The sequence below is a fragment of the Cricetulus griseus genome, chromosome 6 (assembly GCF_003668045.3).
Source record: "Cricetulus griseus strain 17A/GY chromosome 6, alternate assembly CriGri-PICRH-1.0, whole genome shotgun sequence".
Taxonomy (NCBI): domain Eukaryota; kingdom Metazoa; phylum Chordata; class Mammalia; order Rodentia; family Cricetidae; genus Cricetulus; species Cricetulus griseus.
The window spans coordinates 24,526,576-24,597,426 of NC_048599.1; the positions used below are offsets into that span (position 1 = coordinate 24,526,576).

The following is a 70,851-nucleotide window of genomic DNA, read 5'->3' on the forward strand; positions in this document are numbered from 1 at the left end:
CAAAAAAGAAAAAACAAAAAACACAAAAAAACGTGGAGAGCAAAGATGTATCCAACAAACGACAACTATAACTGGTGTCACAATCAGTGCCTGGTTCTGCCCAAGTCGTTCAGAACAAGTTTAAAGGTCATTGACAAGGAAGGGCCATCCTTTTTTTCCCCACCCTCCATTTTTTCTATGGGACAGGCCATGAAAAGCTATGTGTGCACTTGTCAGGAGAGAGGAGTTTGCCTCCGTCAGAAGCCAAAGATGGGTGCAGAGCGCCCTCGCCTGGCGGAGTAGGGTAAAGGTGACTCCAGCCTGAAGAAGGCTGACCTCCCAGGTGCAAGGGCGCCACCAGCGCGGGGTGTCTCCTTTATAAGGAGCCTGGCCAGGGCAGAGGAGGCTGAAGGGGATGGTTTTAAAGCTTCCCGACTAAGAGCCACCTGCTTTCTTGTTTTTTCTTCCCTCTAAACTCGTTCTAGAGACGGCCTTGCCCATCAAACTGGGCCAAGCCCCTTGTTCCAAATCCCCAGTGCACTCCTTTGCAGGGTTGTCGCCTGAGAAGTGAGGAGGGGGGGCAGCCTACCGATGGTGGGATTGCTGCAGGAGCCATGATGAGCCTCTCAGCCTGTGCCAGAGCCAGGTATCTGTAGAAGAGTACAAGGCCACCTTCAGCTGCCTACTAAGTTGGAGACTAGTCTGAGCTACAGAAGATTCTGCTGCAAAATTTCCCTTTTCCCCCCTCCCTCCGTCCCTCCCTCCGCCCCTCCCTCCCTCCGTCCCTCCGTCCCTCCCTCCCTCCCGTCCCTCCTCCCTCCCTCCCTCCAGAAAAACACTCAGATCCAAGGTATTCCCAACTCGAGGAACACCTGAGATCAGACCGGAAGCGCAAAGGCTGGGGCAATGGTCAGGAAGAGTCATTTCACAAACACCGTGTATCACACGCTGAACTGACCCTTGGAGAATGAACATTTGGCCAAACTAGACACATTTCTGACTTTTCTGCTAATGGGACAAACATGTCATTGGGTAAGTTACGAAAGTGTCCCCCATACATTCCATATACACAGTTCAGACACCGTTACGTCTATACCCATTTTGCAGGTGGACAGACTGAAGCTCAGACTGGGAGGAGAGGAGTGTGGTCTCCCAGCGGTTGAGTCTGTAGCTGGCCCTGTAAAGGCAGTTTCTGGAACTCTGGTCACCCACCTACAGCAATCTGGGAAGAGAAGGGCTGAGGTAGGAGGGAGAATAACTATTTCAAGGACTGGAAGATGGTTACATGGCATCAGACACCTCAAGGCAGACCCCAGAGGGTGTTTACACCCAGGAGGGGACCTGGAGGGAGGGTCATGGGAGAAGGTGATAGAGGTCTCTGGACAGGGATAGACCAGTGGTGGTGGTGGGGTCATCTCAGAAGGTCAGAGTTCAGCCCGTCTCCTGATGTCAGCAGGTGTCCTCAACACTTGGACCTCATTCCCTTGTTTTGTCCCACAGTGAGAGAGAGGCTGGAGCATAGGAAGGCAAGTGAGGATGCTTTGGAGTGGACGGCCTGGAACAGCCCTTAACCAATAGCAGAGATCCTGCTCTCCCCACCCCTGGAACAGGGAGCTCAGTGTCTGAAAAAGCACACAGGGAAAGGGGGTGCAAAGGGCAAGTGGAGGGGGCAGCTTGCCTCTGCCCAGGGGTTGGGAGCCCAGCAGCCTGCCAGAGGCATCCCTGGAGCACAGATTTAGAGGAAGAAGTCTAAGTCATTATGCTTTTCACTGGAGCCCATGTCCCACTTCCCTGGCATTGTTAGCAGTCCCTTGTATCTAGCCTGGTACATGTGTGATTATAGGTAAATCCCAGTTTGTCTGTGTCTCCCCCTCTCCTCCTCACCTTGAGACAGAATCTCAAGTAGCCTAGGCTGGCCTCAGATTTGTTATATACCTAATGATGCCCTTGAACTTCTGATCCTCCTGCCTCTGACTCTCAAGTGTCGGGTGTGCTGCCAGACCCAGTTGTTCCCTTTTCTTTTACATAAATAATAGCATTATAGGTCACTTGTTCTCTACATTGTTGTTTCTGATTCTTTATGTAACACACCTTGAAATTCGATATTAATAAACATCTCCCATTAAACACTGGCAGTCTTTATAGGATGGTTCAATGGGTGATGATACTTGCCACCAAGCCTAATGATCTGAGTTCAATCCCTAGAACGCACATGGTGGAAGGAGAGACTCACTGCTACAAATTGTCCCTTGACTTCCACATGAATGCTGTGTCTCATACCCCCCCTCACACGCACGCACGCACACAGGCATGCACACACGCGTGCGTGCACACACACACACACTCACACATGTGTACGTGCACACAAAAAAAAAACTTAAAAAATAGCCATCTTACTATATTTCTCCCTGGGGATTGTACCATCACTTAACAAATCTACTGAAGGCTGTGTCTGCCTTTTCCAGCCTCTGACTTTTACCATCATCATTCACACATATGTGCATCTTTAGGTTAAATTCCTCAAAGTGGAGCTATTTGGTCAAAGGGTATGTGAGTTTGCTATCTTGTCAGCAGTTACCAGAGTGTGGTTTATGAAAGTTTCTACATTCTATGTCTTGGGGGGGGGCTGTTTCCCTAAAGCCTTACCAACAGTGTACAGTCACATTTAAAAACATGGCTCAGGCAAGTAAGAGCACTGGCTGCTCTTCCAGTGATCCTGAGTTCAATTCCCAGCAACTACAACCATCCTTCAAGACCCAGGGCCCTCTTCTGGCCTGCAGGTATACTTGCAGGCAGAACACTGGATACATAAATAAATCTTATTTAAAAAAAAGAAAGAAAGAAAAGAAACCCAAATATTACCTTTTTTCAAATCACATCAATGTAGTGGTAGACTTTCCGCTCCCATAGGGCACTAGTGAGACACCCTGTCCCTCATATCTTTCCTTTCCATTATGAAAGGGCAAAAGAGCCAACCCCTAAGACATCACAACGGTCCTAAACGTGTATGTGCAAAAAGAACAGTTCTGTAAAATGTATGAAGCAAAGGCTGATGGATTGGAAAGGACAAATTTCAATAGCTCTTTCGTTTGGAAGAATGGCTAAGCATAAAATCAGCAAGAGTATAGAGTTCTGCATCACCATTAGCCAGAAGCATGTCTTTGGCATCTCGCTGATTCACTAAACAACAGCAGAACACACATTTGTTTCAGGTGCTTGCAAAACGTGCACCAAGATTGACCTCATCCTGGGTTGTTGTCCTTTGTTTTTTGCTGTGATAGAAGAAATCCTTACCAAAGAAACATCAAGGGCTCATTTTCGCTCACAGTTCAGGGTAGAGTTCGTCATGTAGAGGAAGTCAAGGCAGCTTTGTATCAGCAGCCACATCACGTCCACGGTGAGGACAGAGGAGCGAATGCGCTAATATCCAGCTCTCAGTGAGGAGAGAGGAGTGCATGCATGCTAATATCCCTTCATCTTACACAGTTCCAGGGCCTCCTGCCTGTGGTGGTATATTATTTATGCTTTATTAAAGCTTGCCTGTGGATTCAGAAAGCAAAGTTAGTCACAAGCCATAGAAGCCAGGCACATACCTTTTAATCCCAGCAGTCAGAAGCTAGGAAGTGGTGGTACACACCTTTATTCCCAGGACTCAGGATTCAAGAGGTAGACAGATTTCTGTGAGTTCAATGCCACCCAGATCTACACAAGATTGATGCAGTCCTAAAGAGAAACAGCTGGGTGTTGGTGGCACATGCCTTTAATCCCAGCACTACAGAGTGAGTTCCAGGACAACCTCCAAAGCAATACAGAGAAACCCTGTCTTGAAAAACAAAAGAGAAACAGCTCACAAAAAGATGACCTCAGCACCTAGGATCAGAGGCTTTTAATCCCAGCATTAGGGAGGTATATAAGACAGGAGCAGGGTCTCAGTCTCAGGATTCATTCTCCAGCCACATTGAAGATAGGAAGACATTGAATTCTCAGGATTCTCCAGCCACACTGAGGAGAGGCAGCTGTCAGAGGTTTGGTGGAGCCAGGATCGCCTTTCAATCTGAGGTAGAGTGAGAGCTAGTGCTGGTTGCTTTGTTTTTCTGATCTTCAGCTTGAAGCTTGAAGCTTGAACCTCAATATCGGTCTCCGAGTCTTTTATTTTTCTTGCTACACCTGCCCAGGGAATGGTGCAACCAAAATGGGTTTTCCCAAACTGATTTCAACCAATGTAATCCAAATAGCCCCTCATATGCATGCCCAAAGGTTCATCTGCCAAGTGGTTTCAAAGTAAAAATTGCCACGGTGGTGGTTGGAAAGACATAGGACTCTGAGTTACTTCTCTAAGTCCATGTCTGCCTGCACTATGTCCCGCCCTGATGAGACTGGACTGAACCACCCACAATTAAATGTTGTCCTTTCTAAGAGTTGCTGTGGTCATGGTGTCTCTTCACAGCAACAGAAACTCAAAGACACTAACCATGATGTGGGTCAAATCTCCACAAATTGAAATGCATTAAAACCATACAGAAGGAGGCAGAGGCAGGCGGATCTCTATGAGTTCAAGGCCAGCCTGGTCTCCAGAGCGAGTGCCAGGATAGGCTCCAAAGCTACACAGAGAAACCCTGTCTCGGAAAAAAAACCAAAAACCAAAACAAAAAAACAAAAACAAAACCATACAGAATATATTCTTTAACCACAATAGAATCAAACTAGAAACCAATGACAAAACAATAATGGGAAAATGTCTGAACCTTTCAAAGCTAAACAACGCATGTCTAAATAGTTCACTGGTCAACAAGAAGCCTCAGAGAATTTGTTTATTATTGTGTGCACTCATATGCTTGTGTATGTGTGCCAGTATACACAAGCCACAGTGCACATATAGAGGCCAGCAGACAACTTTCAGTACTACCTTTATGTCAGGGTGTTTTTTTTGTTTCTGCTTAAGCTTTGTAAATTTCCACAAATTTGTAGGGATTTTCCTGTCTCCACCTCCCATCTTGCCATAGAAGTGCTGGGAATACAGATGCACAGCATCGCACCACATCTAATTTTGTTTTGTGTGTGTGGTACTATATGGTTACTTGAAAACTTTAAGTTACTGAACCACAGGAGAATCTTTTTTTTTTTTTTTTCCAAGACAGGGTTTCTCTATGTAGCCCTGGCAGTCCTGGAACTCACTCTGTAGATTAGACAGGCCTCAAACTCACAGAGATCCGCGTGCCTCTGCTTCCTGAGTGCTGGGATCAAAGATGTGTGCCACCATGTCTGGCTTGAGAATCTTTTTATTATTGATTTATTTTTTGAGATTATACTATAATTATATCATTTCGCCCTTCCCTTTCCTCCCTCTAACCATCCCAAGAAGCCACCTGCCATTCCACCCCCTTCAAATTCATGGCCTTTTTTTCTTTAATTGTTGATGACGTGTGTGTGTGTGTGTGTGTGTGTGTGTGTGTGTGTGTGTGTGTGTGTATGTGTGTGTGTGTATGTGTGTGTATACATACGTGCATATATACATATATATTCCTTTTTTAATACAAAAATACAACCTACTCAATCCATATAATGTCACTTGTATGCATATGTTTTCAGGGCTGACTAATTGATATCAGATAAGCAGCAATGACATGTTTTTTCCTGGGGAAGACTATTTCTCCTCGTCTCTGCCTTCCTTAGCTGCCTGTTCTTTGTCTAGGGCTGAGACTTGGTGAGCTCCCCCCTTCCACGTTAGCATGTCCATTTGTGTCATTCCTCTTCAGGATATGTTTAGACAGCTATGTTGCTGAAATTACATAGCTGCAGCCCCTCTGACATTCCTATGACACACAGTCGCACACCAAACTTCTTGTTTCTCTGGCTCTTAAAATCTTTCTTCCGGTGCTGGAGGGATGGCTCAGAGGTTAAGAGCACTGGATGGTCTTCCAGAAGTCCTGAGTTCAATTCCCAGCAACCACATGGTGGCTCACAACCATCTGTAATGAGATCTGATACCCTCTTCTGGAGTGAAGACAGAGCATTATATATACAATACATAAATAAATCTTAAACAAACAAACAAACAAACAAAAGGTCCTGCTCCCTCCTTCATGACCCTGAGCCTCAGGTGCAGGAGTGAGAGGCTGATGGACTGGGCTCTACAGCTCTTCATTTCCATCGGTTGTAATTTTCTGTAGTGGTCTCTGTCTTTTGTAAGGATTCCTCCATGAGGGATGAGAACTACACCAATCTGTGGGTATAAGGATAAATATTTAGGATGCAGTTATGGATTATGGTGGAACAATCTTTTTGTATACTGTGAAGATGTGTTGCTCTCATTGGTTTAATAAAGAGCTAAAGAGCCAATAGCTAGGCAGGAAGAGGTTAGGTGGGACTTGTGGACAGGGAGAGAGCTCTGGGATGAAGAAGGGCAGGGTCACTAGGAGACTGGGGAGAAACAAGATGAACATGCCACGCTGAGGAAAGGTACCGAGCCAAGTGATAGAATGTGGATAAGAACTATGGGTTAATTTAAGTTGTAGGAGCTAGTTAGTAACAAGCCTAAGCTGCTGGCTGAGCACATATAATTAATAAGTCTCTGTGTGGTTATTTGGGAGCTGGCTGGCAGGACAGAAAATTCCAGCTACAGGCATGTGTACCCATACACACACATCATATACACAAATCAATAATAATAATAGCAAAACTTTAAATGTTAAAAATATGTTTAAATGTTATTAAAAATAAATTAAGAACCAGGCAGTGGTGGTACACATCTTTAATACCAGCTCTTGGGAGGCAGAGGCAGGCAGATTTCCAAGTTCAAGGCCAGCCTGATCTACAAAGTGAGTTCCAGGACAGCCAAAGAAACCCTGTCTCTCTAAAGAAAAAAAAGACTCGAATCATAGGCTAGCAAGATGGCTGCTTAGTGGGCAAAGGTAATCGCCACCAAGCCTGATGCTTTGAGTTTGATCCCTGGGACCCGCAGAAGTAAATGGAGAGAACCAAGTCCCTCAGTTGTCCTCTGACCCCTACATGCAAGCTGTGATGACCTGCACACACAGAAATACATAAATAAATAAATTGTAAAAAATAAAACTGATTGTATATTCAACACTCTCGATAAAGAAATGCCCAAGCCTAAATAGTTTTACTGGGGAATACTTCAAAAGATTAGAGAGTTTCCAAGCAGTGGTGGCACAGGTCTTTAATCCCAGCACTCGGGAGGCAGAGGCAGACTGATCTCTGTGAGTTCCAGGCCAGCCTGGTCTACAGAGGGAGTGCCAGGACAGCTAGGGCTGTTACACAGAGAAACCCTGTCTGGGAAAAAACAAAAACCAAACCAAAACAAAAAGATTAGAGAGTTAGTAGAGACTGGAGAGAAGGCTCAGTTGTTATGAGTGGTTATTGCTTTTGCAGAGGACGTGGGTTGGAGTTCTAGGTTGGTCCACTTCCATTTGAGATTAAGGTGGCTCACAACTCCCTGTACTTCCAATTCCAGGGAATATGATCCCTTTTGGACTCCAAGGGCAGCTGCACACAGGTGGTGCACATAAAACACACACACACACACACACACACACACACACACGCACGCACGCACGCACGCACGCACGCACGCACGCACACACACGCACCCTATAATCACAAATAAAAGTTTTTAAAAGAGTTAATAGGTGTTCTGTATAGTCTCATCTAGAAAACAGAAGAAGGAATACTTCTGTGTTAGTCAGCTTTCCATAGCTATAACAAAATACTCCAGACAATCAATTTACTAGGAGAAAAGGTTAGCCCAGTATGGTGGCCCAAGCCTGTAATCTCAGCACTTGAGAAGCTGAGGCAGGAGGATCTCAAGTTTGAAGTGGGACAGGGCTAGTCTGGACAACATAATGGCTTGGGCAGAGGGGGGATGACAGAAGAGAGAAAAGAAAGAAAGAAGAGGGGAGAGACTGGCCTGGAACCAACTAGCTGTCGACCAGACTGACCTCGAACTTGTGGCAATCCTCCCGGCTCTGTCTCCCTAGTGTTGGGATTACAGGCATGTATCACAGCTCTTTACTTGTATCCAGTGCGGTAGTCAGTCTTCAGCCCATTGATACCTTAAGAAATAAGGCTCAGGAAGTAAATTGCCTAGAGCCTGAAAGTTCTGCATTATTTTGACCTCTGGTTCACTTGCTGGGAGAAGAACTGCCTCTCTCCATGCTCCCTTCCAGCCGGGTGCCAGAGGTCCAAAGGCTACAGAGCATAAAACGTATAATTTCTGTGGTAGGGATCGAAGTCCAGCCCTGCGGCGGCTCAGCGCTTCACCTCGAGCTAGGCTCCGCCCCCAAGTCTCAGCCCTAGCGGGACTCATGAATATTCAAATAAGAAGATATTTAAAGACGCGGGCGCCAGGCGTAGATCCCTGCCTCGCGCCGTCCGGCCCCATTCGCTGAGTTCGTCATTCCTAGCGGAAGCGCCGCCAACATGTCTGATAAACTGCCCTACAAAGTCGGTGAGTCCCAGGGTGCTGGCCTCCGCGGCGACTCGACTCCCTGCCCTGGGTTTGTTGGCCGTACCAATCGGCGTCTGGTCGAGGAAGCGGCCTCGGGGCGCCCGGGACCCCCTAGAATCGCTGGCCTGGCGGTGCAGGTGCCTGGGGGTTGGAGTCCACGCGCCGCAGAGAGCTAGCTGTGGGAAGCAGCCACGGACTACAAGTCCCACCGTGCCCCGCAGCAGGCGCCCCGAGCGGCGGCGCGGGCTATGATCCTTGCTTCGGCAGCGTGCTTCTCGTTGAGAGACTGGCCCTTGGGAAGCTGCCCTCGCGGCTCTTGCGCTGGCGTCTGGTGGTCTGTGTGGCTCCCAACAAGGGTCCACCGCCTTCTGGGCCTTGAGGGTGGCCGGAGAGCGCACTGTGCTCCAGGTGCTAGTGAGGAGAGGCCTGGAAGACAAGCCCTGGTGCACTGGGGACTTGGGGCCAGCTCAGTCTGTGGGGTTGTCTGGTGGAAGGCCAGAAGAAAATTTGGAGTGGTTAGAAATTACCCTTCGTTTTGTTCCAGTGATAGAAGGCTGACTGAGTAAACAACGTTCAGTTGAGCGTTTACAATGGGATAGGCACTGCCATTATTCTAGACTAATCCGTTTTATTACTGTAGCTCCCTGGGGAAAGAACGATTCTCCTTTTACGATAAAAATTCAGAGGTATGGGAGTTATTTTTTCCAGAATCTTGCAACTGGGAAGTGCTTACCTAGAATTTGGACCCAATACGTCATCCCTTTCACTGCTGTCTGTATGCAAGGGAACACACTAATGAAATTCAGTTCAGGCTGGGATTAGTGACACAAGTTTGTAATCCAGCACTCACTTCTGAGGCTGAGGGATCCATCAGAGGTCAGCCTGGGCATACAGTGAATTTCAGGCCAACTTGGACAAAATAAGGAGACACTATCAAAACAAAATCACAAACCAATCACTCCCCCTCCCCCCAAAAAAAAGCAATTCAGTCTGGCTAGCTTTTAAAATCATTTCAAGACCCCATTAGGTTGGAGAGAGTCACCAGCATGATATGGATGCTATCCCATTATAGGGAGGAGGAACTTAAGGGAGTTCATCAGCTATCAGAGTAGATTGTTGTCTCTATTGGGGAGATACTGAAACTGAGGCCCAGAAAGGTTTAAGTTAGTGTTGTCTTGGTGGAACAGCTAGAATGTAGGCTTGTCATACTGTGGAGGGGTTGGGGAGGACCATATGTTGAGTGGCTAGAGATAAGGCTGGATTTGGAACCTGGGTTCTTGGCTGTGTGGGGGTGGAGATCCATTAAGAAGGACATGCTGTATGCCAGACCTTGTCCACTTGGTGTTTTCTATAATCCTTGGGTGTACAGTAAGGTTCAGGCTGATTATTCTTAGTCTAATGAAGCAGGTTCAGGAAGGGTCACACAGGCCTTTTGGCTTGCTCTTTTGACAGGTGTCGGTAGCCCTCTGGTTCTCTTGGCACCAAAAGCTCCAGAGTTTGGTACACTAGCTCCTCCTGTCCCTCTGGAGTGAAAGTCCCACTGAGAGCTCTGGAACTGGCACAGCTGCCACAATGCCATTGAAAGAGTCATTTCTAGCTAGAGGGACAAGCGATAGTAGATGGGGTGGAGTTTAAGCAGGAAGGCACAAAACCCAGGGTCTTTTTCAGGAAGGCCTTGAGAGCAGCCTCGACCACCATCTGCCCTGCCTCTGACTGGAAACCATAAATGCTGGGGTTCTCTTTCTTTCTTTCTTTCACCATCCTTGCCCTGTTTCAACCCTTTGTGAATCTTTGCTCAATCAGTTTTAGCAGATGATATGGTCAGTTAACATTTTCTGATTTCCTTCTCTATGCCAGGCCCTGCTGGTTACTGGAGATATAAAAGTGACCCAGGTACAAGGTTGGGACAGATAGGCCTATGTAGTGTAGCATAGTCTATTTGTGTGAGGAGATCTGTCACTTTTCACTCTTCATGCTACCAGCCCCCATTCTCATCTCTCCTCACAGGTCTCTGGTCCTCATGCTACCATTTTGTTTGCTTGTTTTTTGGGCCTCAAGATCTTCCTTTATCCTCCACAGCACTGTTTTTATAGGTACATGTCATTATGGTTGGCCAGTGGGATCTTTGAAAAGACAAATCTGGTCACGGGATAATAAATACCTCTTTTGAAGCTAGATGACCGACCCCGCTACAAGTGAAGTCCCGATTCATCTTAATGTCCCTGATGTGTGTGTGGGTGTTTTGCCTGCCTGCATGTCTATACACCAGGTGTATGTGCTGCCCACACAGGCCAGAAGCGAGTGCTGGATCCCCTGGGACTGGAGTTATAGCGTCTCTGCCAGTGTCCATGAGCTGTTAGGAATTGAATCCCGTTACTCTGGGAAGAACCGTTAAGCCATCTCTCCAGCCCCTCCATTTCCAGGTGTTTTGAGCGTAGACTGAGCCAGGTACTGCATCTGATGAGTTGACTTGTGTTAAAGCCCTGTGTGGCTGAGCAGCTGGTAAGGGGAACAAGGTGGAGATAGGAGCCGGTGGGGCCTGAAGCCCAGGTCAGGATTAGGTTTTAAAATTTTTAGGTTTCCCACTGGTCTGTAATGAAATGTGGGAACAGAGGGGACCATGGAGTTGCTTTGTCGGCCCACCTGAGAAGTGCTTTAGACAAGGGTGAGATACTCAGTCAAAACATGTTGAGTGGCCCATACCTTCACCCCAGCACCCAGGAGGCATATCAAGTTTCAGGACAGCCAGAGCTACATAATGAACCCTGTCTCAAAAACAAAACAAAACAAAACAAAACAAAAAAACCCCTAAACAGTAACACAACAGCAGCAAAGAAACCAAAACCAACTAAACAAACAAAAAAAACATGATGGCAAGCAAAAATGGAAATAAAATCTTAGAGGCTTTTGGCCAGCAAGTTGATTGAATGGTGGTTTCATTTCCTAAAATGGGAAGACTGGGTGTGTGTGGCTAAGGAGTCTTGAGGGCTCATACTTGATGGGTAAACAGTTGGACACCAGTCTAGAGTTGCTGAGTCAGCAGTTAGATTATGTGACTCTCAAATTCCTGGGAGAAGTTTGTACTGGAGGTCAATACCTGGGAGTTATCACCATGGGGAAGGTGTTCACAGTCATCTGAATAGAACTTATTTGGCAGGAGTTTGGAGAGGAGCGATGATGGGTCCCCAAGGGCTCTTAGAATGTGTCAGATGAAGAGCAGCTAGGAAGGAAGGAGGGAGAAGAGAGAATCAGATGCCAAGGAAAAGCAAACATTTCAGAAATGATGGAGTCGTTAGCGAGGTCTCTGCTCCTGTGAGAAACCTGAGCATAATTACCCCAGGGGTACCCAGAATAGAACGGTAAGGGATGAGAAAATCAGGGACCAGGGACAGCTTATCCTTTTCGACAGACAAGAATGCCTAGTCTAACTACAGATGAGGATGGAGTCCGTGGACAGAAAGTAAATTGTCAAGTAATGTTATCAGTCGATGAGGAAAGATGACTGGGGAGAAGAGAAGGGGATAAACTTATTAGGAAAATGTAGTAGGGTTGCTGGGATGTGCCAGGTGTCCCTTGAGTTTTATGTTGATAGTAGGCAAGACTGTTGTCCCATGCCTGTTGATTCTCCTGCCAGTTCAGGCCTTAGCTACATTGAAGAGCTGGCTCTAACTAGGAGGAAACTTTGGCTTTTGCTGTTGTTTTGTTTTTGAGACTAGGTCTCTGTGAAGCTCAGGATGAACTCAATTCTTCTTACCTCAGCTTCCCTAGTGCTGGGATTACAGGCATGAAGCCACCCACCCAAGCTTTGGGTATGAGCTTTGCTAAGTGAGGTCTCAGAGGCTAAGAGAGCAGGGGATGGACAGAGGTATCCTAAACTGGACGAAAGAATTGGAGATGCTGAAGGGGGCATGGTAAAAGACACTAGAAATTGATAAAAATCAGTGGTGTAGAGTCTGAGCTGTTCCCTCTTGGAGCTGGGAATGTACAGGGGGAAGACATGCCAGATGATAACCTGGAGAGAGGAGAGAGGAGAGAGAGAGAGAGAGAGAGAGAGAGAGAGAGAGAGAGAGAGAGAGAGATGAGGAGCTGTGTATATTGCTGATTGAACCCCTGGTAGGGTAGATCAGGGTCTTGGACACACCCTGTCACTGCTCCTTTGAAATTATTTAATGCAGTGTAGGAAGCAGAATAATAATAAAGTCTTCATAGTAGTAGCAGCAGCAGTAGTGTCTGAGACAGGGCTTCATGTAGCCCAGGTTGGCCTTGAACTTGCTATGTAGTCAAGGATGACTTTCCTGCCTCTATCTCCCAAGTACCAGAATTACAGGTATGGTACACCACTCCTGGCATGTTTAACTATTTGTTAAATTATTAAGATTTCTGTAACAGCCTTCTTTCTCCTTCACCCTTCATTTCCTAGGGTGAGTGAGACCTAAGCTCCCCAAAGGTAAACACACTGGGGAGATGGTTCAATTGGCAAGTTTGCCTGTCTTTATAAACATGAGAACCTGAGTTCATGTAAAGCTGCAAGGACCTATAATCTCAGTACTGATGAGGCAAAGGCAGGAGGGGAGTCTACCTAGCCAGATCAGTGAGCTTCAGGTGCAGTGAGATCCTGTCTCAAAAAATAAGACAGAAATTGAGAAAGACACTGACATTGGCCTCTGACCTCTATATACATGCACATACATAAAAAGAAAGACCACTGTCCTTTCATTTAAAAAATAATAGTTAAAACAAATCTCACCATGAACCCCAGGCCCATCCTACTACACTTGCTGGATTTGAGTTTTCCCAGGGGATCGATGTTTGAGGTTGGTACACCAGTGAAAACGATTGACAGTGGGATTCAGTCTCAGCTGTTTTTCCAAGAGGCATTTGTGCTTCTCTTTGTTGTGAGTCACAGAATGCTGTGGCAGATTGCTCAGCCTAAGGGCTATAGGGCCACACTTGGATCACTCTTTACACCGGGATGGTGCTTCATGGTTGATGGGAGGAGGTGGCTTGTGTAACTCTCTCTCCATCTTGTTCCTGCAGCGGACATTGGACTGGCTGCGTGGGGACGAAAGGCCTTGGACATAGCTGAAAATGAGATGCCAGGTTTGATGCGGATGCGGGAGATGTACTCGGCATCCAAGCCGCTGAAGGGTGCTCGCATTGCTGGCTGCCTGCACATGACTGTGGAGACGGCTGTCCTCATTGAGACTCTCGTGGCCCTGGGTGCGGAGGTGAGGTCCACAGCCGTGTGACTCCTTTGAGTCCCTTGCCCTCTCTGGGTTCAGCCATGGAAGAGGACTGGTTGGGAGACCTAGCTGGTTTTCTCTCCATTTCCCACTGCTAACACCTGTGGCAGAGAAACTTGAGGGCCTCTTTGGCTTTTGAGCTAGCATCCCACTCTGTAGCCTAGGCTGTCCTGGAATTTACTGTATTGTTCAGGCAAGGCTCAAGCTATCTTTCTACCTCAGCCTTCCAAGTACTGGGATTTTACTTCCATTGACCTTTCTTTTAGATTTGTTTTTATTTTGTGTGTATGGATGTTTGCCTGAATGTACATCTGTGCACCACTTGTATGCAGTGCCCAAGCAGGCTAGAAGAGGTTGTCATTTTTCCCTACAACTGGAGTTACAGTTGGTCATGAGCCACCATGTGGGACTGGGAATTGAACTCAGGTCCTGGAAGAGTAGCCAGTGCTCTCAACCACTGTATCTCTAGCTCCCATTCTTTTTATTTTCAACATTCAGTTTGTTGGTGATCTGATTTCATGGCTTTAAATACTGCCTGTGTGGTGATGACTCATGTACAAGCCTCTCACATCTAAGTATTGATGTAAGCCTCTTGGCCATCAAGTACACATCCCATGTCGAACAAGTCCAAACAAACTTTCTACCCTCTGCATCCTGAAGTCCGCTACATCCATCACTAAATGGCAAGTCTAGCCTGGAGATTCTCCCTGCATGAGGACCCTGGAGTATTTGACAGCCACACATCACTTCCACCGTTGCTGCTGTATTTCTTCTCTGCAGCCTGCTTTAGCAGATCCTTCCCTGTCTCCTTGTTCACATAGCACTAGAGTAACGTTTTATTTATTTAATTTTGTGTGTGTGAGGGTTTCGTCTGCGCCTTCATGTTTGTATGTGTACCACATACATGCCTGGTGCCCACAGAGCCCAGGAGAAGGTACTGGTTGTAAGCTACACTGTGGATACTGGGAACCAAAACCAGGGTCCTCTACAAGAGCAGCAAGTGCTCTTAACTGCTGAGCCATCTCTCTAGTTGTTTATTTATTTGTATGTGTTTTGAGTCAGAATCTCACTGCATAACTCGGGCTGGCCGGGAATTCTCCTATAGCCCAAGCTGGCCTTGAACTCTGATCTTCCTGCCTTATATCTTGAGTTTTTGGATTATAGGTATGCCACCATGCCTGGCTCAGTGATTTATTGCCTTTTTTTTTTTTTTTTTAAAGTTCTAGTGGTATCTTTTTACTGCTTTGGCTTCTAGCTATTCACTTGCCCAGAGTACCAGCCTTTTACTCTTGGCCTCAGGGCTTTCTTTTCCCTGTTTCTTCATAGCCACCCGTGACCAACAGCCTTGTTTTCCTGGTCCTTCTAGGTGCGGTGGTCCAGCTGCAACATCTTCTCTACTCAGGACCACGCAGCAGCTGCCATTGCCAAGGCGGGCATTCCAGGTGAGTGGGCTCACTGTGGACTATGTGGGAGTGGATAAAGCACTTTGCTTTTTCGTGTTTCTCTTACTGACTCTTGTAGTATAGGTTTCCATAAGCAGACAGAGCCCCTTATCCCATTGACTTACAATAAAGAGCTTTTTTGCCCTCCTACCTCATCTCAGATCCCATGGAAGATACCTATCTACCCACTGAGTTATGTGGTCTCTAGTGGAAGAATCTTAAGATTGGGAGCTCCATGGTGCAGAGGATAGGGAAGCTCCTTAGAGGGACTCTTGATCATTTACTAAAGAACAAACTGGTGCAGTGTAAGGCAGAGCTGGAATCTCAGGGATGCACTGGCTGAGGTGTTGTGGTAGTTTAGGAGTATGTGAAAGGACCAGAGTTAAAGAGCAAAGACTTTGTCTCAGCTGCTGCAGAGTGGTACATGTCTGTCTGGACTCAGTGGTGGGGTTGGGGGGTGTTAGGTTCAATGGTGATTAAATAGAATATACAAGAATTTTTACCAGGGGGCTAGAGAGATAACTCAGTGGTTAAGAACACTGGTTGCTCTTCAGAGGACCCAGGTTTGATTCCTAGTACCCACATGACAGCTCACAACCATTTGTAACTCCAGACCCAGGAAATCCAATATCCATTTCTGGCCTCCTCAGACACCAGGCAAGCACATCATACATAGACATATTCATAGGCAAAACACTCAACATGTGGTGGGAGAGATCTTTTTGTTTGTTTGTTTGTTTGTTTGTTTTTCGAGACAGGGTTTCTCTGTGTAGCTTTGGAGCCTATCCTGGCCCTCGCTCTGGAGACCAGGCTGACCTCAAACTCACAGAGATCTGCCTGCCTCTGCCTTCTGAGTGCTGAGATTAAAGGCGTGCACCACCAACGCCCGACTGGTGGGGGGAGATCTTAATCAGCCATAGGTAGCGGGGGCATTGGGAGGGGCTCCTGTCGAGCCTCACAGGGCTGAGTGCCTGTCAGCAGCTCCCACCTTAGTGAGGCTCGGCAGCCCTCCTTCAAAAGAGGCTTTGCTTTTGACAGCATTATCTTCTACAGTTGTGGGGAGGGAGGCAGCCGACTGCTTGGCTGGTGTCCTGTGCAAACAGGAGAGTCTTGAAGCCCACACCTGTGGCGTTCCACACGGTGGGAGGACCAAGGCCAGCAGCCAGCACCCCTGTTTCAGGTGCTGCTCTCCAGTGCTGTGCTGAGTGCTGCACTTCCTAGACTCTCTTGAGGTTTTTGTGAGTGGTGATGGCAGTGCCTCCTTATGGGGTTTTTGTGAGGGCACTCAAATGGGCACAGAGCAGTTACAGTACCTGACACAGAATGCTCCGTCTTTAGTAGCTTCTCTGGGGGAACTTTGACCAGGCATCACCTGAAATTACCCACCACCGAGACTGCCAGGCCTTCAAGACCTTTCAGTGAACAAATCCAGGGTCCTACCTGACAGTGCCCAGTGAGAAGGATGCCCTTCTGGGTTAGAGTCCTATTTTTTGTAGTCCAGTACCCTACTCCCTGGAAGAAGGAAATACAAAAGGGAATAATTATTTCTAGACACATAGGTCTAGGGCTGTGTGTGGCTTCTGTGTCAGTGATTTATATTACTGCAAGCCTCATTTATAGAAGAGGAAACTGGTAAAGTGAATTTCTCAAAGTCACTTGGCTGGAAAGTTCAGAGCCAGGGTTTGAGCTTAGATCTGTCTAGCTTCAAGCTGTATACTTCCCATTGCTTTCTATAGACTGGACATACATAGGGATGGGAATTAGGAAGGGGACAGAATTGGCTCTGTTTCTGGAACCTCCCTGCCAGCTTCTCATGTGCCACTCACCCTCCAGTGTATGCCTGGAAGGGCGAGACAGACGAAGAGTACCTGTGGTGCATTGAGCAGACGCTGCACTTCAAAGATGGACCTCTCAACATGATTCTGGATGATGGTGGTGACTTAACTAACCTCATCCATACCAAGTACCCACAGCTTCTGTCAGGTAAGCAGCTGGGCTGGGCACTAGTGGCCTGAAGGGAGCCTGCCCCTTCATAGACCTGAGGCAATGGGCCTGGCAGAACGCCCAGATTCTCCATAGGCCTGGAGGACAGGAGGTTCCTGCAGGCATGGAGTCTGCCTTCTGACTTGTGCTGTGAAGCCAGGGTAACGGGGTAGAGCCAGAGCTTGCTGAGCTCATTAGCCAAGGCTAATGTAGGGCAGTGCTAGGAATGGTTGCAGAGAAGCAGCCTTGTTGACTGTGTGACAGGGAGGAGGAGGATGGAGGGTGGAGAATACAAAAGGCCCTGAGGTAGAAAAAGATTGACTATACAAAAACTAGCATGACTAGTAAATGAAGAAGCCATCTCTTGAAAGTATTATAGGACAACTGGATGAAGAATAGTGTCAGGCACTAACTAGCACAGTGGTGGGAGGAAGGTGTTGGGAAGTTGAGTCATTAGGCCTGGTAGGACTTTATATGGGAGGCATCAGATGATACTGGCCTTGGTGACTTGGTAGACTTTACGGTCAGGTACAGAGATGGGAATAAAGGAGAGGGGGACACTTGGGAGTGAGAAGGGCTTTGGGTAGAGATGTGTTCTCTGATGCTCTCCCTCTCTTGTTCAGGCATCCGAGGCATCTCTGAGGAGACCACGACTGGGGTCCACAACCTCTACAAGATGATGGCCAATGGGATACTGAAGGTGCCTGCCATCAATGTCAACGACTCTGTCACCAAGGTGAGCCCTGGGGTAGTGTCAGCTCCAGTTGTTGCTGCCCAGTGAGCCGAGGAGTGGATCTCTGAAGAGTGTCCAGGAAGGGTATGGCCTGGGACATGAAGCCCTTACCTGAGGGGCTGAGGGTGGAGAGTGCATTGAAGGGAGACCTGCACAGTGGGTCATGGCTGCTTCGGGAACATTGTGGCTTTGATTATCAAGAGCTTTAAAGTTAAGCACATTCTTTGACCCAGTAACCTGTCCTGGGCATTGCTTCCCTGGGCTGCTTCTAGAGCAGCAGAGACCTGCTAGAGAGACAGTCTTGAGGCTGATGGGGAGGGGGTCATGTTGGCATTGTCTAGTGGAGAAGATTCTTAGGGGGTCAGCCAGGCTGACAGGGCTCAAGTCTCAGGCCTGTGGGATGCTTTGAGGCCAAGGCTTTGCCTGCCCCTCATCCCCTTACCCCCTCTCCTTTCAGAGCAAGTTTGACAACCTCTATGGCTGCCGGGAGTCCCTCATAGATGGCATCAAACGAGCCACAGATGTGATGATTGCGGGCAAGGTGGCGGTGGTGGCAGGCTATGGCGATGTGGGCAAGGGCTGTGCCCAGGCCCTGAGGGGTTTTGGGGCCCGAGTCATCATCACCGAGATTGACCCCATCAATGCACTACAAGCTGCCATGGAGGGTATGATAGCTCAAGGTCTGGCTGTTGGGGCTAGAGGAGGACTGAGGCCACCTTTGATAACTCATGCTCGGTGTCTGCGCAGGCTATGAGGTGACCACCATGGACGAGGCCTGTAAGGAGGGCAATATCTTTGTCACCACCACAGGCTGTGTTGATATCATTCTTGGCCGGTAGGTACCACGTGGGAATCCTAGGGAGCAAAGGTGCAAAGGTGCACAGGCTTGGGGCTGTTCTTGGTCTCTGGTCTCTCACGGGGTTGGGCTCCCTCATAGGCACTTTGAACAGATGAAGGACGATGCCATTGTGTGTAACATTGGACACTTTGACGTGGAGATTGATGTGAAGTGGCTCAATGAGAACGCTGTGGAGAAGGTGAACATCAAGCCCCAGGTGAGAAGCCCCAGCCTTTCCCGCAGGGATGGTGGTGAAGGGCGGGGAGGATGCCTCTCATGGAAACTTTTGTAACCTGGAGAGTGCTGTGTGTGTTGGATAAGCCTCATTTCAGAGTTAGGTTTGAGGTATCAGAGTTGGTCAGCAGGTGTGTGGAGCGTGGTGACCTGGCTGCTTCAGGTCACTATGTACTTGGGAGTGAAGATTGCTTTGTATACAGTGGTGGCCAAAGAGACAAGGCTCTGAGGGTGCTCATAGCCAGGCAGGCATGCTGGCAGCTGAGGTGTGTGGGCTGAACTGGCAGCAGGGTCAGGATGGGGGAGGACTGGAAAGGGACACTGCATTTCTGTCTTTGCTCTGGGCAAAGTAGGCCATCATTATTGAGTTAGAGAAAGGGTGGCTTTGCTGCAGGGCATTGAGAGATAGTTCCTTTGGAGTACATGCAACTTTTATCTGGCTTTTCATGACAGGGTTTCTCTGTATTGCTTTGGAGCCTGTCCTGGAACTTGCTCTGTAGACCAGGCTGGCCTCGAACTCACAGAGATCCACCTGTCTCTGCCTCCTGAGTGTTGGGATTAAAGGCGCTGGCTTTTTATTTCTTACCTGGTTATAAAAGCAATGTTCCTGGAAAAGGTTTTGGCTTTGTACATTAAGAGCTCTTTTTTGCCTTGTACAGCTGGAGATTAAATCCAGTGCTTCATGTAAGCTAGGCAAGCACTGTTACCAAGCTAGTCAGGTCCTCAGTCCTGCATCCAACCTTATATATAAGTATCCTCTCTCTCTCTCTCTCTCTCTCTCTCTCTCTCTCTCTCTCTCTCTCTCTCTCTCTCTCTCTCTCTCTCTCTTTCTGTTTCTCACTCACACACACACACATACAATTACATTTTACTTAATCATTTTGCATGCTCGTATGTCTAAGTACATACATACTTGCATGTGGAGGTAAGAGGACAGCCTGTCACAGAGGATTCTCTCCTTCCACCAAATGGTTCCCGGGGATTAAATTTAGGTTTGGCAGCAACAACTTCACCCACTGAGCCATCTCACCATCCTGCATTCAACTTTTTAATGGCAATTGAGAGCATGAGACCTGGCCTCAAATTGTCAAGGCTCAAATTGCAGCCACTTCTTAGATGTAGCTCTGAACAAATGACTCAGCTTTGTAGACTTCAGTTTATTTGTGAAAAGGTGATGCTGAAGCACTTAAATGATAGTCATGAGGGGCTAGAGAGATGGCTCAGTGGTTAAGAGCATTGACTGTTCTTCCAGAGGATCTGGGTTCAATTCCTAGCACCCACATGGCAACTCACAACTGTCTGTAATTCCAGTTCCAGGGGATGCAACACCCATGACAAAACACCAATGCACACAAAATAAATTTTAAAAAATGATACTTATGTGGGTAAAGGATTATGTACACACTATGTGGCAGTAATGACAGTACTAGCTGCTACCTTCTGAGGACCTACTACCGTATTCCAAGTGCTTTATAGATCTGAATTCATTAAGTTCTCACAACAGGCTGGTGAGGTAATTTGCTACTCTTAATTGTGTGTGCTAGCTCTGTAGGGTTGGGGGCATTTCAGGCTATCTTGTGCAGGGTAGGAGGTGGGCAGAGACAGGTGGTGCCTACCAGCCCTTACTGTTGCCACGGGGACTTGCAGGTGGACCGCTACAGGCTGAAGAATGGGCGCCGCATCATCCTGCTGGCTGAAGGCCGGCTGGTCAACCTGGGTTGTGCCATGGGCCATCCCAGCTTCGTGATGAGCAACTCCTTCACAAACCAGGTCATGGCCCAGATTGAGCTGTGGACCCACCCAGATAAATACCCCGTTGGGGTTCACTTCTTGCCTAAGAAGGTAAGCTCTTGACTTTCCCACAAGCCAAGGCTCCTGTGCTATTCCTGGGCTCCCTGTGTGGGCTTGGCAGGGTATGTTGTTTGCCTACTGTCTTAGTTGTCCTCCAGAATCCTCCAGAGCACACCCATAGTGGCATGGGCTTTGAAGTGTGGCTCACCAGGTTTGGAGCTTTGTCTCCATTCCTCAGTTGTCAGGTGAAGGCAAGAATATGTTTCTGAATAATAATGGCGAGGTAGTTGGTAAAGTAGGCTGGTTGGGAAGTGAAAAGTTGAAGAATACATGCTCCAGATAAAGGGGTGGCTGCCACTCAGCTGTCACCAGCCCAGGACACAGCTCCAGTGGACAAAGCTTCTGAGCTCTGAAGAGAAGCCATATGCTAAGGTCTTGGTATGAAATAATTTTAAAATATAAGCAACATATTGTAGTTTAAAAAATGGATGGGCCCATTTACTTTGTTTGTTCATCTGTTTGGTTTTGAGACAGGGTCTCATTATAGCCCGGATTGGCCTGGATCTCAGTATGTAGACCAGGCTGGCCTTGACTCCTAGGTCTGCCTGTTCCTGCCTCCCGAGAACTGGGATTAAAGGCAAGAGTCTCCATGCTTATCTTGAAATTTTTGTTTGTTCATTTTGTGGACATGGAGCCCAGGTCTTCATACATGCTACACAAAATATCCCTTAGCTGCATCCCTGGTACTTGGGTGGGTCAACTAGGCATGTCTGTAAGATGCATACTGTCTAAGCACTATTAGGTACCTTAATTAATGATGATAGTAGCTACTATTGACTAAATAAATCACCCCCTTGAACTAAAAATCTGAATGTCATTGATCTTTGTGATGGCCACATAGGATATATTTATTATGTGTGTCCTACAAGTGAGGAAACCACGGTTTAGAGGCTGGTGTACTCTTGGGAGTCACTGGGAATCCAGCTCGTACTGCCCAGATGGTCACCCATTATGTGGCACACTGGTACAGAGAGCCGTGAGAAGGCAGGCGTCCTGAGCTAGATTGGCCAGGCATAGGAGACCTTCATTCTGCTTCTGATACAGATTCCAGGTTAGGCCCTTCTTGCCTTTACTTGCATCTATGAACCTGATAATCATTTCTTTAGTGTAGGCATTGTCCTCCCCTTCCTACTTCTTAGGAATGTTTGTGAAGTTCTAAGGACAGTGAACATAAAACTGCTTAGGAATGTAAAAGCACTCTGTGCTGAGGGTAGTACCACTTGCCAGTAACCCCCCTCCTCCCCAGAGCAGTTCTGTTGGGTAGATGAGGCTAAGGGTACTAGAGTATGACACTAACTCCAGGTTTCTGTTTCTCTCCAGCTGGATGAGGCAGTGGCTGAAGCCCACCTGGGCAAGCTGAATGTGAAGCTGACCAAGCTGACTGAGAAGCAGGCCCAGTATCTGGGCATGCCCATTGATGGCCCCTTCAAGCCTGATCACTACCGCTACTGAGAGACAGGACTGTCCTTCACCTTCCAGCTGCCATCCTTACTCCAGGCCCTACCTCTCTTTCCCAAGAGCACATGTCACCAACTTTGCAGTTGCTTCGCCAGTGTTCGTCCCGCTGAGGCTGGTTACTCTGGCTGGTCTCTGTTGTGTCCTTCATACTGTTCTAGGTGTGGTGAGGGGAACTGAGAGTCTCCAGTCAAGATAAGAGGTACCTGGGAGCGATCCACAGGGGACACGAGCTTCGGAGTCTTGGAAGTCCTGAGGCTGGATGTGGCTAGTGGTGGTCACAAGCCCATGCATCTTACCATCCAGACCCTCACTTGGGCTTTATTAGATCCATGTGCTTAGTTTCTCAGCCCGGGACAGGGCAGGAGCCACTGGAGTTTGGAGGGGCTTCCTCAGAGCTTATTTACCATTGGGCCGTCTCTTAAACCTCAGAATACTGAGGTTGGCACTTTTGGTCCCTGTTTCACGGGGTTAGAATAGATTAAGAGATAACCAAGAAAGGAAAAGTGACAGCTAGAGATTGAAAGGGACCAGAAAAAACAAATAGGCTAAGGTCTGTCACTGTCTTGTAATTGATGGTTTTGTGACAAGCCTGGGTCACAAAAAGACTAATTTGATTTATAGTGTCTAGAATGTTAACAAAGGAAGGTGGATTAAATAAAATTTCTGGTGCCTAAAGAAATTTTGACCTTTTATTATATAAGATATTGACTACCATGTCGATCACCATGTATGCCAGTTTTTAAGTGTGTGTGGTATGTGTGCATTTGTGTGCAGGTATGTGTTCTGTGGTCATGGAGCCCGGAGGAGGACATTGGGTGTGTGATCACTCTCTTCTGTATTCCTGAGATAGGGTCTCTGACTGAACCTGGAGCCAGGCTGTTCTGTTTCTGCTCTCCCCACCCCCCGTCCACCAGTACTGGGGATACAGTAGGACATGGCTTTGCTTAGCTTTTTTACAAGTGTAAAGTAGTCTTACCCACTCAGCCATCTCTTCAGGGAGTCCCTCAGAAATGTAAAGTCAGAGATCTCATAACTTGAGTCATACAAAAACGTATGAGAAATTGAGCTCCCTGTTATTTGTCCAAGTGGTCATTTAGTGAACCCGTTTAACCCTGAAGTCAACTAAAGGCAACCCAAATGTACAGAATGACATTCTGAGTGCCCTCCCCAGAATGGAGAGCCCGGTGTAAGTGTGAGCGCTGAACACAGATGGCTGGGATGTCTAGGTAAAGATAGGTTCTCTCAGGAACAGCTCTGCCATCCCCTGCCCCTTCCCCTTTTCTTCCCAGCTTTTGGATTCCATGTCTGGCAGCAGGAGAAAGGCATTGGAGAAGAGGTAGTGCTTGAAAAGACTTTGGAGAAAAGTAGGGTTTTTTGTTTGTTTGTTTTTGAGACATGGTCTCAAGTTGCCCAGGCTGGCAAACTATATAGCTAAAGGTGACTCAGTTTCTGATCTTCCTGCCAGTGTAATGTGAATACAGTATGTCAGATGACAACTTTTAGGGGTTGGTTCTCTCCTTCCATCTTCATGTGTTTTCTAAGGATCAAATTCAGGTCTCAGGCTTACACAGCCAATCATTCATCTCCATTCCCAGTTCCTCAAAGTTTTAAAGATTTCAAACAAAACCCTTGGGTCATTCAGCAGTCCAGTGTCACAGGGATAAGGGACTGAGAATGTTCATCCCAGCTTAGGCGTTGGCCCTTAAGTAATTACTTTCTCTCCCTGCAGTACATGTAGTTGAAGGTGTGTAAACTACATGAGTATATGATGACTTTGCTGAAAATAAGTTTTGGTAAATTCAGATGCCAAGGGCCCACTTCTCATATTTTTGGTTGTGAGCCTAGCCTTTAACGGCTGAGCCATCTCTCCAGCCCCCCACTTCTCAACTAATCATGAAATGGTAAAATAGACTGAAAGGGAAGTGCAGTCCCTGCCCTGTGGGAGCCGAGGGAGGAGGATCAGAAGGTGAAGGTCATCCTTGGCTACAGGGGGAGTTGAGAACAGCTTGAGCTATGTCAGAGCTGTCTCCAACAGGTAATGATAGATGGATAGGATCAAAATTAATGAGTAAAAGTACAAAGTATTAAATAAAAAGCAATCCTAATTCTTGAAAAAATAGGAGACACATCTCTTGTACTATTTCTTGCACACTAATTGTGTTCAAGGTTGAACCAAAAAAAGCCTTTGTTTTGAGATGGCCTTGGCCCAGGCTGAACCCCACATTTATAAAAATCTTGCCTCAATTTCTGGAGTGCTGGTATTACAGAGGGGTGCCCCATTGCATCCTGTTGCTCAAAAGGACACTTTTTAGGATCTTACTCATTCTTCACGAGAACTTGCTAGAGTCTTGGACTCAGGCTGAGAGAAGCCATTTGGATGAGCTAGCTGTTGTACTAGGTTGGATTCCTGGAACCAAAATCCAAGACATTTCTATACCATAGGCCCAGGGTTAGGAGGGAGGGAACGAGGTTTCAGACTCCTTAACATTAGGTTAAGTAACTCAAACTGGAACTTAGGTTCCTAAAAGCAAGGCTCCAGCAGTGGGGGTTGCTTCACCCCATCTTCATCCCACCCTGACTTGCAGAGACTGCTGTTCTGAGTGTTGCTCCCTTGATAGCAGTGGCTATGCTGATCCCTCCAAAGAGACCAGCTGAGGGTGGATAGATAGAGCACAAAGATAGAGCAAGTGCCTTTCCAGGTGTTCCATCTGTGAGAGTCCCATGCAGCCCTAAGCTGTCCCCTGGTGAGGGTCCCATGCAGTCCTAACCTGGCTTTTGTTACCCTGGCCGTTACCTTCCTTTTTTTGGAGATGTTCTCTTGCTCTCAGAACCTTTTCATTAAAAACAAAACTTTCACTTCTGGTCTCAGGTGTAGGTTTGTACTCAGGTGTGCTACTCTATCACAGGTGTGACAATGACCAGGTATCCACAATAAAGGATGATGTGTCTCGGGCCTTCTCCACAGCTCTTTGCCAAAGTTTCATGAGGAAGAACTAGCTGAGGCTCCCACAGTATCTGGCCTGGCCCCCACTGTGCTTCCCATCTAGCCTGAAAAAAACAAGATGAGGCCTGGGGGGTTGTGGGGCAGTGATCTGCGGGTTAAGGAGAAGACCTGAGTCCCACTCAGGATAGTGACAAATACCTCAGATTGTTGTCTTAAAGTTCTATGTCAAGTTTTAAGGCCAGGGGTTGGGGAGAGAGTTGTTTGGAGGGTAAGGAGTTTAGAAGACTTTTGAGATCTAAACAATACTTCCCATATTTTAGAAAAGCACATCCTTACTCCATTCTGTAGTAAGGACTCTTCTGCCCACATTGCTTATAGGAGTTAATCTTCCATCTACATGTTGTCCAAACAGCCTCTGGGGGAGGACTTCAAGATTCAATGGCCTTGGTGTATACCAACTCCCATGTTCACAGATACCATAAAGAGGGAAAGAAAATCCTCCCCTGTTACAGAGTGGGGGCGATAATCTTTGGAAGACACTGACCATCTGAGCAGAGGGCAAGGCTCAACTCTGGAGTGACTGACTGCCTGTGTTTCCCTTCCAGTGTAATCTGCTGGCTAAGGATGAGATGGAAGGCAGAGTTTAGGGATGGTAACCCAACATCTTCTTAGATTGTCGGCTCTGAAAAATGCCCCGTTTAAAGTGTGTGGTGTCTGCCTTTGTGTCAAGTTCAGTTATAAAACCACAGGCTGCTGGAACCTTAAATATCTTAGAGCATTACTAAAGTAGAAGTCAGTGTTCAGACATGGAGTGATTGTTCCCCAGAGCTTCAGCTATTTATCTGAAGTCCCCTTGCAGGGCTGGGTACTTCCTGCCGCCAGGTGTCAGGCTGTTGGGGGGAGACTCCCAAGTCTTAGCTGAATAGTAATGAGAGCTTAGAGGGCTGGAGGAAGCATGCGTTAAAACCCAGGAAAAGTCACAGGGCCCACTAATAGCAGTGAAAACTCTGGGGGCAGCAGGCAGTGAGTACTTAGCTCTGCTTTGGTGGTCTGAAGTCCCAGGAAGCCAGATTCTCACCCCAGAGACTCAGCACTGTTCCAGGAGACCTGCTTGAGGCAATCAGGGTGCTCATGTAATCCAGGCTTAGCCAACTAACTTCAATCAATTCATCAATCAACTCTGCAAATTGGTTTAAGAATAAGTACGTGATTCAGGTTGGTCCAGATGCAAACACAAGGCGGTAGGGATTTTGCTAGAAATCTGGTGCAGTGAGCAGCGAGCCATGAACTTGCTTCGGAAGCTGAGTATGGGCTTAAAAAGTAGCTGTAATTTACTGTTGCTCCAGTAGTCTACACAGCCACTGGGCATAGGAATTCTAAGGAGGAGTTTGGAAGGTGTGAAAACCTTTAAGACTCATTGAGAAGGGCTCCCCCGACAAGAAGAAGGCCAAGCATAAGCATTATTACCACCACTGGAGCCACCTCCCAGATACAACTCACAGATCTGGCTGGGGGAGTTGGCAAGTAGTTACTGTTTTTCTCCAGGCTATCAGGAGAAAACTCCCCTCTGGAATACAGCCTTTTACTATTTTGAAATATTTTACTTGATAAAACAATAACAAAGAAATTCCTTTTCAGCTGCCTTCTCTTTCAACACACATGTCTATCCCTTTAGTTCATGGAAGAAGAAAAAGAGTAAAAGTCTACTCTAGATCTGAAAGTTACTACAGATGGTTTGGCTAATTTGGCTCAAATCACTTTCTTATTCTTCACTTATCCTGTTCCCTCCACACATGGGAATTGGCCCCGGGAGCTAGGTTTCTTTATAAAGCTCCTTTTGGAGAAGGGTAATTTCCTGTCAGTGGGTAGTGGTCCACATCTGTGCTCGCTGAAACAGATGGAAGAATTTAGAATCAGGACCTAGTGATTGCCAGTTAGATTGACCTTACGTCCACAGTCTGGGACATCTGGGGCCCTGGGGCTTTCTGCCTCTGAGACTACAGAGTTTTTGAAGTATACTGCTTTTGTGAAATCATAAGCTTTAGTTTCTTTTAAAAATATCAAAGCTTTTTAAAAAGATGTAATAAAAACATACATGTTTAAATCTTCTATGCATTAAAGGTTAACCTGTTGCAAAACCACCTGGACCAAATTCTGACATAAACCCTGCTGTTTCCATTTATTAGGAGGCTGTATGAGGTAAAGGGTGAGCTGTTAAAAACCTTCTTACATCTCCTGGTCATTTAAACTTTCTTCTAAAACCAAACTAACAGACAAACTGGCTGGTGGGGCTAATTAGGGAGGGCACCTGTTATCTACTCGCTGATTTCAATTTTGTGTGCATAAATATAACATATTGACAAAGATGCTTTCATGTGTACTGTATGATGAGATTCTCACTTAGGACTTCAACTTCCAGAGCTGAGGAGGTAGGAGGGTTGGTAGAGTTCATTTAGCAAACACCAAGCCCTGGGGTGGATCCCAGCTTCGCCTACTATATCATAAACCACACATGGTTCTGCATCCATGTCATCTAGCACTTAGAACATAGAGGCAGGAGGATCAGAAGTTCGAAGTTAGTGCAGATTGGGCCAGCCTGAGTTACATGAGACCACCCCCTCCCCCATGACAGAAAAAAAAAACAAACAAACTTGAGACGTGTTCAAGGTCACATTATGAGAACTTCGGGTGCACAAGTTTAAGGCAATGGCTGTGGGAAGAAAGGATGAATAGCGGAGCAAACCTTTACAGGACAAAGTTTACCCAGAGAGAGAGAGAGAGAGAGAGAGAGAGTGTGTGTGTGTGTGTGTGTGTGTGTAATAGTGTGGGGATGGGCTAAGGCACTCATATCCTCATAACAGAACATACAATATAAACGTGAGTTTTAGTTCTGGCCACCAAAGTGGGCTATGATCTTAGGACTCTAAAGCTTACAGAGGAATTCTGAAAAGATAGAACAACTCAGGATCTCAAAGCTGAAGGAAAACCTGGGCAGGTAGTACCTAACTAGGGGGTCTGAGTCAACAGAAGCAAGATTAAGTGTGAGGAAGAGCCCCACAGGCTAACAGTTGTTCTTGCCTCTTATGAGGGCCAGTGGTCAGGCCCACTGAATGATTAAGGTCTGTAGGGACAATACCCATATTGGAGTTTTTCATTAGAGTACTTACAGTACCCAGTATACAGCAGGTGGCCAACACACAAGCTGAATGAGTGAACCCCTGGGCTTGCCTTCCATGGCATTGTCTAAATCCAGTAACTCAATGGCTTTGTGCTAGTGGGCTGCAGGGGTGGTAGCACTTCTTTAGTTTCCAGCAGTGGGAGGCAGAGCCAGGGGGACCTCTATGAGTCCATGGCCAGCCAGAGCTACACATAGTGATGTTTTGTCTCAAAAACAATATCAAAAACAAACCGGCACATAGCAACAACAACAAACTGGCTGAGTGTTCAGTTTTTTATGCTGCTTCACTGCTGGGCGCCAAATAGTACCTGGTGAGTGAACAGTGTCTGGCAAATACAGGAGCAGTTGCTGCAATGTGTTCCCAATATTCTCATTACTGATGACATTTACTCAGCAGCAGCTGTGGTACAAGAACAACATGTTCTTGCCTTGTGGGCTTGCAGCCTAAAGGACAGAGAACAAAGCAAACAATGGGCAGCTTCTCTGTGAGCATGCGTGTGGGTGAGTGTGCATGTGGGCGAGCATGGGTGTGGGTGAAGAGTGCATGTGGGCAAGCATGGGTGTGGGTTAGTGTACATGTGGGTGAGCGTGCCTGTGGTGAGCGTGCAGGTGGGTGAGCATTCGTGTGGATGAGCATGGGTGTGGGTGAGCGTGCATATGGTGAGCATGGGTGTGGGTGAGCATGCATGTGGGTGAGCATGGATGTGGGTGAGAGTGCATGTGGGCGAGCATGGGTGTGGGTGAGCATGCGTGTGGGTGTGTGGTGGTGCTGCATTAAAGGCATTGAGAAATCACAACTTCCTGGATTTTTACCAAGAACAGCTGGAATTATTTCTCATTTTAAAGATAAGTAAGAGAGACAGACATAAGGACTTGTCCAGTGTCAGCACTGTGTGAATAGCTTTGCCTGGAGCACCTGCCTTTTCTTGTGCCCTGTCTAGGTGGTGACTGGGCAGAGGTGTTTGCCTCTTGTATCCATTCGAGGTAAGTATGGCACCAAAAGCACAACCTGGGTCTCCATTTGGAAAAAGGTCTACGGCAAGAAGAGAGGTTTGAGGGAGTGAAATTTACATTTATTACACTTATTGTATGTGATGTGAGTTTGAGGATGCCTGTGTACTGTGACAGACAACTCTGAGGGCTCTGTTTTCTCTTACCTTTACAAGGTCCTGGGGATTGAACTCAGATTGGCAGGCTTGTGAGCCATCTTGCCAGCATTTGAAAGAGAACAATAGCAAATAGACACAAAGGCCCGAAAAGCTGGTCACACCTGTATCAGACCTTACACCTGTCTTCATCTCCCTAGCCCAATAGAGATTCTCTATGGAATCTTTTTTGGCAAAGCCCTTTTTCTTTTGGTACTTGCATGTAATAATTTGGGGTTGGGGGCAGCTCAGGCTAGGCGAGGGAGCCCTGTGAGCCCTCTTCTCAGCCTTTCTCCCTTCGGTGCCCCAGCCAAGACAAGTAGATGGCACTATCTAGAACCCTCCATTTGCGCTCTCCCTGCTGCTCCTTCCTCACAGAATCTGCGCCACAAACTCTTCACTTTCTCTAGGTGCTCTCTCTCCCACGGTTCTTCCAAAGTTACAACGCAGCACCTCAGCTTCTCACAAACTGAGACTCTGTGGAATTTCAGGGAACAGTCTGGGACGTTTTTGGCAATAGGTCCTTGATAACTTAGTGCGATTGCCGCTTCTTTCCAGCTCCCCCCAACCCCTACAGCTTTCTTACCGGCCAACTAGGTGAAGATCAAGGAAGGCTGTGTACATTTTTGCTTCTTTAGGAGCCCAAACTCTAGGGTATTAGAATAATAATTTTAAATGCATGGGGACTAATGCCCGGAAAATTCTTATGGTCCAAACATCTGTATGCCCTTGGGAGGAAGGGAGGAGTGGGTTTCATTAGTGCCTTTGTTTGGGAGACTCTTAAAAGTTCTAGGATCCTCAACCCAGATCCTTCTGGCTTTAGAAACCCACAACAAATGCACCACCCCGCCCCTACCCGGCTGAGACTGCCTGTGGATTTCTAGCTCGCCTGGGATATTTGTACTCCTCCCCGGGAGGAGAGCGTTGAAAATACTGGAAGGCCGTTCCCTAAAGCTCCCTTTCTCCTAGACTGGAGGCAGCCGGTACTGAAAGTCTGGAAGGAACCGGGCAGCATCGTGCCTACTGCTAGAAGCAAAGGTACCAGCCACGCGCGATCCTCGGGGTCTCCGCAAGGATCAGAGCTCGGTAAAGGGGCCGGAAGCTTTCGGCTCTTTTAAAGAAACAGCCACACTTTCCCAGCAGCCGAAAGATACTGTATTCTGATTTTAGCTTCCATTAGGGTTCCTTGAACACCTGTCATCGGAAAGCACCCACCACCCTAGACCACGCCCACCCACGAAGAGACCCCTCCCTCAGCCTTGAAGCCCCGCCCAATCACCCATCTCGGAGGCTGCGCGCGCAGCGCGGAAGTGCGTTCAGCAGTTGGGGTTGAGCGCGCGGCAGGTGCAGGCGCTGCGGAAGAAGCGACACTGGCAGGAGGCGCACGGGTCGCAGCAGGCGGGTGCAGGCGGCTTGCAGCTGTCTCGGGTGGCCACGCAGGGCGTGGGTGGCGGGGGCCGTGCCACCTTCTTCGTCGAGGCCTTTTTCTGTAGGAAAGACGTCGAGGGCTGCTGAGCGGGCCACGCTGGTCCCGCGCGTCCTCTTCTGCTGTGGAGGTCTGCCACCAGGACCTCTGCCGCGGTGCCCACCTCTACTCATAACGCACAGGCCATCCTAGTGGGTCCCTGGCCGCCACCCCACCCTGCACGCCGCCTTCATCTACAAGCTCACCTAGATCCGACCTGGCCTTTTCTTAAGAGACCCCACTGTAATTTTGCTACTTTTATGAATCATAATGGAAATACCATGTTGAGAACCGCTACTCTAGATTTCTATATTTTTCATTTAAATGCACTTAGGCCTTCACCGTGCTTTAATTTCTTCACAATGTGTGTCATCTAAAAATTTAAACTTGTTTATTAATTTACTTGCGGCCTGGTTTTCCCACACAGGTGTAAGCTCCACACATCAGTAACCTCTTGTTCACTGCTGTGTTCCCAGCACCTAGCACATACATGTATTTTGTTCTGTCCTCCCTGTTCTGGTTACGGTTGATCCATTTAGCTGAGGCACAAAAACAGGAATAGTGTGTGAATTTCAACAATGCTTCAATCTGGTATTTATCAAATTGTGGGAACCTGTATCATGGCAGTATGATCTTAGGTGGGAGGTAAGAAAACGTTAAATGATCCTTAACCACTTAGTGAGAAGGCATTCTTTTTTCTGTTTTAGCTTGTGTTTGGTGATGACATGTCCTTAATTGCTTTCCAACACATTCTTTTTGTGGGGGGGCGGGGAGAGCGGTCACTGCTTTTTTGTCCTTATTTTAAATACTTAGTAAATATATTTAATGAATGCATTTGTTAGTAAACAAGCCCAATGTTTAAGAATATATATATACATATATATATATGTAATACAAGAAAGTAGACCATTTTGGGGTCTGTAGAACAGTGTTCTCCAAATTGCTTGTCTCTTCAAGCATTTTCTGTCTGACTTGCTAGACTTATCTAGACTGCTTGTTGAAAGTAACAATTACCAGTTATAATTCTAACTCTAATTTTGGTCTGGTATGGCACATGTACTTTAGGTCTAACTGCCTTTTAAAAAAGCGAGATTTAGAGCCTTTAGCAGGTAATAACATCCAGCTGATGGGAATTGAACTCAGGGCTTTGTTTGTTACAGGCAAGCTTCACTACTTCACTATATCCCCACCCCTTTGAAATGTTTATTTTTGTGACTGTTTCAGTTTGCCCAGGCAGACCTTGAATTTGCTGCATAGCTCCAGTAGCCCTTGAACTGAGGGTCCTCTCTCAGTCTCCTAAGCAGCTGGGATTAAAAGCCTGTGCTGCTAGGCTCTGCTACCAGTGTTTTATTTTCATTGAGGTTTTTACTCTAGCTACAGTGGTTGTGCAGCCCAGGGTCATTCAGAACTTGGCATGTAGTTTGGGGTGGCTGTGAACTCCTGACCTTACTGCTTCCACCTCCCAAATACTGGGAGTATAGCTGTGTGCCACCACCCCCAACTTCTAATTCCTATTCTTGACGTTTTCTGATTGTCAGACAGGTGAGACAGCTGGGCACGGTAGCCTGGACCTGTAATCTCGGCACTTGAGCTCTGGATAAGGAGGGTTGGTAGTTCACAGGCAGCCTGTACTACATAGCAAAAGCTTGCTGCAAATAATCTTGGGCTGAGAGTATGGCTCAGCGGTGGAACACTTGCCTACCTTGCACAGGCCCTACAAAGGGGGGCAGGGAAGAAACTCAGGTATAGCAAGAGTGGTTCTGCAGCAGTTGGGGTTTAGGTAAATATCCAAAAGATTGAGTGCCAGCTTTCAGGAAGGGGTGGGGATGCTTGCATTGGAAACTTTTTTTTTTTTTTTTTAATCAGGTAGCTGTTTTGTTCAGTGAACTTAGGCTCCCTGGCTTCTATGGAAGTCTGCCTCAAGGCTCTAGGCCAGAAACCTTTAGGTAGTTTTCAGTCATTTCATGTAGGCTTGGAGATATCTTACATTTAGTTCTCAGCCATGGCTTGCAGATCTCCCACCCTCACTGTGAGAACCCCCAGGCCTACCTTGGACGATCTCTTCTGCTTCTCGGCTTCTTTTCTGTTGATCTTCTTGGATTTCTTGTTCAGTGCTTCAAAGAAAGACAGAACGAGCAAAGCCAGATGTTTCTGGGGGCCTGAGTTATGAAGTGGGAGGAGCAGGGGCTATGGGAAGTCTCAGAGTGGAGAGAAAAAGGGACTCCAGGATGGAACACATTATGGAAATCAAGCCAGCAGGTTCTTATTAGCCTGGCATCAGACCTAAGAGCAGGGTGCTCCGAGGGAAGGCAAAGAGGAAATCCAAGAGGGACCGGGGACCTGTCTGTGGCCTCTGTCAGAGACCTTCCTGGTCTTTTGACTGTGTGGCCCTTGATCACCATAGGTGCCCCTGTTTTAGCCTTTAACCGTGCAGGTGCAAGAGCACTATGAGTCTCTGGAAATGAACTTGGCCTTTTGTTACTGGACACATCTGTGTTACTTTTTTTTTTCTTTAATTTTCAGCTCAGGGCCAGCTATGCCTGACTTGAATCCATATAACAGCTGTGTGATCTTCTCCTGGACAATCAGTTCCCTCATTTACAAAAGGTTCTATCATGTAAAGTATATTTATAAAACAAAAAGTCTGACATGGGGCTGGAGAGATGGCTCAGCTGTTGAGAGCACTTGGTGCTCTTGCAGAGGACCCAGGTTTGTGCCCCAGCACCCACATGGTAACTCCAGTTTCAGGGGCTCTGGCATCCTCTTCTGGCCTCTGAGGGTACCAGGACTGCACACAGAGAATAGACATACATGAAGGCAGAACACCCCTTTACATAAAAGTAAAATATTTTAAAAAGTCTGAGATATCAATGGTGATTAAGGAATGTTGGTGTCTCCTCCTTTCCCTCCTTTGACTTCTCTGATATGTATAGACCAATAGTTCTCAACCTCTGGGTTGTAACCATTTTGGCAAACCTCTATCTCAAAAAATATTTTCTTTACAATTCATAACAGTAGCAAAATGACAGTTATGAAGTAGCAACACAGATAATTTTATGGTTGGGGTTACCACAACATGAAGAAGTGTATTAATAAGGGTTGCAACATTAGGAAGTTTGAGAACTGCTGCTCTAGACCATCTTTCTGTGTCCATTGAAATGCCAGTCAACACAGAGTTGTGAGCTTACATGTATAATTGGCTGCTGTTTGAATTCTGGTTCAGCCCATTAGGAACTAATGTCAGTAAGCTCCAGTTTTGTCTGTTGTAAGATAAAAATAAAACTCAAGAGCCACCTCACAGAACAAACCTTTGCGCGTTTATTTTTATTTTGGTTCCAGGAACTGGATCCGGGCATTATGCCTGCTAAGCATCCGCTCTGACTTTGTGCTTCATCCCTGGTCCAAAGTGAGAACAAACCACAAGATCCCCAATGCCAGACTTTGATGCATCCTATGGTGAGACTGGTTTATTGTAGACTTAGTTCTATTCCATGGTTTTCCTAAAGTTTGTTTTGTTGAGTTTTGTGATTCATTAAGTTTATAAATGCTAAGTTAAACTAAGCCCACCAAGCATCTTCTCGACTTGAGGCTTCTTCAGATCTATGACACACCAAAACTTGGTGGCATGCCAAGCTTTCCCAAACCCAATGACTCAAGGACTCTGTATTTCCCTAGGAATGAGCAAGAAAGAGCCATAGCTATGCTGGTGGCAGCCTGGGCAACAGGCTTGACATACTGTACCTGCTCTCATGGGTCACAGCCTAGAGGCTAGGTCCCAGGCCAGGCTACTTACCCACGATAGAAACAGAAGAGAAATCCAATGAGTTCATGGAGGAGTTGCTCCTCAGACTCCTGTCATCTCTGAGTGTCTCCTCAGGTACCATGTGGCTGTAGATGGCAAGGAAGCATAAGAAGCCCACTAGGGTGGCCAGGAGTAGGCGAGTGACATCCATCCTGAGAAGCCTAAATTGGACAGAGAAGGCGGTCCGTGGTGAGTTCAGAGAGAAGATGGTGGTAGGAGGAGGATGTGCCTTTGGGCTGGCTGGCTGACTCGGCCACACAAGTGTCTTAGCAGGGCCGGATGTCTAGAAAAACTGAGGGCAGGGGTGTTGATATAGGGAGATGACAGAAAAGGAGAGATGGGGAGAAGAGAGAAGACGAGAAAGGGAGGGAGGTTGAAGCAAAGAGAGCAAGAATGCATTGTGTTGGTTTGTGCTGTCCAGAGGGCGGAGTACTGACTCTTTCCATTTCTTTTCTTGTTCCTGTATAAGCAGTGGTCCCAGGAGACCTTAGGCCTGGGCAGAGCTGTTGAAAGTGCCCCCCCCCAGGAGTGCCTCACAGTGGCAGAAGTCTTACTAAGGTAAAGAGAGTACATGTTACGGCTCAGTGAGAGGGATAAGGGACAAAGCCTCCTGAGGGCAAGTGGCCATCATCTCATACCAGATTCCCTGCTAATCTAGAGGGAACAAACACAGATCAGACTGTGTCAGGGTATGGCAACATAAGCTAAATGGATTTCTTAATTTGCTAGTTGGAGTTTGAAGGGGCTGATGGATTTTTAGCAAGTTTCTTCCCTTGAATGCCTTCTGTCACTATGGGATCCCCACCCCTCCCTACCCAACTGCCCCGTTTCCCTCTCTTGTTTTGGAAAAGCCTAGGTCTGCATTTCCAAGGTTCCCTCCACCCAATACACAAGTGCTGTGAGAGAGAAGAGAATAACAGTTTGCTCATCCTGATCCTACCCACTGCTGGCTCCCTGTGCAGCTGTCTGGCCAGCTCCAGCCTCCTCCTCTCCACTCTCAATTTAGTTGGTGTGCTGGCTAGTTTTATATCAATGTGACACAAGTCAGAGTCATTTGGGAAGAGGGAACTTCAGTTGAGAAACTGCCCACACCAGACTGGCCTGTGGGCAGCCTGTGGTGCGATTTCTTGATTGATGATTGATGTGGGAGGGCCCAGCTCACGAGGGGGCAGCACCACCCCTGGGTTGATCGTCTTGGGTGCTGTAAGAAAGCACGCTGAGTAAGCCATGAAGAGAAAGACAGTAAGAGATATTCCTCCATGCCATCTGATCGAGTTCCTGCCTCCAGGTGCCTGCCTGACTTCCTCTGGTGATGGACTATGACCTGAAAGTTGTAACCTGGAATAAACCCTTTCCTCGCCAAGTTGCTTTTGGTCATGGTGTTCTAATGCAGCATAGAGACACTAACATGGTTGACACCAGGCTTTCTGCATGTGTGTTACATTGCAGGAGAAGACCCAATCAACTGGCCTCCACCCCTTCCGATCTTCGTGAAGTTGTAGGGGATGGTCCTGACCTTTAGAAATCCACCCACCGGTATGCCAGTTCTGATCACCGCAAGTCTTCCTTTTCATCACCGGGAACTGCCTGTCATAAACTCACCACCAAATTGCTTTCACAAAGCCTAGTTAGTTGAGAGCGGGCACTGGCCCAACCACTGTGTTTTTAGGGTTGGCTCAGCATTAAAGGAGATGTACAACTCTGGGCAAAATTGCTCTTTTTGACAGGCTTCAATTTCTCTTCTGGTAAAGTGACAGGAATGGACTATATCAGTGGTTTGCACCCATATGCAGGCTAACTCTTCAAAACAAGTGACAGAATATGTAAAACGGGGCTATGTAGCTCTGTTGGCAGAGCGCTTGCCTAGCACACACAAAGCCCTGGGTTCAATTCCTAGCCACTACATAAACCGGGGGTAGTAGTATGCAACTACATAATCTTAGCAATCAGGAGAATGAGAAATCCAGGGTCATCCTTGGCTACATAGTATGTTCAGGCTCAGTCTGGGTTGTTACTAAAACCACATCCCCTGGCTAAAAAATAAACAAGCAAACAAACAAATTGGTAACACAGAAGCCACTAGATTATGTCTCATCTGAGGACCATTTTATACCTGGACTTCCATATAAACTAATGTTTCCCTTGTTTTAAGCTAGTAGGAGTTGAGTTTTCTTCTCAACCCAAGTCTTGTGTGTGTGTGTAGGGTTGTTATTTGTTTTGGTTTTGGATTTTCTTTTTCTCAAACAAGCTTTCACTGTGTAGTCCCTGCTGACCTGGAACTCACAATGTTGTCCAGGCTGACCTTGAGCTTGTAGTAAGCATACGAACACCCAAGTGCTGGGATTACAGATATGAGCCACCATACCCAGCTTTTACCCCAAGGCACCCTCAAAAGTGCTTCCCTGTCCTCTGCAATAGGGCTTTCTCTTACAAGTGGTTTAGACCTAAAGCCAGACTTCAAGTAAAAACAAAAGTCAGAGTTCAAATTTTCTCCAACATGGCAAATAATGGCTGATATTTTCTTCTCCCTTCCCCATCTCTTCCTGTCTTTCCTCTGATACCCCCCTCAATCTTCAGCAGAATAAGATAGTCTATATTAGGCAGCCTCCAGGGCCCATACTTGAAAAAACATTCCTTTTCTTTGAATGCCATGACCACAGCTTACATAGCAGAAGACTGACAGAAAGAGATAGCATGGGAGACTGGCTGAGCAGACATGTGGCTCTTTCTTTCCCTCCCTGAATACCCTCTCCAGGTAGGACATTGAGCAGAATCATCTACACTAGCAGAAAACCTCTCTCCTGGCTTCAGCTTCCCTCACTCACAGTGCAGAGGTGGCTTTCAATATGGCAAGTGTGTGCAGAACTTGACTCTCTTGTAGGCCTTCCTCCAGGGACCACCTTCCCTAGGAAAGAATCTTGGTATCCCTCTCTCTCTCTTTCTCTCTCTCTCTCTCCCTGATCTTTCTATTTTTCTCACCAAGTTTTACTTTCTGCGCCCTTCAAGCATCCCCCCTTGTCTTTTACCCCAGCCTCACTTTCTTCCCCCCGCCCTCCACCTTCTTTCTTCCTTGAGTCGGGGCTTCTCTGTGCATCCCTGGCTGTCCTCGAACTCAGAGATGCACCTGCCCTTGCCCCTGAGTGCTGGGATTAAAGGCTCCAAAGACTCACCACCAACGGAACAAGCTTCATACTGACTCCATCCACACACACCCCCACCCCCTGCCATGTTTCTCTTGCTTATGTAGCATCTTGCTTATCTCTCATATCATCCTCTCCACTACTCCTGGTTCTGTCTCACCCTTCCTCCAGGGCCTGTTCAAAGGCTGGTTCTAAGCACGTTTTTCTTCCAGCCAGGCAGCCCAAATAATATGCTCTCCCTTTTTGAACCCCCCTTTGCTCTTCAATACCACGGACATTGTTCAGTACTTCATTGTTCTTTAATTGTTCACAGGGGCTATTCTCATCAGTTAGACACAGTTCTTTGTATAAAGTAGGTAGGACAGTGAAGCTGAAAGGATGTTGGATCTGTGGTCAGACATACGTGACTCCATCACTTACCAATTATATGAATGTAGAGGGGAAAGAGGTTCTCTCGACCCCCTCTTAGTTCTTATGTGGGCTCTTTGGCTGGATCTAGGAACCCAATTAGTATAAAAACTGATTAATAAGAGCAAAAGCATAAAGTTTTATTAAATTTACATGTATATGGGGATGTTCACAAGAGAATGAAGTCTGAAGAAATGCCCAAAGCATGGTGCTTTTATATTCTTCAGACAAAGAACAATAAATTTGTAAAGTAATGACAAGACAATTGGCTATCTGGATGAGAGAAGTAAATTATGGAACTGTTAAGAGATATATGGGGTGAGGGAAATCTAAGGCAGAGAGGATGCTGCATTTGAGAAGCTACAGGTTTGCTGAGATGGCAGGTAGACACAAGAGGATGAGACTTGCAAATGATGCTAAGCAGTTTGAGCAATATCTTCAACTGAAAATGACTGAAGAGTGTGGATGAGAAAAAGGACTTTAATCAGATCTGCAATGTAGAAAAATCGCTCTGGAGGCTGTGGGAATGGAAGGAAAAGAGAATAAGAGGAAGGAAAACAATTAGGACATTGCTTCAGGACTTGGGGCCATCTTTCTAGCCTTAGCCTTCCTGTGTTCATTTTTTTTTTTTTGACAAGGTTTCTCTGGATTTGGAGGCTGTTCTGGAACTAACTCTTATAGACCAGGTTGGCCTCGAACTCACAAAGATCCGCCTGCCTCTGCCTCCCAAGTGCTGGGACTAAAAGCGTGCACCACCACCACCCGGCCTCTGTTCATTTTTTACGTGCACCCACCCATACATTCACTGAAACTGAGTGAGTATGCAGAAGTATACATTCCAGTCAAGCTTAGCTGCTTCCTGGCCCCTGTATGAAAGCCATTCTTCCCACTTTTTTCTTTTAAACTTGTTTTTTTACTCCCTTTTTTTGAGACAGGGTCTCATACTTAGTTAAGAGCATCATATTCGTTCTATGGGTATGTATTAAATTATGGCATAATTAATTGATGTTTTGGGTAAAGATATTGATGACCCTTACTAATTAAAAAGCAGATGTGATAACCCGGTGGTGGTGAATGCCTCTAATCTCAGCACTTGGGAGGCAGAGGCAGGTGGATCTCTGTGAGTTCAAGGCCAGCCTGAACTACAGATCAAGTTTCAGGATAGCCAGGGCTGTTACACAGAGAAACCCTGTCCCCCCAAAACAAAAAACAAAACAAACAAACAAGCAGATGCAGTGCTGGGGATGTGGGCCAGTGGATAAAAGCACTTGTCATGAAAGCCTGACAAACTGAGTTTGGGTCTCCAGAAATCATGTGAAAGTGAGACACAGAAACATAAGTGTCTGTGATCCTAGCCTACCACTGTGGAGAGATGGGAGGCAGGAGAATCCCCAGACGCTCCCAGGCCAGCTAGCCTAGCATACTCCGTGGTGAGAAGCCCTGTCTTAAACAGGGTCGAAAGGTACATATGTTGTAACTTGTGTCCCTGTACAAGCCACTGCCATGCAAGCATACACATGTGCTCAACCCCTGCCCAACACACACTAAAAGGCAGATGTGTGTGGGGAGGTGTAACTTAGTTAGGAGAGTGCTTGCCTAACAAACAGCTTGGATTTCCCCACCTCCCACTGCACAAATGTGCACACTTATAATATCAGCACTCAGGATGTGGAGGCAGGAGGATTAGAAGGTCTAGATCTTTCTCTGAAACATTTTGAGTTCAAAGCCAGTCTAGGATACATGACACCCTGTCTCAAAAAATAAATAAAGAGGACCTGGATAAAGGAGCTTATTTTGCAAGTCTAGAGGCCAGAACTTGATCCCCAGAGTTTACATAAAAGTGGGAGGAGAGAACTGACACCAAAGAGAAATTGACCTCCATACTTGTGCTGTGGCACAGACAGCTCACCCAGTAATAATAATAAAATGACATCTAAACATAAATAAGCAAGGAGCTGGGGAGTGGGTAAAGTGCTTGCTCTGCAAGCATGAGGACCTGAGGTTCAGTCCTCATCACCCCCTTAAGACCTGGGGGAGCCTGCCTGTAAGCCTGAGGTGAAGCATTGGGGTCCAGACAGATGGCAAGCACCAGGTGAAGTGAGAACCACTAAGGTAGAATCTGCATGTAGTAGGAAACACCTGCAATTTCAGCACTTGGGAGGCAGAAGGAGGTAGATCTGTGAGTCTGAGGTCAGCCTGTCTACTTAGTGAGTCCCAGGCCAGCCAGCGCTACACATGAGACCCTGTCAAACAAAACAAAACAAAACAAAACTATCTTCACCAACAGTAATGATAACACAGACAGCAGTAGAAAAAGACAACTAATACCAACCTCTGGCACCACACACACAAAAATAAACAAAAATAAATAAGGCAGATGTGATCTTAGAAAGGTGACTTGTGCTATTATGCACCAGTAATATTTCTCATTAATGTATCAGACTTCAGATGAGTGCAGGGTTGGGTTCTAATGAGATGCACATCAGGACCGGTGAGTGTGGATTGTTAGGATAAACTAAATCTGCATCATGAATACTTGGCATAATGCTCCGAAGCTTTCAGTTAGCCCATGCTGCATAGAATTATAAAGATTTAGCCTAACAAAGTTTAGACTACATATAAAATCTAACTATCAGAAAATATTTTTAATTAGTTGCATGCGGTTAAATGTGTATTTTAAATTTTATTCTGTAGCTCCAGTCTCTTCCAAAAACTAGTTTATGTTTAACTTGGGCCTCTAAGTGTGCCAATGAGACACCTCCACCCCCATCCATGGTGCAGCCAAAGTGCATGTTTATGACTTACTCTGAACAGCTTGTAATGCAGAAAGATCTTTGTCATCAGAGTGGTCACAGACACTGCACAATGGGCTAACGGTACTTCCGTTTCTCAGAGGATTTCATCATACATGGTGCCTTCCCTTTGAGGACAAGGGTTTGCCCTCTCTGACAATAAACCCGATTTTTGGACCTAGATAATGATTTGCAGACTACTCTGGTAAAAATAGCAGTGCTTTTGCTTAAAAAGAAAAAAAAAAAAAACAAACGAGGTGTGGCCTAAATCATGGGGTTTTTAATTGTAGAAATAACATAATTTGTAGCTGATGAAACCAAAATTGTGACAGTCAAGTTGAGTGCTTTCCCCCTAAGCTATAAAGCTTGAGAGGCCATAAATTTGCTGTAATGTTGCAAGTTGCTTAAAATATCTTTGGATTTCAGACATATCTTCAGAGGCAACTTAATAGTTATACAAGAAAAAGCATCATATAAACCAGGAGTGATGAGTCAAGCCTGTGATCCCAGCAAGGGCTGTGTTGTGTTGGTTAGAGGATTGATTTGACTTTGAGGTCAGCCTAGGCTATACAGCAGTGTCAGAGCTGAATAAGGAGACTCTGTCTTGTGGTCTGGGGAGATGGCTCAGTGGTAAAGTGCCTGATGTGCAAATGTGAGGCCTTGAGTTTGGAGCCCCACACCCAGCCTGTGCCTGTAATCTCAGTGCTGGGGAGATAAAGATAGCTGGATCCCTTGGGCTTGCTAGCCAGTTAGTCTAGTGGAATCAGAGAGCTCTGGATTCAGTGAGAAAGCCTGTCTTAAAGAAAAAAAAATTAAGGTAGACAATGATAGAGGAAGAAACCAGACATTGACTTCTAGCCTCCACATGTACCGGCACACATGTGCACCCACGTGTACACACACACACACACACACACACACACACACACACACACACACACACACACACGAGAGCCTAAATTGAACCATTATGACACTAATAATTTAAAGCTACAGAGATCATACACTCCTGAAGAACTATGCAGTATTATCACAAGGGAAAGACCTGAGATAATCATTGCAAATACAGATGAATAAGCTTGAAAGAATTAGAAACTATCCAGTGTGGAAGACAAAGATGATTCAGTGTGAAGTTAATTAGCATCTGTGGATTGGAGAACACAACAAATGAAAAGATGATGTAACCAAAGCAAAATGAAGCATGCTTACCCTACCTGTAAGGCAAGGGATTGTGATTTCATGTTGCTTACCCTTAAGTGGGCTCCAGCCTGCCCAGGTAGAGAAGAAATTGTGGAGGGGAGAAAAAAAATCGAGATCAGTCAGCATTGGTTAGAATAAGTTGTCAGATGTGAGGTAATGTTTTATTGTAAGGTTACACTCTACAATCATTGCTGGGCAGTAGGGACAAGCTGGGGGCAGAGCTCTGCAATTCTGCTTTAGTAGCTTCCAGTTTACCAATGAGACTCTCTTTAACTTGTCTAGGATGTCATGGCTATTCTGTCTCTATTTCTCAGTTCTACCTTTCCCCTGGGGAGCCTCCTCAAGTCCTCTAGCCCACCTCTGGGCTAGAGCTGACAGGAAAAAATTAAGATCTTCCCTGAGATCCCAGTGGAATACCAGGCCCAAGTATGTGGTTTGAATCCTGCTACTTTGTGAGTCAAGCTACAGTAGTCCAAGTTCATTCTAGATAAAGTCCTCACCAGACAACACCCTCCCACTGAGCTATGTCCCCAGAGTAAAATGGAATTTCAGGCCATCCATCCCACCTCAAAATAGCCACCTTTATTTACGCAGTTACCACATCATGTCTTAGAGGTCACTAAAGTAATAGAACAAATGACCTCAGACACGGTTAAGCTGGTAGCAATTTGTGTCACTTGATTACTTTCCCCTTTTCCCAAGAGCAGCATTCTGAGGAAATGGTGTCAGGAGGACAAATTCTGCAGAGGTTGGGAGAGGAACATTTAAAGGAAGAAAGGACTGACAAAAAGGAGAAGCCCTGGCTGTAAATTTTGCTCACTTTTCAAGACTAACTCCTTTAGAGTGGGTCTGCAGAGAGGCAGCTCAAAGCACTGAGCCCAGTATGCTGAGGGAGTTTTAAAACCAGCCTAAGCCATGACTGATGGGGAACATTAGAAAGTCAAGGCCCACTAAGCATGAAGAATTTGTCAACCTCTGAGCTTGTGGATTTGCTGTCATTGGTTAGCCCAATCCTAGAAGGTGCTGCTGAGCCACTAACCAAAAACTTACAACTACCCTAGGTTGAGCCACCCTTGCTGTTGCTTGGGCAAATGAATGCCACTTCAACCACCCTCCATTCTGTCTTGTCCTGTCCATTCATATAGTGGGTTTTTTTTTTCCTGAAACAGTTCAAATCATATTACTTTCTGCTTACAAACCTTTAGACTTCTCATTGTTTTTGTGGGTTTTGTTTGTTTTTTATTTTTGTTTGTTTCTTCGTTTTTCAAGACAGGGTTTCCCTGTGTAGCTCTGGCTGTCCTGGAACTCACTCTGTAGACCTCCGTAGACCTCAAACTCACAGAGATCTGCCTGCCTCTGCCTCCTGAGTGCTAGAACTAAAGGCCTATGCCCAGGTGTTTTTGATTTTTTGAGTGTCTCATGTATCTCAGGCTGGCCTCAAAATCATTCCTTAGCAACTAGGGTTGAACTCTTGATCTTCTTGTTTCCCTTCCTGAGTGCTGGGGTTGCAAGCACCACACCCAACTAGTTTGCCACTGTTCCTGAAGGAAAATTCACATCACCTATAAGATCTTGTTATTTTCTTTGAGTTCACTTGGTGCTTTCTTTTGGTGGGATATGCCAAACTCCTCAAAGCTATTCCCTTGACTCTTAATGTTGCACACCTGCATGCAATTCCAGCACCTGGGAGGCAAGGCAAGAGGCTCACAAGTTTGAAGCCATTATGAGCTACAGTCTCAAATAAGACATATGAACAAAGAACAGTCTCCCACAACAAAACAAAGCAAGCTGCCAAAGAACCCTCTGTAATCCCAGGATTCAGCATGTGAAGGCTGTATATAGTTCAAAGCCATCCTTGGCTGCATGACACTGTCTCAAAGACAAGAACAAGAACAACCAAAAACCTCCATGGACTGTAGTTTGCTGTCCTGGCCAAGTCTAACTTGTTATGGAAGAAATTAAAACAAAACAAAACCGGAACAGCTGTTCTGGTCCTAAGGCCTGGATTTAGGATTCCTTCAGCTCCATTCACACAGTAGATGACTGAAGAGAAGCCAGCAAATTAACTCTAGTTCCATTTTTGTTGACTAAGGCTGCCAGTGGGGCTGTCAGGGATGGGGCTCTGCTTCTGGGAAGCAAGCTTCCCTGGCTAGACTGAGTCAGAAATAAGTCTGCCTATTGAGAGGCCAAATTTGGAGTCTGCCAATTCTCACTCTTCACAAGGAGAGAGTCTGGGAAAAAGGGAAAAAGGAAGGGGTTGGCTGAAGGAAGCAGAGACCTCTCCCTCTTTTGTAGCTGAGCTGGTACAGTAGAGTGGGAAGGAAAACAAGACTTTCTCCCTGATCAAACTTCAGTTAGGTTCCTCTGAAACCATTCTCAGCTAGGCTTTGATCTTGCCCTCTGGTCCAGTTTTAGCAACAGTCCTGCTAAGTCAATTTAGCAACTTTCACTGTCCAATATCTAAGTTCCTAAGCCCCTTTGACCTGCCTGTAGCAAATACTCCATTATGATCACATGAATCCCCTTATAATTGGTGTTTCCATTAAGGCAGTGGTTCTCAACACTGTGATCCTTTAATACAGTTCTTTATGTTGTGATGGTCCCCCAAACATAAAATTATTTTTGTTGCTACTTCATAACCATAATTTTGCTACTTTTATGAATAGTAATACAAATATCTGTTTTCTGATGGCCTTAGTTGACCCTGGTGAAAGGGTCACTTGACCTCCAAAGGGGCGTGACCCACCGGTTGAGAACCACTGCTCTAAGCCTTTTTTTCCCCTACCCATCTCATCATCATCCTTACTCTGCTCTCTTCAATTGCCTTTGCTGTGTTCAGAGTCTTCTATAGCAGTACTTTTTTTGTTAGTACTGGGGATACACCAGGCAAGCACTCTATTACCACATAACATTCCCCAGATCTCTTTTTTTTTTTTTTTCTTATTTTAGGACAGGGTTTTACTTAGTTGCCTAGGCAGTACTTGAACTCAATCTGTAGCCCAGGCTGACCTTGAACTTGTGAACCTCTTATCTTACCTTCTGGAATATCTAGAATTATAGGCCTTAGTCATCGGGTCCAGACTGAAATACTATTGGATAAACTCTTTCTTACCATTTAAGTAAAAACTTAATTTTTTTCTTTAACAACATTAAAATTATTTGTGGTCTCTTGAGCAGTATCTCTATGTCCAGATTAAATTGTGACTAATCATTGTGCCTAGCAGACGCCAAAAGGAGTGATATGCTGATGGGTGATATGATTATTGGAGAATACAGACTAATAGGCCCTAATCAGAGAGGGCCTCTAGCAGGATGGAAATGCATACAACTCCCTGCTGCCTGGGAGTCAAAGGCAGCTTGACATGGGTCACATGTTAACCAAGCCCCACACTGCTACCCAGAGAAAGAGTGACTCCTGTCATAGCCTAAGTCACATCTGGACCTCGTCCCTATTTCTACCACGTGACATAAGTCACATTAACTCAGCCTGCTTCCCCAAATGCAAGATCTTGATTATCTCAGAAACCTCTAAGAGAAGATGCCTTGTCAAGTGATGAGTGACACCTTTACACCTGGAGGCGGAGGCAGAAGGATCTCTGTGAGTTGAAGGTCCATATAGTGAGTTCCAGGCCAGTCAGGGCTACACAGGGGTCCCTGTCTCAACAAATAAACAAACACCACATATACACACACACAAAGAGTAGACACCTTGCTTTGGCTGGCCTTAGACTCAGAGAGATCCAGCTGCCTCTGCCTCCCAAGTGCTTGGATTAAAGGCGTGCACCACCACTGCCAAGCAACATTGAAGATTCTTATTTCAGACCCTGTTATACTAACAGCTTCAACATTAGTAAGTCTATTGCCTGAAGACAACTCGGCTGAGTACCACTCTTTTTTTTTTTAATTTTTTAAAAAGATTTATTTATTTATTTATTCTGTGTATACAGTGCTCTATCTACATGCATACATTTATACCAGCAGAGGACACCAGATCTCATTACAGATGGTTGTGAGCCACCATGTGGTTGCTGGGAATTGAACTCAAGATCTCTGGAAGAGCAGCCAGTGCTCTTAACCTCTGAGCTATCTGTCCAGCCCCGTACCTCTCTTTTGAATTCTTGCTCCTCTTCCTGCTCAAAACCTGATAGTGAGGTTGTAAAACCTACATTGGATACCTACATAAACCTCTGGTCTCAGTGCTAGCTGGTCAGGGAAGAACCAAGGCAGGAGTCTATTTGTTGAATTCTTTGGCACTATGCCCTCCATCCTCCAGGGAAGGGAGGCTAAAGGAGGAGCTGGCCAATTAGTTAATCACTCATTCTGATGTATTGAAAGCTCCCAAGGCAGGGTGCAGAGAACTGTCCAGCTGATCACATGGAGATTCCCAGACGGTAGCTGTGTCCCCTCTGCCCCTAAGCCTTGCCCCAGGCATCTCTTCATAGTCTGCCCACCAGTATCCTGTATGATAAACTGCAATATACCTTAATAACACCCCTGAGTTCTGAGGAGAGGGTTGTGAAAATCCCAACTCATCAATGGATGGTTAGAAGCCGGGCAAAACACTCTGAGATGTAGGTATGACATCTGGACATGCCCTTAATGTGGAACCTGGCACTGTCTGAGTTAAAGGATACCCAGTTGGCATCTGCTTTCGAATTGTAAGCATGCTTGGTATTTGCAGAGACCAGCACCCACATCTGTCACTCAAGTCTTCTGTTGGTTTTTGAGCATGTGAACAGGAGAAAATGAGTCTGTGGTTATTTTATCCTATGTCCTCAGGTGGTTTGGATTCAGAATTCACCTGAGGCCCAAGTATGGCTTAAAGGCACCTGAGTTCAAAGTGCAAGGAAGGTTTGAAATGATGCCTGTTGCCCAGGCAGCTGCTTGTTAGTGTGGGCTGCCTCCCAGGTCCCAGGCGCTCATTCCTATGGTACAGTGAATATACTACAGGTAGGAGCTGATGGAATGACCACACTCCAACACTCCAGACACTACTCCCTTCCATCTGCTTACCTAACATCTTTTGAAACCAGTTCCCACTTCTGTTTCCCAGGAGACATGCTATCTCCTGATTTTCTGAATTCCATTTATTTGTTTAATTGTTTGAGATCGTCTCAAAGCCAAGGATAACTTTGAACTTCTGATCCTCCTGCCTCTCCCTTCCAAGTGTTGGGGTTATGGGCATGTACCCTATATCCAGTTTTATTTGTTTGTTTGAGACAGGGGCTCACTATGCAGCCTTGGCTGGCCTGGAACTCACTATGTAGACTAGGTCAGCCTTGAACTCACAGAGATCTACCTGACTCCGCCTCCTGAGTGCTGAGATTAAAGACATGTACCACTATGCCCGGCACCATGTCCAGTTTTATGTAGAGCTAGGGACCAAACCCAGGGTTTCATGCATGTTAGCAAAACACTCTATCAACTGAAATACATCACAGCCTCTCTGAATTCCGTGTACTTGGAGTGTTGTTCCTCAGTGTGGCCGAAGGAAGATGAGTCACTCTTCTCAGCTCCCCAGGCTTTACAGCAAAAGGAGGGGAGGACGCTTTCATGTCAGATGCAGCAGCTTCCTGCCAGAAAGAATCAATCAAGTCATAGCCTGGGAAAATCCAGCTGAGCAAGCCTTCAGAATACCCATGAGACAACTGGATGAAGCAGAAGGGTCCCAAAGCACTGTAAAGTGCTTTCGGGAGTGGGCCGAGATTCTCTTGATCCTTTAAGGCCTTCCTCAAACAAAGAAAAAGTGTGCCATCCATTTAGCCTCCTACAGCCTCTCCACAGGAAGCATCAGAACAAATATCCAATGTCAGTGAAACATAGCACTCATCCACAATTGCAGATATCACCCAAGCATCCATCTAGTGGACATTTAGGCTAACTGGGTATCGACTCTAAAACACTCAGCACACATAAAGGAAAAGGAAGGTTGGAATAAACGGCATGTTGGTTCCTGGGTTTGACTCTAGTGAATACAGAGTGAAGTGATTTACACACAGATGGATTCCCAAACTCTCAATTTTGCACTGTATGAGTGGGTTGAACTCAGATCCCACAAGCCATTCTCTGAAGAAAATCTAAAGCATTCACATGTCAAAAGTTGACAAAGGTCAAAGCTGACACTTTGGAGTACTTCTTAGAATAAATTGCTTTTTATGTTTTTACCGGCTAGGGGATGGCAAAAGCAGGGTAAAGAGAACTGGGGACAATACAAGGCTAGTCAACAAAAAGCTGCTTTGCATCTTTTATGTTAATATCTTGACAGCTCTGACCTTCACCTCTGAATCAAATAGATTTGTTTAACTTTCCAAGAAATGGGTGGCCAACTAGGTTTTTCCTTGCCCTGGAAGCAGATAAAGTTGCCAACAGAACTCATCTGCACTCCACCAAAGAGTGGAGGCCACCTAACAGAGGAAGCTTAACACTTGTTTGGTATCTAAAATATAAGAACAAGAAAACAACTGGCCATACTATAAACACGATCTCAAACTTCACTCTGTCTCAAGGGCAAGGTACCGGCTGTCCACACGGAAAGGAGGTGAAGCTTCATCAGCGGAACAGCCGAGAGCAGAAGAGGAGAGCAGAATCTCCAGAAGCAGCCCAAGGAAGGACACTTTTTTTTTTTTTTTAATTTTATAGCCAGGTCTCCAGCAGCCCAGGCTGTCTGAAAGGGAACCCAGAGAAAGAGATAGAGTCCTGGAAGGCAGTAGAATAAAGAAATCAGTTTCCACCTACTTACAGTACAAGTGACTCAGCTCCGAATCAGCCTCCCCGAGGAAGCCTGTCCTTGGGTAGCAGAGGCAAGGAGTTGTTGTGAGACATTTTAAAGCCCCCAAAGCCCCCGGTAGTTAGCTGCCTTCCCCATCTTACCCCTTAGCCCAGTAAACGCCGTGGGTTCAGACTCATCCCAGTGGCTGCAAGTTTTGTGGTCTGCTCACCCTATATTTCTCCAGAGTCTTAGGAATGGAAATTGGTGTTGACACGGAGGGTTAGGAGAGGATGGAAGAGAAGTGGTTCCGATGAGGTTACTCCATAGGCACAGTTAATGAGGATTTAATTCAGAATTAACACCGGGAGACAAAAGAAACCTAGGCCTAATATTTAACCTGGAAAAACAAATCCCACTAAGGCAAGGTTTAATTGAGCTTCTCTGGGAGATTCTGGGTGGGCGAAGCAACAGTTGGTAGAGAAACTAAATCAACTAGATAGGCAGACAGCTGAGGCCTGGCCTGCCCAATTGGTAGCCTCTCTTGGGGGATTGTCAATATTGGTCTCATAATTTTCAAATTTCTACCAATTTTCAGCACCGGAAGGAGCGGTTCCAGAGCCGAGTCCGGAAAGGATTAGGCTGCGGCTCGCCTCTCTTCTCTTGGTTTTTCTTTGAATCAGCTAGAATTTATAAGGTCACAATTTATGCCCCTGGATGACGTGAATCTTTTTTGTTTGTTTGTTTTTTGAGACAGGGTCTCTTGCAGCTCAGGCTGGGTCAACAGTGGCTTTTCACTCCTGATCTTGCTTTTTTACCTCCTACATGCTGGGATTACAGATATCACCAAAGGCCAGATGTGGATTAAAAAAAAAAATTGTTTTGCAAGGTTGAGGTAATTTATCAGGAGCCTAGAACAATAAATTCAAACAAATTTAAAAGTGGAGTTCAAATAAAGGACATGAGGATTCCCCCTACTCTCTCTCTCTCTCTCTCCCCCCCCCCCCCGTGTGTGTGTGTGTGTGTGTGTGTGTGTGTGTGTGTGTGTGTGTGTGTGTGTGTGTGTGCATGTTCTCAAGTGTGCATTCATGGAGGCAAGAGAGTGACGTTATATACTCCTGGCTTTTTACTTTTCACTTGGATAGTCATGTTTGCTCTGACAGTACTTTACTACCAAGATATCTCCCTAGCCCCGTGACCTGAGGATTTTTCTTTCTTTCTTTCTTTCTTTCTTTCTTTCTTTCTTTCTTTCTTTCTTTCTTTCTTTCTCTCTCTCTCTCTCTCTCTCTCTCTCTCTCTCTCTCTCTCTCTCTCTCTCTCTCTCTCTCTCTCTCTCTCTCTCTCCTTCTTTCCTTTCTATTTTTTATTTTATGCATATGAGTGTTTTGTCTGCATATATGTCTGTGTACCATGTTGTGCTTGATGCCTGAGGAGGTCATAAGAGGGAATCAGATCCCCTGAAACTAGTTGTGGATTGCTGTGAGCTGCCTTGTGGGGCTGGGAACTGACCTGGGTCCTTTGCAAGAGTAGCAAGTGCTCTTGACTGGGGAGCCATCTCTCCAGCTCAAAATCCTTACAATTTTATTTCTTGTTACTTTCTTATTGGCATAACTAGGATCTCCAGTATGCTGTTAAAATAAAATGAAGTATGTGTGTTAATTTCAACAAAGAGAATGCTTTCAACATTTTATAATTGTAAGTAGCATGAGGAAAATGTTGTCTCTACAGTATGTTTTTATGTGAACAGCTCTCTTTAACAACTGTGTGTATGTGTGTAGAGTAAGTGCACAGCTATGTGTGCACATGTGTGTGGAGAGCAGATGTCTTTATCTCTCTTCACTCTTTTTTTTTTTTTTTTGAGACACTGAACTAATCTTGCCAGTTCAGCTAGAAGTTACTGGCCAGTAAGCTCCAGGGATCCTCTTGTTTCTGCCTTCCAAAGTATCCACGGTAATAGATGTGCCATGGATCAATACACCCAGCTTTAAATGGGTGCTCCACTTGCACAACTATCTCCTTATCGCCCCACTGTTGTGGAATATTCCCTTACACTGTATAAAGAAGTGCCACTGTGATTGGCTTAATAAAGAGCTAAACGGCCAATACCTACTAGGCAGGAAGTATAGCAGGGACATCTGGACAGAGAGAGCTCTGGAAAGAAAAAAGACAGAGTCGTGAGCCAGAGGCAGAGGAAGCAAGGCATGCAGGAGGAGAGGTAAAAGCCATGAGTCACATGGCAACAGGTAGATGAATAGAAATGGGTTAATTTAAGTTATAAGAGCTAGTGGGACAAGCCTAAGCTATAGGCCAAGCTTTTATAATTAAGACTAAGTCCCCATTTTTTTTTTTCTTTTTGTGAGCTGTCGGCCCAAAGAAAAATCCATCTACATATGGCATCCAATGTAGGGGCTTGAATATCCAAACATAGAGCCTGAGAAAGGTAAGAAAGGTTCTGGACAAGGAGTCGGATGTAGCTTCCTAGTCCTGCAGTCTCCCAGGTGGGCCAGTGCTCCGTGGCATAAAAAGGTGCAGCCACTGGCTGCTGCCTGTGGTCTGGAGCCAGCTGCCAGAGCCATGTGCTAAGTGCCATTCCCTAAGCTGAGCTGGACCAGTGGCTGACATGACAGTTTAAGATTTGTCTTACACAATCCCAGAATCCTGCTGATACTCAGTAAAGCCAAGTCCAGACACAGAAAACCTATAAAGAGGTACAATATGTTAAAAAATGTACATAGACTTAAAAAAGAAAATGGGTATAGACAATCATAGAAAAAATAGTTTATAAGTAATGAAATACAGTCTCTAAAGAGCAAATAAAATAATATAAAAAGGATAAGCCATGTATTATGGAAAATATACAGAGTCTGGATTCTATATGGTGTCTTGTTGACTTTCAATTTTTTTGATTACTGATGGAAAAATGACAGCTGCTGAGACACATGGGATTGTAAGAGAGACTGCTGAATTAAACCAGCCTATTTTAGGAATGCCTTAACTTTAAAATGGAAGTCAGAAAATGTATTGCTTTGGGGAAGAGGTTATACTTTTTATTTCCATAGAAAATGAAAGGCTGAGGATTCCATCAAAGTTGATATAGACCAGGTTTGATCAGGAAGGACCCCCTGAAAATCCTGGCTACAAACATAAAAAAATAAACCTAATAAAACTACAAAACAGGAGATGTACATTTTACCTGCTCAAACATAAAACAAAAAGCTAGGCAGTGGTGGCACATGCCTTTAATCCTAGCACTCAGGAGGCAAAGGCAGGTGGATCTCTGTGAGTTTGAGACCATCCTGGTCTACAGAGTGAGTTCCAGGATATCCAGGGCTACACAGAAAAGCCTTGTCTGGAAAAAAAAAACCGCATAAAACAAAAAATCATCTTTAATTGACTTGTACACATTGCACATTCCATACTTGTGTTAATGCAGATATATATGACCTTTGAAAGTTTATGTGTTTTCAGAACAAGGGGACCAGACACCAATGAAAACAGGTGGCCCAGGTGATCCAGCCTCTCAGAATGCCTCTGTTGCTGTTTCTTCAGAGTTCTGCATCCAGAACAGTTTCAAGGCTGCTGGCTGAGATGTTTCAGCCTCGCAGACTATTCAAGCCATTATCTTGATTTTCTCAGGGTTCCCCAAAGATGCCTCAGACAACAGGAAGCAGTCTAGAGAACATGACACCACATTCCCAAGAGGTGGTGTGGGTGGGTTTTGGTTGTTCAGTGGGTTATGGATGTTTGTCATCATTTGGGAGGTTGGTTACAAATTGTTACTGATCATGGTCAGGGAAAAAGCTAAACAAACAGGATTAGGTTCAGGGATCTGTTTCTGAAGGGAAAAGGGGGATTATAGAATAGAAATAATGGAATAAAAGGGTGGATTGTTGAGTCTACTTTTGAACAACCACAAGTCTCAAATATTTTATATTGGTATGGAATTTTGTACATTAATACAAATTTAAGGTTATTTTTGTTAGAACACACCTCTTTGGTAATCAGTAAGGCAGCATCTCATAAAATTGGGAATTAACCTATCATAAGACCTAGCAATATTACTCTTGGGCATATACCCAAATGATGCACAATCATAACACAAGGGCATTTGCTCAACTAAGTTCATAGCAGCATTATTTGTAATAGTCAGAACCTGGGAACAACCCAGATGCCCTCAACTGAAGAATGGATAAAGAAAATGTGGTACATTTACACAATGGAATATATTACTGAGTGTTAAAAAACAATGACATCTTGAAATTTGCAGGCAAATGGGTAGAACTAGAAAAAAAAAAAAAAAAAACATCCTGAGTGAGGTAGCTCAGACCCAGAAAGACAAACATGGTATGTATTCACTCATAAGTGAATATTAGATGTAAAGCAAAGGCTAACCAGGCTACAATCCACAAGCCCAGAGAAGCCAGGTAAAAAGGAGAACCATAAAAGGGACATACGTGGAGCGCCCCAGGAGGAGAAAATAGTTAAGATCTCCTGGGTAAACTGGGAGGGGGTAGAAGGGAGGGGATGGGGGATGGGAATGTTAGGGATCAAGAAGACCGAGTTGGGGGAGGGAAGAGAGAGAGAACAATGAAAGAGAGATCTTAATAGAGGGAACATTATGGAGTTAGGGACAAAGCTTGAAACCTGGAGCTAGAGAAATTATCAGGAATCCACAAAGATGACCCCTGCTAAGACTCCTAGCAATAATGGAGAGGCTATTGGAACGGTCCTTCCCCTTTAATCGGATTAGTGACTACCCTAATTGTCATCATAGAACCTACATCCAGTAACTGATGGAAGCAGATGCAGTGACCCACAGCCAAGTGCTGGGCTGAGCTCCTGGAGTTCCGATGAAGAGAGGGAGGAGGGATCATATGAACAAGGGGGTCGAGACCACAATGGGGAAAACCACAGAGACAGCTGACCCAAGCTAGAGGACTATGGACTGATAGCTGGGGAACCTGCATGGGACCGAACTAGACCCTCTGAATGTGGGTGACAGTTATGTGATTTGATCTGCTGTGGGGGCCCCTGGCAGTGGCACCAGGATCCATCCCAGGAGTATGAACTGGCTTTTTGGAGCCCATTCCTTATGGTGGAGCCCATTCCTTGCTCAGCCTTGATACAGGAAGGAGGGGCTTGGTCCTGTCTCAACTTGGTATGCTAGACTTTATTGACTCCCCAAGGAAGGCCTTACCTGCTCTGTGGAGTGGATGGGGGTTAGGAAGAGTGAGAGGCAGAGGGCAGGGAGAAGGAGAGGGAGGGGAAACTGGGGTTGGTATGTAAAATGAAAAATATTTTTTAAATAAGAAAAAGAACATAACATAGTATACATATATTTCTACTCTTGTTTAAGGTATTGTACCTATGCAGCTTATTTAACAATGTAATGTAAATTTCTAATCCTTGAAAGTTATTTTTACAAACTTTTTAGGATAATAAAAAATGCAGATTAAGAGTTGTGGAATATTCCTTTACACTGTGTGAAGATGTGTCACTGTGATTGATTTAATAAAAAGCTAACTGGCCAATAGCAAGGCAGGAGGTATAGCAGAGACTTCTGAACAGAGAGAGCTCTGGGAAGAAGAAAGGTGGAGTTGCCAGCTGGATGCAGAGGGAACAAGGCATATAGAAGGAGAGGTAAAAGTCATAAGTCCCGTGGCAATATGTATATGAATAGAAATGGGTTAAGGTATAAGAGTTAGTGGAACAAACCTAAGCTATAAGCTGAGCTTTTATAACTAATAATAAGTTCCCATGTTGTTTTTTGTGAGCTGTCGTTCCAAAGAAAAATCTATCTACAAACTCCATGTGTTACGGTAAATCTTTCTGCCAAAAGCCGCAGAGCCCCACCACCACGTGTGCGCTTTAAGCCAGCCTCCCGCCTGAGTTAAGGCCCAAATTAATGCACAGAGAGACTTGTATTAGGTTCAAAGCTGCTTGGCCAATGACTAGGATTCTCATCTGCTAGCTCAGTCTTAATTATCATAAATCTATATATGTTATAAAACTTATCTTTATAGAGGATGCCTTTCGCTGGCACCCTCTCTTGCCTGTGGCTCACATGGTGCCGCTGGAGGAGGAAGGGGAAAAGGAGGGCATTTCCTGTTTCTCCTCGCTCAAATATGAGTCTCCTTGCTATGTCACTTCCTGCCTGGATCACCACTTCTCTACTACATTTCCCAGAATCCTCTTTGACCCCTAGTCCTGCCTAACTTGTGAAGGGACCAACTCCCCTTTCGGCAGCCATAACAGCCAAACACGTGCTTGCCATAAACTTGCCTTGGTCACTTAGAGGTTAGATGCCTGCCTTGTGACAAGGAACCCATCAGAAGTTAGTTAGTCACTAGAAAGTCAGATGCCTGCCTTGTGACAAGGAACCAATCAGAAGTTAGAAGAAATTTTTCTATTGCCTTTTTCAAAAAAAAAAAAAAAAAAAAATCTCGAATGGGGGCCAGAGAGATTGACTCAGTGGGAAAAGGCACTTGTTACCGAGCCTGACATCTTGAGTTTGATTCCTCAACCCACATGGTAGGAGGAGAAAACTGACTCCTACTAGTTGTCCTCTGACATCCCCATCCATGTCATGACACACTCCTTCGAGTGTACATACACACACACACACACACACACACACACACACACACACACACGAACACACAAATAAATGTAAAAAAATGGCTGAGTTGTGGTGGCCAGTGCCTTTAATCACAGCACTTGGGAGGCAGAGGCAGGCAAATCTCTGAGTTTGAGGCCAGCCTGGTCTACAGAGTGAGTTCCAGGATAGCCAGGGCTACACAGAGAAGCCCTGTCTAAAAAAACAAAAACAAAAACAAAATGAATCACAAATGGATGTTATATTTTTCTTTTTCAGTTGGTACAGTCATGTGATTGTTTTCCTTTAATCTGTTAATGTGAATTAGAGTAATTTGATTTCCTTTACTAAACATATGTTGCATTCCTAATACAAACTCAAGAGTGTAATGTTGTCTTATAGATTGATAGATCTCATTGTCTAATATTCAAAATAATTTCATCTACTCATGAGTGGAAACAACACATGGTTTCCTTTATTTTACTATTTTTGTTATTATGGTCTCAAAGTTATGTGACCTTCATAAAATGAGCTAAATGTCCCTCACTTCATGATTGGGATGGAACTCAGGGCTTTGTTGGAGGCAAGGTAAGCCCTTCACCACCAAGCTGATTTCCTAGGCTTGTCCCTCCTTAAAGAGATTTTTTAAATCCAATTATGTGTCTGTGTGTGGGCATGTGTACATGAGTGCAGGTTCCCTCTGAGTGTCTGCTACCTCTGGGGCTGAAGTAATAGGAGGCTGTGAGCTGCCCTGTGTGGGTGCTCTGCAAGAGCAGCACTCTTTCCTATAGGCTGAGCCACCTCAGCAGTCCCTGTCTTTTCTTTACATTCTCCCCCCAGGCCCCGGAAACAGTGTTTATGAATATATTGTATATTATATGTTGTATATGTAAAGATTGTATATGTATGTAAGATTTTTTCTTTCCTGAAATTTTAGTAGGACTATCAATCTAGGCTGATCAGAGTGCATTGTTTAGAATATAGTAAGATATTTTATCCTCTTACTCTATTTTATTGTCATAAAACAATTTAAGGTTCTTCATTCTTCTTTCTATTTGGACTCCTTCCAAATGTGTTGGCCTGAGATTGTTTGCACTGGTCTTACTTAACCTCCTTATTACCTGCCATAGGATTTCTGGCAGCAAAAGGTAACACGCATCGGGCAAGAGGTTTTTGTTTGTTTGATTTTTGGTTTTGTGAAACAGGGTCTCATTCTGTGACCCAAGCCATTCTAGAACCCACTGGCTGGCCTGTGCTTGGATTACAGATGTGATGGTTATATTTATTTTTTGTTCCCCTCCCCCGCAGAATCTCATGTATCCCAGACTGGCCTCAGATTCTCTTCAACTTCTGGCCCTCTTACCTTCATCTCTAGTGCTAGAATTACAGGCCTGCGCCAATCTTCTGGTTAGTTTTTTGTCTCTGGGAAGAGAGAATCCCAATGGAAACTTTTCTTTCTTTCTTTTTTTTTTTTTTTTTTTTTTTTTTTTTTTTTTTTTTGTTTTTCGAGACAGGGTTTCTCTGTGTAGCTTTGGAGCCTGTCCTGGCACTGGCTCTGGAGACCAGGCTGGCCTTGAACTCACAGAATCCGTCTGCCTCTGCCTCCTGAGTGCTGGAATTAAAGGTGTGCATCACCAACGCCCGGCAGAAAGCTTTTCTTTTCTTGACTAGATTGGTGTGCAAGCAGGTCTATGGGGCACCGACCTGGCCGGTGACTGATGTGGGCGAGTCCAGCCCGCCCACTGTGGGTGACACTGTTACCTGAGCATGAAACAGAGGAAGCAATCACCAAGCAGGCATTCCTCTGCAGTTTCTGTTTAGTTTTTGTTTGAGTTCCCACCCTGACTTCCCTCAATGATGGAGACCTGAAAGCTGTAAGTCCAAGTAAACCCTTTCTGTCCCCATGTTTCTTTTAGTCATAGTGTTTACCACAGCAGCAAGAAAGCAAATTAGAACAGTTACCATGTGGTGCTGGGGACAGGACCAGGCCCGGTGCACACTGGGCAAGCGCTCACCTGCTGCTGCACAGCATCCAGAGCCTTGTGTTCTCTCTCTTAACTTAATTGCATTAGAGACATTTTTAAAACATCAGTTTCTGACTTTGTCAATCTCCTCTATGGCTTATTTGCCTTTCTTTTTATTAATTGACTCCTTTTATATTAATTTTTTCTTTCTTTGTGCTTATTCTATTATTTCTCTTAAGTTCATGCCCTGGATATTTACTAATTTGGAGTGCTGCCAGAAATGGAAGGTAAGCATATGCTTTAAACTTTATTAGATATAACCAAATTGCTCTCCTAAAGCACTTTTAGTAACTTTGAACCCCACAGAGGTGTGTGAAATTGATGCTCCCTTATATTCTTACCAGTAGTTGGGATGCCAGACGTCAAAGTTCTCACCATCAGCAGTGGTAGAAATTTGCCTTATTTACCACGTTCCTAATACATCTCCAAGGAAAGAGAATTTACAGTATACAGAAGGAATTTATGATAAAAAAAAAACTGTCCCAAGATGGGCTGGGCTGTTCAGGGAGCCTGGTCCTTTGGAAAGAGGAGCAAACACTCCACTGCTGAGCCATCAGCATTCTGCTCCCTGGTTTTGTGGATTACACTCCAGATATCAAATATACTAGGCAAGAGCTCTACTGTTGAATTATACCCCAAACTCTCCCTTTGTTTTTCATTTTAAGACAGGGTCTTATTTAGTTGTTCAGGCTGGCCTTGAACTCACTCAGTGCCCACCTTCCCACCCCAGTATTGAAGGTATGAAAACAGAGGCTGAAGCATGGCTTGGACAGGCTGTAAGAGAGAAGTATTGGTAATTTAGTAACTTAGCTAAATGCTAGAGACTTTAAAGTTTGAATAAATTCTGAATTTTATAGAGGTCCTATAGATTTGAAAGAGTGAGACTCATATTGGGTTGATGATAGCAATGAGATGAGGGAAAGGATGGGAGTATAACTTGAAGGCAGGTTTAGGCAGTGGCATAGGGGAGCAAGGGGCATGGCCCAGAGGTATAAAACACAGAAGGAATTCTAGAGAGGGTGGCATAATATTAAAGGCAGCTTAGAGTACACTGTAATTGGCTAGTGCCTTGCCCCAGATGGCACTCCCATAACAGAGGTCTCAGTACCCTGATTGTCTTGTAATTGACAGAGTATTTTTTTATCTTGATAGTAAAAAAGAAAGTTTTATTATTTTTAAAACAAACATCATGATGCAACATAGCAACTTTATATCAAATGTCAACTATGCACTGGAAAAAGTCAAGAACTATAATGAATAATTTTAACCAGAACAGCAACAGAATAATAAATTTTGGTTTTGCAAGAGTAAAGGCATCAGAAGTTAAGAAACAGAGACCAATCCTAGCCCCAAGCCATCTCTGGGGATAATAAAGCAAACCTAATTACCACAGTATGATTTACAAATGTTGTAAACAGCATAAAATCTGGGTAACCCATTTACATAAATTCTACTGTTCACAGGCATTATGTTAAGTACTGAGGAGAGAGATGTGAAGGTGATTTATTTCTATATCCTAAATATTCACTATCTAGCTGGACCCAAAGCCTAAAGTAAATCTGAACAGAATTTACTTTATCATAGAGTATATTATACTGAAACATGATTTTCCCAAAGGTTTAAAAAACATTTTATCTTTAATTACGTGTGTGTGTGTGTGTGTGTGTGTGTGTGTGTGTGTGTGTGTGTTTATGAATGGAAGTGCCAGAGGACGCCAGAGGAGAGTGTTGGAGCTATGGGATTTAGAGTTACAAGTGGTTGTGAGCCTCCTGACCTGGGTGCTGGGAACCAAACCCTGGTCTCCTGGAAGAGTAGCAAGCACTCCACCGCTGAGCCATCTCTGTAGCCCTGATGTCCCCAAGACTTTATCAGCATTTTGTCCCCTGATAGTGTGGATAGCACTCCAGCTCTTGAACATATTAGGCAAGAGCTCTATGACTGAGCTACATCCCAAGCCCTCTCTTTACTTTTCATTTTAGGACAGGGTTTTATTTAGTTGTCCCTGCTAGCCTTGAACTCACTCTTGTAGCCAATGAGCTTACATTCCTTCTGCCCCTACCAAGCCCAGCATTTATCATCTTTCATGTATTTGAAATTTGCTTAATGACTTTATGATGTCAAGTTCAAGGCACTTCAAAATAAGATACAAAGGCTGTTATACCCTCAAACACTGAATAGCAGTTCTCTCCACTCTGAGTTTGCACTGGTGGCATGGTGTGGAGGCAAGCATTGTAGAATGTGTTGTTGTCTAGGCTCTACATCTACCAGGTGATGGATCCTGCAGCTAAAGCAAGCACCTCAAAGACACCTGGAGCACGGTAAGGTTTAGGATCCTTACAGCAAAGTCATAAAGCCTTGTGAAGGCATGGACTGGGGAGATGGCTCAGTGGTTAAGAGTACTGACTGCTCTTTAAGAGGAGCCAGGTTCAATTCCCAGCACCCATATGGTGGCTCATAGCCATCTGTAACTCCAGTTCCAGGGGATCTGATGTTGTCTTTTGGCCTCCTGAAGCACAAAGCAACCACATGGTGCACAGACCTGTACACGAAAGCAAAACACTCACATAAAATTAAGTTAACAAATCTGATTTAAAAGTTTAAAAAAAATCTGAAGATGTATTATACAAATTATAGTTATTTCTGTAACATTGGACTTGAGTCCTGATGAGACAGATAAGAGAGACCCACTTCTCCGTGGGGCACTGGGCCACTGCTAGGCACTTAAAAATCTGCTAAAATTTATCTGTTGATCCAAAGGCCTCTTCTCCGGCTATAGAAGTGCACCATCCAGGCTCACTTAGTGAGTGTCTGAGAGACGCTCTCCTGAGCTGCTTCTCCTATTGTATCATTAGGACCAAAAAAACAAACCCAAAACAACAACAACAATAACAAAAAACTCCCCTCCAGTGCTCCTTTCTTCTTCTATAACACAGAGAAAGAAGAGACAAGGACACAATGAGGGTGGTGACAGAACGGGCAGTGGCAGTGACAGCTGAGCAGTCAGTAACACAGCAGCCAGCTGCTTGACAGCTGAAGAAGCAGCTGAATGGTTCAGTAGCAGCCGAGGAAGGAAGGGCAACAGAAGCAGAGAGAAGCTGGGGAGCCACGACGTAAGGAACCAGAGAAGAGAAACTGTAGGTCCTGGCCACCAGAAGCTTTGCCACATCTTTGGGGCCATCAGATCCCAGGCCAAGAGCTTTAACACTTACTAGTGCTAAGAGCTAGGGACTGTTAGCTTCCTAGACCTATACAGGAGCTGTAATGTAGGCAAGAGTATGGGTCTGAGGCCTGCTGGAGAACTCTGGTATGTGGGGTTCGGCCCTGCTGCAGTTCCTACCTGCTTACTGCTGCAGTGGAAACAGTAGAGCCCTAAGGCCAACTCTTTTTTTTTTTTTGCAAACTGCATGAGACTTTATTATAGTTGTTTAACAAGTTAACCCATGTTAGCTCGGGTCTTTCATCCACCCATGGCAGATGGCTAGGAAAGACAGTTCGAAGTGACTGCATAGAGATCTTATCGGGCCGTGTAAGGGGAGTGTCTAGGGGTACGCACAGGCTCAGGATTGGTGGGGCTCCAGGCTTGGAGGGTTTGCCCTGTGTTGATTGGTCAACTGGTTGTTGACCAATCCCAGGGTGGTTGCTATGCTCTGCGAGTCATTGCTGTGCACTTGTCCGTAAAGCACACCCAGACCTAAGGCCAACTCTTACAGAGCTTGTTTACCTGGGCAGAGCAAAAGGATCCCAGCCAGATGATTGGGAATACTGAGGCCATGGGAATAAAAAGTCACTGGGGCCACAAACACCTGCTCCAGAAATTGTGTGGCAAGCTCAGTACCCCTATGACTTTAAATCTAGGGTTTTTTTTGGGGGGGGTTGTTGTTGTTGTTATTGTTTTGTTTTTCAAGATTGGGTTTCTCTGTGTTGCCCTGGCTGTCCTAGAACTCACTCTGTAGATCAGGCTGGCCTCTAACTCAGAGAGATCCACCTGCCTCCACCTTGTGAGGTGTGCACCACCGTGCCCAGCTTTTTTGCACAGAGGTCTGTTTCTTGTTTGACACGACTGTCAATCCCAGAGATTGTTCTCATGGTTTCCAGCAACTCTGAGGTTATTGAAAACTCATGGCAGTGGAAGAAATGATTTCTTCTGATGCTAAGAACCTTTGGTATCTAACTGTACTAAGACCACCTCCCCAGGATGACTATATTCTTCTTGAGTTGCCAAGTACCCTTTTGTTAGACTCCTTAGAATCAATTGATATACTTGCATATAGACTCTTCACTGTCTGCTTTGGCACATATTCATACTTCAATGCTTGAAGTTTTGTTTTTTAAAGCAATATCTCATTGTGTAGCCCTGATTGCTCTGGAATTCTTTTACGTAGACCAAATAGTCTTGAACTTGAGCTCCACCTCCTGTGCCTCCCAAGTGCTGGGATTAAAGGTGTGTACTACTGCATCTAGCTGCTTGTAGAGTTCATAAACCATCTTGCCCTCCTGTAGTCTGGGGCTTGGCTGCTGATCATTAGTGGAGGTCTGAAATTTTTCACAACAACTCTATTAATTGTTATTTAAAAAACAATAACATGTCAGGGTATTATCTCATATTACTCTTGGTTTAGTAGGTGTTAAGTTTGATGAATGAAAAAGCTAAAGTAAAATACAATATGCTTTTTGTTTGTTTGTTTTTTGAGACAGGGTTTCTCTGTGGCTTTAGAGGCTGTCCTGGAACTAGCTCTTGTAGACCAGGCTGGTCTCGAACTCACAGAGATCCTCCTGCCTCTGCCTCCCGAGTGCTGGGACTGAAGGCGTACAATATGCTTTCAAGACAGACATATTTACTAAACATTATAATCAAAGCAGAAGGTCTTGTTTAAATGACTAAAAATACTAATATACACTTAGCAACATTTAAGTTTATGGCCTTGGACTCGTCCTATAAGGACAACAGAAAAAGTAAATTTTGTTCTTGATTTTAAGGAGCTTATCTTCCTTCCTTCCTTCCTTCCTTCCTTCCTTCCTTCCTCCCTTCCTTCCTTCCTCCTTTCTTCCTTTTTGAGCTCATCTTTCTTCCAGGAAGAGTCAGGCAAACATTTCAACTGCAGAGAGTGGCAGAGATGATTGGCATGATGAGTCACTTCATGAGTCAGGGTCAAGATGTAGGCCCTCCAGCTGTCCAGCGGGCAGTCAGCACCAATCCCAGGACTCCAGCTCTGCCCCAAGTCCTAGCTTCATTTCTGCTCCATCTCCCCTGAGGCCATGAACCCCAGAGGCCTCATTTTGTCTAAAAACAATGGATGAGATCTTGGGGGACCCACCTTAGAATTCTACAACCTGGAGTTTCACAGGGTTTGAGTTGAATCTGAGAGTATAAGAAAGCATCTGTTTTCAATAATGAGAAGAAAACGCTTAGGAAAAGGTTCATGCCATCGCAGGACTGCTGGAGTAAGGGGCCATCTATTTGAGGCACAATATGACAGATTATCCCACCACAGCCATTTCCTTGTTTTTATAGACCTAACTGGCTCATAAATTGCTGAAAGATTTAGCAATGCCTAATTAATAGGAACACACTGCCACTGGACTTTTCATGGGTCTTCTAAACTTGTGTACTTTTTGGAGATGTTCAAGGGTGGTGTGGTGTGGTTCAATGCTACTGTTTATTACTTGAATACTTAGCTATAGGTTGGGACAGATAGGCCATAAGTAGTGCTTGTCTAGTTGCTGCTTTAATACATCTTAGCACTGGTGAGGGCTCCCTCTTCCCCTCATGCACACACACACACACACACACACACACACACACACACGCACACGCACGCACGCACGCACGCACGCACGCACTCACACACGGCGCAACTTGTATTTCCTTTTTAGAGTGTATGCTTCATAACAGGAGCTGAGACATTTAATTATGTTGATTCTCCAGGTCCTAGTGTAGGGCCTGGCCCTAAAATGGGAATTAATGGCCAGTGAAAGATGAGTAAATATGTGATGTGAGAATTATTGGGTTTAAGAATTGAGAAGTCTTCCAAGTTGGTTTTGTTCAACCCTTTAGTTTGAATGGAATAGGGAACAGATCCAGGGAATTGAGGGGCTCTTGCCATCGTCACACATAATTGTGGTGGGGTGAAGACTCACACTAGTCCTCTTAAATCTTTCCTTCTTTATGTTATTGTACTCGTGTTTAAAAAGTTTTAGATCAGCAATTTTAATTTAATTAAAATTATTTTCACTTAATTTAATTTAAATTGCACTGATCAGAAATTATAGTGGGCAGAACAGTCCTCCAGCATTCCTTCCTACAATATGTTATTTCATATTGAACTGATTCTTTTGTTTTTGCTTATTTGTTTTGAGACAGGATCTCATGTGGTATAGGCTGACCTTGCACTCATCCTCCTGTTTCCACCACCCAAGTGCTGAGATTCTTGAGCTGGGCTATGTGTCTGACTTTTTGATTTTGTTCACAAAAAGTTTTTTTTCCAACCTACTGTAAATACAAGGTTTTCTCTAATAACTAAGTAGATCCTGTGTTTAAGATGATGTTCTAATTTGTTAAAAAATCAATGTCAGACAACTGGCTGTCAAACTCAGAACAATGATGATAATATAATTAATATCAATTGGTAGTTCACTATATGTCCATCCAGCTTTGTGATAAACCCTCTTTGTGCATTGCCTCACTCAGCCTCCACACTAGCTCTAGATGCTAGCTATTTACAGAGGAGGGAACTGGAATTTAGAGAGCTCCAGAATTTTACAGGTGGAAAATTGATAGAGCTGGGTTCAAACTTAGGCAGCATCCCTGAGATTTTTCTCATAAACAGTATTTCATAATCAGAGAAGTTCAATACTTTACTTTTTAGTCCACAAAGTGAGTTTCTTTTTGCTTAGAACAACTAAAATATTATATATGTTCATTTTTAAAACACACAAGAGTCAAGGAGAGAGATTGATTTCTAGAAATTGGATATCTATAACTAACCACAAAACATATGATCATTTGAATGTATTTTCTTCTAAATTTGCTTCCTATGCAATGCACCACATATGCCCTTAAAAAAAAAGAGGGGGAACATCATAATATAGGTGGGGAATAGTGTAGTATATTGAGAGACTCAGAATTTATGCTTGGGAATCAGTAGAATTCAGTTATGACCTCAGTGAATAAGGTAGCAAATGAGCCAAGTCCTCATGCCCCAGGTTCCCCAGCTATCATTATTTTTATTTATTTATTTTTGGTTTTTTTCAAGGCAGGGTTTCTCTGTGTAGTCCTGGCTGTCCTGGATCTTGCTCTGTATGTAGACTGGGGTTGGTCTTGAATTCAAGAGATCCATCTGCCTCTGCCCACTTCCTCATATTAAAAGAGTGTTTCATGCCCAGCTCCTGTCTGTCTTTTAAAAAGTTTTCTTTTTTTCTTTCTTTGTCCTGACTGGCCTAGAACTCATTATGTAAACCAGACTAACCTTGAACTCACAGAGATCCATTTGCCTCAGCCTTCTAAGTGCTGGTGTTAAAGGTGTGTGCCACCACACTGGGACTAATTTTTTTTTTTAAAGAGCTGGGGACATACTCAGTAGTAGAGTGCTTGCCTAGCATATATAGTCTTTCTGTGTTGTTGCATATGTCAACATCCATTACATTTTATGGCCGAGTAGTAATCTCCTGCATGGATATTACATTTGTTCATCCATATACTATTCACAGAAATTTTTAATTTTTAGCTGTTACAAATAAAGTGCTATTTTTTTATTGAGGTATTCCCCTTCCTTCCTCCTCTCTCTCCTTTCATCCTCCAACTGCTATTAATATTCATGTAAGAGACTTTGTATAGATATATACTTTCATTTCTCTTAGGTAGATACATAGGAGAAGAATGGCTGGGTCGTATACAAAGCATATCTAGGTAACTGACAATTTTCAGAGTGACTGCACCCATTTTGCACTTATTTCATTAATATATTGTTGTGAGACATTCTTCCAGTGTTATCTGGCTTAGTGTGCCAAGAGTACGAAGGACTGACTACCATCTATCCTGGTCATTTTCAGGACTGTGCTTGTTTGCTGTGAGCAAGCTTGAGTGGTGTGGTATTGTTACTCTTTGGGATAAAAACCAGGTTTGCTTCAGTGCTTATTATAAACTGGCAGGTTTCCCAAGCTCCTTCCCTATAATGTAATCTACTGCATGAAGCATATCCTCCTGGACCATCCACATGACCCTTTCAGCACTCAAATGGATTGGATACTGTAACAGGGCCCCAGACTTAGTAGATCCTGAGACCTTAGCACAACTGACTCCATGATGGAAGTACCATTCAGGCTGTCAAACTCAGCACAAAGACAGTACCACCTGCCAACACTAAAACAAAGACCTAATCCATCAAAATCCAAAGTTCTGGGAATGCCTCTAAATGTACTAACCTTGCTTTTTGGTATCTGTAGTTGTTCTACTTCTTGCTAGTTATTCTTGTTAACTGAAGTATGTCAACCCAGAACATGGTTTTTGTGTTTAAAAACTCACCAATTAGTGCTATACTAGGATCCCAAACACCCAGGTAATGAAGATTTTCTATTGGCTTAAACCCTTGTCTAAGCAGTCTTCTCTGTTGGATATCACACAACATGAGAAAACATGTGATACTCATCTCTCTGTGTCTGACTTATTTTGCTTAACATGATCTCCAGTTCTACCCATTTTCCTACAGAAAACATAATTTTCTTCTTTCTTATGGCAGCGTAACATTCCTTATTTTCTTTCTTCATTCATCTGTTTATGGGCATTTAGGCTGATTGTATGACTTTGCATTTCTGAATAATGCCGCAATAAACACCGCAATAATCCAGTGATATGTGGGTGTGCACATATCACTACAGGAAGCTGACTTTGGTTCCTTCAGGTGTACATCCAGGAGTGGTCCAGGTGAATCTTAGGGGAGTTCTAATTTTAGTTTTATGAGGAATCTTCATTCTGACTTCCAGAGTGGTATACTACTACTTTTTTCTGTGTAACAGTTCTGGCTGTCCTGGAACTCTTTTTGTAGACCAGGCTGGCCTTGAACTCACATGGATCTGCTTGCCTCTGCCTCTCTGCTGGGATTAAAGGCATGTGCCACCACTGCCCATCCTCAAAAGTTTTTTTTTTCTTTTTTAAAGAAAGGATCTCCTGTAGCTCAGGCTCATGAGAATTCACTATTGTAGCTGTGGATGACCTTGAACTCCTGATCCTGCCTCTATATCCCAAGTGCTGGGATTTTTGTGTCGTTACACCTGGCTGTTGCTTGAGGTTTTTTTACACCTCCTCTTTGGCAATTGTAAATCTAACTGGGGGATATAGAATCTCAGTGTAGTTTTGATACACTGATGACAAAAGATGTTGAAATTCCTTTTCATGCCATCTGTCCTTTTTTTTTGAGAATCGGGCAGTTTCATGTGCCGATTTGCTGGTAGGATTATTTGCCCTTTTGATTTTAAGTCTTTGAATTTCTTATATATTCTGGGTCTTATTCCTTAGTCAAAGGTTTTCTCCCATTCTGAAGACTTCTTATCTTTCTCTTTTTCTCATTATCCTCCTCCCTCTTTTTCCTTTTTTTCTACAAGATCTTGTACAACCCAAGCTGGACTGAGTCTCACATTCTTCCCGACTCCACCTCTCAAGTTCTAGGATTGCAGGCATGTACTACCTTGCCCTGCTGGGCTATCTTTTCATTGTGGTAATTGTTTCTAGTGTTGTTTTTAATTTTTAAATGTGACCCCCTTTGTCAATTCTTGCTGCTTTCTAAGCTATTGGAGATCTATGAAGAAAGTCATCACCTCTGTCTAGATTCCTTAATGTTTTCCTTGAACACTTTCAAACTTTCAGGTGTTCTGTTAAGGCCCTTGATCCATACTGGACTCATTTTCTTGCAAGGTGAGATACGGATGTAGTTTCAGTCTTCTACTCGTGGGTATCCAGCTTTCCTAACATTTCTTGTTGTCTTTTTCCAGTTTGTGCTTTTGGCACCTTTGCTGGGAATCACATGGTAGTAGCTACACATTTTTGTTTCTGGGTCCTTTACTCTCTCCCATTGGATCCAAGAATTGGGCAGATAAGATATTGACAGAGACATGATTTGTGGAAAGCCGTGGCTATGGCTCTCTAGGGCAGAATTCAGGGTTGTGAGGGTTTCTAAGTATCTGGCAGTGAATGCTCTTGGTAGATGGGTAGTAAATGTCTTGATTATCCTTCTTGTTAATGAAGTTGAGTAGGGGAACTAAAACAAGCTATCTAAATGGTTCTGGAGATTATACTTGTATCAGAAACATTTAAATCACTGAGCCGTCTCCCCAGCCCTTGCTTTCTGTCTTTGCAGGGTCTCACCACATAGCTCAGGCTACTGTTGGACTTTCAATCCCCCTGCCTTGGCCTTACAGCTGCACAGCACGACACCAGGCATCATTTTGATTCTTTTGAAAACTGTCTCTAGAGCTAACTTGAGAGAAGCTGTGAGAAGAACCAGGGATACTTTTAAAAGAATGATAGTAAGATAGCAAGCACACCTTATCAGAAGCCAGTGAGAACTGTAGAACTGCAGTAACCCTAATTGCATGGTACATAAATGAACTAGAGTAGGTCCATAGAACCATGACATCTAAAGATGGACTCACTGACATGAGGACTGTCCTACATAACAAACAGAGGAATGCCAGGGCTGAAGAGGGCATAAGGAGAAAAAAAGGAGCTCAGCTCCAATCTACAAAGAAGGTTGAGCACCATACAGTTGCTAGCACGAAATAAAAAGCTCCACTGGCTTATGGGGCATAAAATTAACTATAAAAATTTTAAAGAAAGGGAAAAAAATGTCTTGGACAGGTTTCCCAAGCCTCGAATGTTAGCCCTTGCTTTGTGTAACCAGAGTTTGTCAGCTCACCCTTGTGCAATTTCAACTGGGATTAGGTCAGTGTGGGAGGCATGGAGGCCGGTCCACCACACTGCTAAATCATCTCATTAGAGTTGCCTCAGAGGTCCTGGTGGGACTATCCCAGGAGACCTCTCTGGAGCTTTGCTTGCCAGGAAGCCCATTCTGCTTAGGCCTCTGCATCTGGGCAGTCCCGTCCCTCTTCACTCCAGCCCCACAGGGTCATTTAAGAAGAGGTATGAATGTTTCTGATTCATTGCTGTTAGGATCATTTTCATGAACTCTCTGGAGTCTAAATGGCTCACGAGTACTCAGTGAGTCTGTGTGAACTGTTCTCCTGGAACATGAGAGCTGCTGGGGCTGAATGGTTTGATGGCAGACAGGAGGAGTCTGGCAGTCACAGGCTGGGTAGGGTGAGGCCACTGGGATCCTGACACAAGTCCCACCAGTCAGAGCAACCCCTGAGGCAACTCACCTTTCCCTGGATGTTTTGGGAGGGTCTCTGGAGTACCTTTTTCATTGCCATCACTTCAGAGCTTGCCAAACATTCCTGGGTGCCCTCCACCAGCTGCTTTTAACATATGCACTGTTTCTCTCTCTAGTGTTCAGGGTTGCACAATCTGATAGACACTGCCCACTAAGCAGTGGTTCTGAGTTGAGCTTCATACCTGGTTTTGAAAAAGGTGCTTCAAGGGAGCCAGTGAGGTGGCTTAGCAGGTAAAGGTATTTGCCGCCAAGCCTGATGACCTCAGTTTGATTCCCAGAACCCACATGTAAAAGGAGAAGACCGATTCTTGAAAGGAGTTCTTTGGTCTCCACTTGTGTACCCTGACCCACAAGAACCATGCCCCATACACAAAATAAATAAATAAACAAAAATGCTAATAGAATTTTTGATATGTATGAGTGTTTTTGCAGGCATGTGTACATGCCTACCCATGCGTGCAGGAGCCACTGGAGATCAGAAGAGAGTGTGGGATCTCCCGGAACAAGAGTGCATTGTGGGTACTTGGAATCAAAGCTTGGACTGCTTGGGCTCCTATATGCATTCAGAACATATGCATACATACACTCAGGTACACACATCTATACATAAAATAAATAATTTAAAGAACAGTCATAAATCTAAATGTCTCTGTTTTCCAAGTCCTTTATCATCTATTATTCTGTTTTGTTACTGGATTTATTTCCCACAAATGTACATATGGACTGAGCATTTACTGCCTGCAGACATGTCCTGTTGATTTCAACTTAGGGGTAGATGTACTTCAGTGTCCCTACAGAGTGGCAAAGACAAGATTGCGGCCAACTGAGACAACAGTTTCCATCCCCACAGCTCCTTCAAGCCTCACAGTCTGCTTTAAGGTTACCCATTTCCTCAACCGCTGGACTGGCGGGGAGTGGGAAGGAAAAGATATAAAGGGAAGGAGGAGGGGCTGGGTGACAGCTCAGTGGGTGAGGCATTTGTTGTGCAGGTGTAAGAACCTGAATTAGACTCTCCAGCAAAGCCAGTGTGGTTGCTGGAACCTGTAATCCCAGTGCTCTTACAATTGAGATGGGAGGCGGAGACAGAACCCATGCAAGTTCGTGGACCAGCTACCTTGTTATACACAAGGAACAACAAAGAGACCCTGTCTCGAACAGGTGGAGGCGAGGACCAACACCTGAGGTTGTCCTCTGGCCTCAAGTACATGCTGTGGCAAGTGTGCACTGTATTGATACATACAAATGCACACACACACACACACACACACACACACACACACACACACACACACCCTTCACATACATACGTAATACATACACACATATTTTTAAAAGATAGAAAATAACAGATAACTTCCCTTCCCCTCAACAACCCAAAACAAACTCACAAAAGAGAAGAGCTTTGGGAGCTGCAAAGCCAGGGCAAGAGAAGAAAGGTTGGTGGCCCGACTACAGTCACTGCAAGTATTCCTGGCCCAGCTCTGTCTCAGCACACCATTGGACTTTCTGTAGTGCTGTATCATGTGGTTCCATCCCAAACTGATGTTAGTGTTTCCTGCCAGGCACACTGCCTCCCCATGTTGGCCTAGGGGTGGTTTGCTCCTGCTTCCTTGGTCCCCTTCTAGTTTCTGTGATACCCTGTGTGCCTTAGTTACTATTCTCATCGCTGTGACAAATGCCTGACACAAGCACTTAGGGAGGAAGGGCTCCTTTTGGTTCATATGGTGGCCACAGAGGCCGTCAGTCTCATTGTATCCACAGAAAGGAGGGAGATTTCGCTTAGCTTCTGTCTTCTTCGTATTCGGTGTAGGCCATCAGTCTGCGGGCTACTGCCACCTGCACT

General features: G+C 45.1%; 2 protein-coding genes across 8 annotated transcripts; one reads left to right on the plus strand and one right to left on the minus strand.

Moving 5' to 3' along the window:
• The first annotated feature begins 8,320 nt into the window (after positions 1–8,320).
• Positions 8,321–22,907, plus strand: Ahcy (adenosylhomocysteinase). Its single transcript, XM_027421407.2, has 10 exons — positions 8,321–8,446; positions 13,484–13,674; positions 15,056–15,131; positions 16,965–17,114; positions 17,738–17,850; positions 18,305–18,512; positions 18,595–18,682; positions 18,785–18,902; positions 20,567–20,761; positions 22,091–22,907. Exons 1-10 carry the CDS (start codon positions 8,419–8,421, stop codon positions 22,220–22,222), a joined length of 1,299 nt encoding a protein of 432 aa, XP_027277208.1. The 5' UTR covers positions 8,321–8,418; the 3' UTR covers positions 22,223–22,907.
• A 7,720-nt stretch (positions 22,908–30,627) lies between these two features.
• Asip (agouti signaling protein) lies at positions 30,628–55,110 on the minus strand. Of its 7 annotated transcripts, XM_035446578.1 has the most exons (6): positions 55,073–55,090; positions 50,518–50,636; positions 49,173–49,258; positions 34,754–34,923; positions 33,010–33,074; positions 30,628–30,982 (listed from the first exon to the last, which is right to left on the minus strand). In XM_035446578.1, the coding sequence occupies exons 4-6, from the start codon at positions 34,911–34,913 to the stop codon at positions 30,812–30,814; spliced, it is 396 nt and encodes a 131-aa protein (XP_035302469.1). In that variant the 5' UTR covers positions 34,914–34,923; positions 49,173–49,258; positions 50,518–50,636; positions 55,073–55,090; the 3' UTR covers positions 30,628–30,811. The 7 variants fall into 7 exon arrangements, with proteins under 7 accessions (XP_035302469.1, XP_027277213.1, XP_027277209.2 ...); XM_027421412.2 differs by lacking the exon at positions 55,073–55,090 and having other exon boundaries at positions 49,241–49,258; positions 50,518–51,197; XM_027421408.2 differs by lacking the exons at positions 49,173–49,258; positions 50,518–50,636 and having other exon boundaries at positions 55,073–55,110.
• Between the last annotated feature and the right edge of the window lie 15,741 nt (positions 55,111–70,851).

Excerpts from the sequence above, each read along its gene's own strand:
- Asip (XM_035446576.1), bottom strand. The coding sequence starts at position 38,444 with ATGCTTTTGCTCTTATTAATCAGTTTTTATACTAATTGGGTTCCTAGA. Across the intron at positions 33,075-34,753 it reads CTCTTCTGTTTCTATCGTGG|CACTGAACAAGAAATCCAAG; the intron begins GTAAGTAGCCTG and ends CTTTCTTTGAAG. Across the intron at positions 30,983-33,009 it reads AGCAGAAGAGATCGTCCAAG|AAAAAGGCCTCGACGAAGAA; the intron begins GTAGGCCTGGGG and ends TCTTTCCTACAG.
- Ahcy (XM_027421407.2), top strand. The coding sequence starts at position 8,419 with ATGTCTGATAAACTGCCCTACAAAGTCG. Across the intron at positions 18,683-18,784 it reads GTTGATATCATTCTTGGCCG|GCACTTTGAACAGATGAAGG; the intron begins GTAGGTACCACG and ends GCTCCCTCATAG. Across the intron at positions 20,762-22,090 it reads TTCACTTCTTGCCTAAGAAG|CTGGATGAGGCAGTGGCTGA; the intron begins GTAAGCTCTTGA and ends GTTTCTCTCCAG.